At 38.2% G+C, this 70,971-nt stretch overlaps 4 protein-coding genes, 2 long non-coding RNA genes and 1 pseudogene across 8 annotated transcripts; 2 read left to right on the forward strand and 5 right to left on the reverse strand.

Moving 5' to 3' along the window:
• Positions 1-523: 523 nt before the first annotated feature.
• LOC144642664 (uncharacterized) lies at positions 524-5,175 on the reverse strand. The gene is made up of 3 exons (XR_013568761.1): positions 4,739-5,175; positions 4,279-4,404; positions 524-1,132 (listed from the first exon to the last, which is right to left on the reverse strand). It is a non-coding gene; the product is annotated as an uncharacterized LOC144642664 (long non-coding RNA).
• Positions 5,176-19,716: 14,541 nt separating this feature from the next.
• Positions 19,717-32,011, reverse strand: LOC144642665 (uncharacterized). Of its 2 annotated transcripts, none has more exons than XR_013568762.1 (19): positions 31,689-32,011; positions 30,532-31,284; positions 30,049-30,129; positions 29,464-29,565; positions 28,908-28,952; positions 28,649-28,708; positions 27,752-27,799; positions 27,105-27,211; positions 26,758-26,840; positions 26,479-26,564; positions 25,834-25,929; positions 24,223-24,310; positions 24,040-24,100; positions 23,736-23,765; positions 23,053-23,114; positions 22,603-22,674; positions 22,448-22,474; positions 22,231-22,290; positions 19,717-21,520 (listed from the first exon to the last, which is right to left on the reverse strand). XR_013568762.1 is itself a non-coding variant. In XM_078501687.1 (19 exons), the coding sequence occupies exons 1-19, from the start codon at positions 31,840-31,842 to the stop codon at positions 21,500-21,502; spliced, it is 2,040 nt and encodes a 679-aa protein (XP_078357813.1). In that variant the 5' UTR covers positions 31,843-32,011; the 3' UTR covers positions 19,717-21,499. The 2 variants fall into 2 exon arrangements, 1 of the variants encoding a protein (XP_078357813.1); XM_078501687.1 differs by having other exon boundaries at positions 23,053-23,118.
• Positions 32,012-33,071: 1,060 nt separating this feature from the next.
• Positions 33,072-35,590, forward strand: LOC144640757 (uncharacterized). Its single transcript, XM_078499838.1, has 3 exons — positions 33,072-33,235; positions 33,592-33,883; positions 35,495-35,590. Exons 1-3 carry the CDS (start codon positions 33,072-33,074, stop codon positions 35,588-35,590), a joined length of 552 nt encoding a protein of 183 aa, XP_078355964.1.
• A 698-nt stretch (positions 35,591-36,288) lies between these two features.
• LOC144642716 (3-galactosyl-N-acetylglucosaminide 4-alpha-L-fucosyltransferase FUT3-like) lies at positions 36,289-41,021 on the reverse strand (annotated as a pseudogene). The gene is made up of 3 exons (XR_013568766.1): positions 40,934-41,021; positions 37,702-37,891; positions 36,289-37,611 (listed from the first exon to the last, which is right to left on the reverse strand). The product of XR_013568766.1 is annotated as a 3-galactosyl-N-acetylglucosaminide 4-alpha-L-fucosyltransferase FUT3-like (transcript).
• Positions 41,022-45,621: 4,600 nt separating this feature from the next.
• On the reverse strand, positions 45,622-47,164 carry LOC144642690 (3-galactosyl-N-acetylglucosaminide 4-alpha-L-fucosyltransferase FUT3-like). Its single transcript, XM_078501719.1, has one exon. It carries the CDS (start codon positions 47,144-47,146, stop codon positions 45,854-45,856), a length of 1,293 nt encoding a protein of 430 aa, XP_078357845.1. The 5' UTR covers positions 47,147-47,164; the 3' UTR covers positions 45,622-45,853.
• Positions 47,165-50,182: 3,018 nt separating this feature from the next.
• On the forward strand, positions 50,183-50,946 carry LOC144642666 (uncharacterized). Its single transcript, XR_013568763.1, has 2 exons — positions 50,183-50,603; positions 50,635-50,946. It is a non-coding gene; the product is annotated as an uncharacterized LOC144642666 (long non-coding RNA).
• Positions 50,947-61,068: 10,122 nt separating this feature from the next.
• LOC144642667 (synaptobrevin homolog YKT6-like) lies at positions 61,069-70,118 on the reverse strand. Its single transcript, XM_078501688.1, has 8 exons — positions 69,932-70,118; positions 68,531-68,613; positions 67,698-67,798; positions 66,667-66,725; positions 66,214-66,259; positions 63,009-63,074; positions 62,262-62,363; positions 61,069-61,567 (listed from the first exon to the last, which is right to left on the reverse strand). The coding sequence occupies exons 1-8, from the start codon at positions 70,030-70,032 to the stop codon at positions 61,532-61,534; spliced, it is 594 nt and encodes a 197-aa protein (XP_078357814.1). The 5' UTR covers positions 70,033-70,118; the 3' UTR covers positions 61,069-61,531.
• Positions 70,119-70,971: the final 853 nt, after the last annotated feature.

Here is a 70,971-nt window from a genome sequence, read left to right on the forward strand (position 1 = left end):
TTTTAAGGCTTGGTTTTTTCATTTTGGTTTTCAAACTTGATTCCATTTTGGTTTTCAGTTTGGCTTCGAGGTTTGGTTTCATTTTTGATTCTATTTTTGATTTCATTTTTGATTTCATTTTTGATTCCATGTTTGATTCTATTTTTTGATTCTATTTTGATTCTATTTTTGAATCCAGTGCTGTGAGTAGTATAGGAGTTGGGGATGTAAGAGATAATAAAAATTTTTATGATCTCGTACCCCCAACTCCTATACTACTACTGCTCTTATAAAAATTTGTATGCTTTATTGTACACATTTTTGTGGAGTCATGTTGCCCATTCGTCATGAAGTTCACAAAGTAAGCAAATGAGTCACAATTTGGTTGCTTCATGGTACCTAATGGATACTGCAAATTTAATCTGGCTTTAGAATATTTCACTAATTTTAACATTATAGCTGTTCTTATAAATTGTACGCAGCATACAACACATAAGAATGAAATTGGTATTGCATATTGCTTGCAATCAGGATTTTAACCTCTATACTTAAGAATTACACCAGTTTCAGCATTACCAATCCAAATTCAAATTATTACATTGCTTTTTAACTCCACTACCTCCCCCAAGGTCAACCAAAGATCTTATGATATACAGTAATTAGACAACTACATGTAAGTCCTGTGTAGTCGAGGGCTCAAAATATTTGGACACTTACAGGTCATGTTAACCGGCCAAAGAGATTTTAGCTTGGTCACATGTGGTTTCTTACCAGCCAAAACATTGAAAATAGCAATTTTAAACTCCCATTCATTTCTGCTGTTACTGTTTTGGCTGCATAAATTATTCTTAAAAAGATCACTTCATAATGCCCTTGTTACATCTAAAAAGATGTGAAAGAGACAGGTCAATCAAGAAGTTGTTTTCTGAAGTACACTGTAAATACGTTAACATTTAAAATATAAACTTTGCTCATTTGCAGCTTTTCTTGATTTCAATTTACATGTAATTTACTAGTCTCTTGAAAATGGCATCATGAAGACACCCAAACATCAAGCTGGATAATCTTAATCCTTCCTGTTTTCTTTTGATGTCCTTGTCCACATTCTGTTTTTGTGTCTGTGGCTCTGCAAATTCTGAAATTCATGTTAACCCTGAAAAAAGTCAAATGCCACAGATTAAATTAAAATTGATTAATTGGTATGAAAATCAATAATTTATAAAACAAAACACTTAACGCAAGCTTGTATAAAGTGAAGCAAAACTACTGGATGCGAAAGGATACCTTATATATTTAACAGAGATGTATCAGCACAGACTATTTTTTTTTACTGATAACTGCGAAGTCAACTACAGAAAAAAAACCCGGTAACTCGAACTCGGATAACTCGAACAACCTTGCTAACTCAAACTCACTTCCATTTCCCTTGGATTTGACCCCACTTTTCAGTCATTTTTACTCGGTTAAATTCGAACTCTGATAACTCGAAAACCCCGCTAACTCGAACTAAATTTTGTTTCCCTTGAACAAAATTTGGGTCAAACTTTTTACCCTGATAACTCGAATTCCAGAACTTGCAACTCGCAACGGTTGCCCATTGATTATAGCAATGAACAGATCATGTATTTGACAGTCATTTTCCACTCTTAACAAAAGAATGTGTGGTCGCTTTAGAGTTTCTGGCAAGATAAGTTCAATTTGCACAGTACTGTATACTGAAGTGCTTAAAAATCAGTAAACTATCAATTATTAACTTGGCAAATAAAATATTCAATCAACCCCGCTAACTCGAAAAACCCCGCTAACTCGAACTCATTTTCGTTTCCCTTCAGAGTTCGAGTTAGCAGGGTTCTACTGTAAATATTTCAGGACCTGAACAATCGATGAAAATCGATGATCGGAAAATCAATCGATCAATCGACATAGGCGTACGAGGCGGGGGGGCGAGGGGGGCTGCAGCCCCCCCAGTGCCAAAATGTTTCGGGCAAAATGCTAAGAATTCGGGCAACAAGCCTAAAAAAAAATAGAAAATAAGCCGAAAAGTCTAGTCAACATTACATAAAAAACGAATTACATCAACAAGAAAAGTATTGGAAATATACCGAACTTTGAGGTTCAAAAGTCCAAATTTCTAATTCATCTGCGTTCGTTTCCTCTCGCAAATTGCTATAATAATGTTCGACTTTTCTCGCAAATTCTGCGTGACCCCTCAGTTTGATTCAGTTGCAATCAGCTTTTCCAAAGCTTGGGCGCGCACGGTGGATTTAGTAGAAGACCTTGAAACAAAGCTGTTATAAATGTGATGAAGCTAATGCATTCGACTCAAACATTTAGTTCTCAGGGCTAGCTTAAAACTTTCAACGAAATGTTTCAAATCCCATTCTTCCGTAAATGTTTTTGACGCTTTTGTTTTACTTTCCAATGGGGGAAAAAAATTTAAATTGGCTCCCCAAAATTAATTTAATTTTTGCTGAATTAGAGTGAATAAATAAAATATTTTCGAAAAAGAATTTAGTGCATTGACACCTTCCGACAACGCCACAAAATTGATTAAAGAACTTAAGCAAGCAGGCGAAATTTGTACACAAATATATCAATGCACGTTTTTCCATTTTATATGCCCCTTTATTCGGCTTTCAACCCATGCCATTTTTCGACACTTTTTTTCGGGCAAAAGAGTCTCCGCCCCCCAGGACCGAAGGTGCCCGTACGCCTATGTCAATCGATGACAATCAATTAATTACTGTTGATTGGCATCGATTGGCATCGGCCAATCGATGATCAATCGATAATCACACTTTGGTGGTCGCGAACTTCATCGATTGCCATCGATTGGCATTAAACACACAATCAATCCGAAGCATGAAGTAAATACTTACATATGTTGTTTTGTAAAAAAAAATAATAAAGCTCCTTTCCATTGAGATGAAGTTTACATCATAAGCTTTAATGTTTCTGTTTTTCATTCGAGTTTCCTACTGTTTGCTAGCGCTAGAATTCCAAAGACACTTCGTTATTCGTGACCGAGTCAAAAATGGCGGACGTGACAGGCGAAACTCATCACCAGACTCCCACTGTTGTCTCGTTTTCGTTCCGACGTCCGGACGACGTATTTTTGAGTTCTCTCTGCTACTGTTTGATTTGAAATATTTCGGACGAGCGAGAAAATGTTTATGGACTACAAGACAGAGTTTTAGAAAAATTACATTGTACTTAGACAGCAAGGAATTCTGTAAGTTGCGATTTCTATTTACTTTGCCAGGAGTTGGTTCGAAAGCAAACCAGACCGAAAAGCGTACGCTTCGTTGATGGAGGCGAATAAGACTTAAGCTCAAAACGTTTGTTTTAAATAATTATTGCCTTATTACTGTTAAGTTAGTAAGTTTCTCGTTGTATTGACATTTTTTGGAAAGGTTATCATTGTTGTTGCTAATAAAATATAACATACAAGAGAGACCGTGTGTTTTAAAGTAAACATATTTATCAAATACTAGTCAAATAAAAAACGATGGCAGTTAAATGATCGATTGAATTGGTAATCGATGATATTGATAATCGATGAAAATCGATGTTAGTTAATTGATCGATTGTCATCGATTATCGATGAAATTGATAATCGATGACAATCGATAATCACAAAAACTTTAGCGATCGATTGTTCATCGATTATCAATATCAATCGATTAATTGATATCGATTGTCATCGATTGTTATCGATTGCCATCGATTATCGATTCCATCGATTGTTCAGGTCCTGATATTTTAATAAACTCAAAGCATCACTGCAAACCCTTACACTCCCTCTTTAAAAGGTTTGACCTTTAAATACTCCCCCTCCCCTCTACCCCTATATATACATGTACATGCATAGGAAAAACATTGCCACATCTTAAAAGCTTTTCTCTTAACAGTAATACTAAGATTTTTAAAGATACACATTTAATTAATAATAAGTTTGCATGCACAGCTGCATACAGTGTCTAAAATGGCATGAATTTACTCACAAAGATTCCAGTTTTCCAGTAGTCATTAACCTTTGTTGTGTGCATTTTCCAAATTCCACAACAAGATTGTGATTTTTTTATGACAAATATAACATTTACTGTTGACATTCTGAATGAAACCAGCAAAACAGACCTCAAAATCTCAAAATTGTTGACATTGTTATGTAATCCACATGAACGCTCAATAGTGAACAGAACTACATGACAAGTGGATTATTTAATATATTTGGGAACGAAAGAGCTAAGTAATGAAGCTGAAGTTTATTTACTCTGACTAAATGAACAGTAATTTTACCTCCATCATGAATATCAATAAACTGCATACACTGAATCGATCTATTTCACTCGGAGTTAACGAAATTCCAGGTGCTTCGTGCAAACTGACATCACTTTCATTCTCATCTCAGCTGCTCTTCCAGCACTGTAAAACAAAATAATCATATCACAAGCATTTAAAAATCGTAAGCTTAATTTTCTTCGAGATGTGTTGAAGTGATATTCTTTGTGAATTCGTTCCTCGAAGGCCCAACAATTATTTGTTTACATAATCAAATCCTCCTATTTGATCAGTAAAACCTGGTAAAACTGAATTTTAACGAATAGTATTTTTCAACATTGTTCATGTCACAAGCAAATGCTTAGTGGCGAAAGCAAGTAAAATGTGCCGTCAATATAAGCTTACTTTGCGTATAAAGTAAGCTTAAGACAAAACGTAGAGATATTAAATGACGGAAACACTGCAGTTTTGTACTCACCAGTTGGCCGCAGTAGGTACACTCGTCTGCTCGTTTTATCTCCGTTCCCTTGTTCTCCGCTATTTCTTTGCCTGTTTCCTCGGCACCTCTCTTGCTATTTTAGTCGCTTTTCTTCGCTACTTTGCTACCAGGTTCGACAGGCGCTTTGCTATACTTTTTCGCCTGCTTTCTGTCCGGGTTTTCTGGATCTCTCGCGATCTCTTTCCCGTCGCAAATCGCTTAAACCCTGTTTCCTCGAAGTTAAGTTTACCCTGCTCTCGTTTGTAGTCATCGGCATAACAAGGAGCCAAAATAAATGTGTTTGTCTCAAGTTCTAACTTTCAGACTAGCTGTTTAGACCTCACACTGCAAAATTATTTCGCGCCAGTACTGCGCGAGTTGTCAAGACCTTTCAAGATCCCGGATGTGCGCAACACCGTACGTACGCCGCCGTACGCGCCCGCGAGTCATGCCGCTAGCCATGATGACCATGAAAACTCGGATGCAGAGGTTTCCTATTTTATTTCATGTGTTTTTTTTTTTTTTTCATGTGTTTTTTTTATGGGTATGGTGCTCCGCTCTGCGGCCCTTACGGGCCGCTAAGGAGCTCCGCTATTAGCTATGGACCCCAGCCAGGGGGGTGATTTTGTACTAAGGGGGGTGGGGTGGTTACAATCTTCAAAGAAATTACTGTAATTGGAGAAAAAAGGTGTACAGATGAGCCGAATTTGTTATATGTAGTAGTACTTACTTTTTATTCAGGTTGCTGAACAATATAAGGTATTTACCCCAGCAAGGGGGGTATTTTTGGTACTAAGGGGGGTGGGGTGGTCACAATTTTTATAGAAAGTACTGTAATACAAGAAAAAGGTGTACAGTTAAGCTGAATTTATAAGATGTGATAGAACTTGCTTACTGTTCAAGTTCCTGAACAATATTAGGTGTTGTCCCCAGCAAGGGGGGGAGATTTTTTGTACTTAGGGGGATGGGGTGGTTACAATTTTCAAAGAAAGTACTGTAATTCAAGAAAAAAGTTGTATATTTGAGCCGAATTTGTTAGATGTGATAGAACTTGCTTACTGTTCAAGTTGCTGAACAATATTACGTATTGTCCGCAGCAAGGGGGGGAGGTTTTTGTACTTAGGGGGGTGGGGTAGTTGCAATATTCAAACAAATTGCTGTAATTTACCGAAAAGGTGAAGAGTTGAGCTGAATTTGCCATACTAACAGTGCACGACGTCCTGAGATATGTCATCTGACTCCAACCAGACGTTCTTCACAAAAGGGGTGTATAACCAGCACGCAGGGGAGGGGGGTGGGGGAGTACATACCATGGTATTTTTTGACTTTGTAAAGTAAGCAAACTTAATCCTCTCCCTCGCATTCTCCACCGCATGTACGAAGCGCAGTCCAAGACATGCCAGTCTTGAACAATGTTCTTTGCAACCTAACTCAGGTTTGCACCCTCATTTCACCAGCTCCCTGGCATACTGTTGATGCTTCAGGTGATGTGGTCCACTGAGGCTTCCATGCATCTGACTCAGATTGTGCCCATCCCCATTCACTAAGAGAAGGTAGTCAGGATTAGATACATCGCACTGTCCTCAACAATGACCAGCTTGGTAGGCCACTATCTTGTTGTGTTTGTACTAATGCATTAGCAGTAGGGGAGATGTTCTCAAGGGTTCGTCCCTTGTGTGCAAAAATTTTTCTGGCATCATTGACTCCTTGGTCATACAACAGAACCACCAATCCTTTCACTACAGGCATAGCATTTAGAATATCCTGCACACTAGGCATTTTGCTAAGGACCATGAAAGCTATAGTGGCTTCTCCATAGAACATCCATGTGGCCCATACTGTGCTCTTCCCTTGTCCTTAGAATGCTGATGTCTAATCACAGCCTGTAAAGGTGTACAACACTTGAGATTTCTCATCTTCAAGAGGCCTGACGATGTCAAGTATTGCTTACCAACTCCAAATGCAATTCATATCTCCAGAGCAAGCACTACTACAACACCAGTGTCTACTGTACAAAGAATTATCTTGTCAATACCTTGCTGTGCACTCACATATAAAATCAGCTCTGTTTTGTTGGACTCTTCCTTCAGAGATTCTCCCCAGCTATCAGGAAGCCTTACATCTGCTTCTACTCTGCGACGGACACCTCTTCCACGCTTGTCACGAGTTTGGTATGCATCTATCCCAGATGATATCAATCTGCTGCACACTCGGTAGCTGGTTACTGATTTGCGGCAAGTTAACTTGATATGCATAGCCAGAGAATGTTTTACATGTTCCAAACGGCTTTAATATGTTGACAGGGGCAGTACCATCGATAAGCATCACATCTACTACTGGGGTTATAGATTGGTTTGGTGTCAGTTTTTCCATACACTTCATCAAGTCAGACTTTACGCTTACTTGCAGGTCGCAGGTCGCCAGAGTAGAAACAGATGTAAGGGTTCCTGCTAAGTGGGGAGAATTTCTGAAGGAAGAGTCCAACAAAACAGAGCATATCTAGCTGATAGATGATCACGTTGCCATGTGAAGCAAACAAAATGTATTCTATCTACAAGCGACACTCTCGTATTGTCATCTTCAGTTGATGTTACGCCTGAAATATCACCTTGCATGCACAAGGAGGCTGCTACAAGGCTAATTATAATTGCATCTGATTGTGCACAGCAAGGTAATTCTTCGTACAGAAGACACTAATGTCACAATGCTCGCTATTTCCAACTTAAATCTAAATCAATTAAGAGTATAGTGAGATGTGATTGCATTTGGAGTTGGTAAGCAATACTTGATATCGTCAGGCCTCTTGGAGATGAGAAATCACAAGTGTGGCACATCTTCCACGCCTTTACAGGCTGTGATCAGCATTCTAAGGACGTCAGGGAAGAGCACAGTATGGGCCACATGGATTTCCTATGGAGAAGCCACTATAGCTTTCATGGTCGTCAGCAAAATGCCTTGTATGCGTTTGCTGGAAAGATTTGTGGTGCTGTTGTATGACCACACAAGTCCGTGCCAAGGAGACAATGATGCCAGGAAAGTTAGTTTTTGCACAGAAGGTAGAAACCTTGAGAACAACCCTCTACCGCTGATGCATTAGTACAACACAGCAAGATAGTGGCCAACCAAGCTGGTCATTGTTGAAGACAGTGCATTGTATCTAATCCTGAACTACCTTCTCTTAGTGAATGGGGATGGGCACAATCCGAGTCAGATGCATGGTGGCCTGGGTGGACCACATCACCTGAAGCATCAACAGTATGCCAGGGAGCTGGTGAAATGAGGGTGCAATGCTGGGGTTACAGAGAACGTTGTAAATATTAGAAATCTGTCATGTCTTGGACTGTGCTTTGTAAATGCGGTGGGACATACGAGGGAGACGATTAAGTTTGCTTACTTTACAAAGTCAAAAAATACCATGGTACATACTACCCCACCCCCTCCCCTGCGTGCTGGTTATACACGCCGTTTGTGAAGAACGTCTGGTTGGAGTCAGATGACATATCTCAGGACATTGTGCACTGTTAGTATGGCAAATTCAGCTCAACTCTTCACCTTTTCGGTGAATTAGAGCAATTTGTTTCAATATTGCAAATACCCCACCCCCTAAGTACAACCCCCCCCCCCCCTTGCTGGGGACAATACGTAATATTGTTCAGCAACTTGAACAGTAAGCAAGTTCTAACACATCTAACAAATTTCGCTCAAATATACAACTTTTTTCTTGAATTACAGTACTTTCTTTGAAAAATGTAACCACCCCACCCCCGTAAGTACAAAAAAGCTTCCCCCCCCCTTGCTGGGGACAATACCTAATATTGTTCAGGAACTTGAACAGTAAGCAAGTTCTATCACATCTTAAAAATTCAGCTTAACTGTACACCTTTTTCTTGAATTACAGTACTTTCTTTGAAAATTGTGACCACCCCACCCCCCTTAGTACCAAAAATACCCCCCTTGCTGGGGTAAATACCTTATATTGTTCAGCAACCTGAATAGTAAGTAATTACTACTACATTTAACAAATTCGGCTCTACTGTACACCTTTTTTCTTGAATTACAGTAATTTCTTTGAAGATTGTAACCACCCCACCCCCCTTAGTACAAAATCACCCCCCTGGCTGGGGTCCATAGCTAATATTGTTCAGCAACTTAAATACTATCACCATGCCAAATTTGGTGCTTTTACCCCGAAGTGCACAATTCCAGTATTTTTTAGCACCATATGGCTGGACTAGAATGTTCCATTGCGAAATTCCCTTTTCAACGGAAGAGTGAGATAAAAAAGCCAACCGAGGTCCATTTTGATCGCAAAACCTCTTCGCCATTTTGCCACAAGATCCCACAAGATTACATTTGTGACTTACGTGACATAATACACGTGACATGAAACACGATATTGTGACGTAAGTGAGTCTGCGCAGTAAGAGCTCTGGGGTCGAGAATGTCACGGAGTTAAAATAACGCAAAACAATTTTCCAGCACCGCCAACGCAGTTTGAGGAAGCAAATTGATCGTTCAGGAGTTCTGTACACACTTTCGTCAAGAGAAAAGAACCACGATGAAGGAAAATTGCTAAGGATGAAGATGCAAAAGGAATTTCGCGCTTAACAGTTGCTTTGTTGTATTTTGGAGCCAAGAAATGTGTAGCTGTCAGTTAGGCTATTTTGATCGATATCACAACATTTTGTGGGACTACGATGCATTGGTAAATACGCTGCCTTCAACAACCCGAGCCAATCCTCAGGTATGTCTTAGATAAACATTTACATGTGTGTTTAAACGACAATTGAGAAAATTTGGAGTTATACCACATATTAAATAATTCCGTTGAAAACTGCCGTTTAATTCGACTTTCTAGTATCGTGAAAAGTATTCCCCACCTTTTTAATTATTTCAGTTCGAAGAGTTTTGCTTAAGCCCTGAAATTATATTTTAGCGAATGGAAAAGAGTGTCTCTGTTGATAGAAAGCATCCAAAGTTCTCAATGTGGCTTTGTTTGTGAACGCGACGAGAGTTAACGATAGCGAATTTCGGGTTGAAAATTGTGTCACTTTTGAGGCTCCGATCACGAAAACTGACTTTGGGTTTTTTTCTCGAAATTAGAAGACTTCTGGGGGGAACAAAATACATCAGGTTTCTTATCTACCTAAAAGCTATTAATGAGCAAAAAAATGAAGGAATTTGAGTTTTCAATTTTCTGCCAGTGCAAGCGCGGTTTTTATTTAAAGTCCTTCTTAATCACGTACGTCGAAAGAAGGACATCGTCAGTGGTTTAAAACGACTAACACTTAGCAGTTCCCCTACACACTGTAGTTGCTGGTTTGTGAAGCGAGGTGAAGGAGCCGATCCAGCTAAAAAATATTCCTCTTAAATGTTAAGCAGTTATATTTTCTGGGGGCAAATTTTGTAAGCGGCAATGTATAGCTGGAAGAATGGCTTATTGATCTATGACAACAAAATATTTCCAAGATACCTTTAGTTTCAAAAAAAATGTTCATCCTGGAAACGCAAACAGGATGTGAATTCTTTTCTTAAGAAAGCCAGAAAAAACTTTTATTATGGCGACAAAGACGTAAGTGAATTCGTTTAATATTCACGTGTTAAAGCTTTCTGTTAAAGGTTTGTGAAGCGAGGTGAATTTCGTAAGCGGCAATCTATATCTATCATAAGAAAGTATTTCCAGTTTCATGAAAAAATGTTCATCCTGGAAACGCAAACAGGATATGACAATTCTTTTCTTAAGAACGCCAGAAATAACTTTTATTATGACATGTATTATATGCGACATTTAATCATTAATTAATGACTAACACTTAGCAGTTCTTCTACACACTGGAGTTTCTGAAGCGAGGTGTCATGTGTAGGAGCTGATCCAGGCATAACAAGCTAAGCAAGGTAGGTAACCAGACTTTAAGAACCTTCTACTCTACAGGGATCTTTAATTCCACAGTACAACTCTTTAGCTGTTAACCGTCACTTTTTTTTAAAGAACGTTGCGTTTTTCCTTCGCACATTTGATTCGATTGAATCAAAAAAGTATCAGCATCGTGATTCTTCAGAAAATCCATCTTTCTGTTTGGCTGATCATTTTTTTTTTCAATTTGTGCTTTGGTGCAGTGTTTCATTCACATCTTTGAAACTGTTTTAGTTTTTACTCTTTGCCTCAATGACTTTTATGGGGTTGTTTAGTTCTTGTCCTACTTCTTCATTGCCTTTGTCTTTCGAGCACACCAAGTTGTTTTAATCAGTTCGATCAGTGTTAAAATGATTTAAAATCTCTCACAGCAAATAGAAGTCTAAATTTCACTTGTGTAACGATTTACCTTTAATACTGTTCTTCGGTAAAAGACAAAGTAGACTTGATTTTTCAATTGTTAAGAAACTTAATGTGTTCGTAGCTAAGCATGACAATTAATAAGAACAGAAATATTAATAATGTTTAACAACACCAATAGCGCATGGTCAAAGATCGGTACATGATAAGCACGCATAATAAAATCAAAAGTGAGCATCAGATAAAAACAAGATAACTGATAAAAATGACCATCAAACAAAAGTAAGGCTACTGTTTTGGTCCATAATTCTTTTATACTGCTATCAGTTTTTGTGGAGGGTTTCTTATTTTTCGTAAGAGGTTGCGGGAGCACAGGCCCGCAAATGATCCCGGCCCGCAAATGATCCCGGCCCGCAAATGATCCCGGGACCGCAAATGATCCCAAATTGGACCGCAAATGATCCCAGTACCGGAAATGATTTGTGTAAATGATACAAAGGAATACTTTGAATGGCGTGGACTTTATGAATCGTCTATGGATGTATTTTTATAAATTGACCAAGTGCCTCAGGCATAATAAAACGCAACGATTAAAAGCGGTGAAAATAACGCGCGAAATAACAAAATTAACATGTGACTATCTAAGATTTTCATTTAGAAAACGCACCTAAAAAATAAACATGAATCTTCGAAGACGCCTCTGCTGTCTAATTAGCCACTTCCTGTACAATGCTGCCTTGGTAGACACGAGCCTCCTTTTCCTTGGAAGCGCACAAAATTTCTACGTGCGAATTTTGGAGTTTATGACAGATTTTGAAACCGTTATTTGAAAACACATTTTCCTTCACAATTCGTTCTTGCAAATAAAAAATGAAATACAGTAAACGGTTACAGCGTCTCTGGGTAAATTTATTTGCATACCGCACGCATAGAGCTGTCAACTTTTGCACGTGCAAATTTCTTACTGTCAATTAATCTGTACTGAAAGCTACGCGAAAATGAAGTCAGTTTTTGAGAGAATTTTTAGTTGCCTGTGTCAGAATTTATTTCAGTGCCTTGATGAAGACATTCAAAGAAAAAAATAACCACAGATTTCGAAAGAGAGTAGCTCGATAACAAGAGTCGGAGATCGATATGATAGAAATCAGCAACAAAACTCAACTTTCTTCCAGACTTTACGTCTAGACATTTATAATGTCGCTATGAACGCTGCGTGACTGCGTGTAAATGGCTATCAGCTTAAAGGCTTAAAGCATTTCGCCGCAAATAAATCATCCCTTGATTGGAGAGAGTTCATATTTCTGTTGGTTGGATTGTTAAACTTTATGTCACGTTTTAGGTTACTAATCGGAGCATATTTATCAGCTATATTGATACAGTTGTGGTTTTGAATTTACTTTAGTAAATCGTTCAAATACGGTACATTCTCTAGCGTTAATTGTTTTTCTAATTGTTGTATTATTAATAAAAAAATGGATTAAATAAATTTAAACCCCCTGTCCAAATTCTTTAGTCCACGCATATCCAACTTTTACGGTTAGGCGACTGTTTCCGGTCCGAGGATCATTTGCGGTTCAATTTTGGGATCATTTGCTGACCCGGGATCATTTGCGGTCCAATTTGGGGATCATTTGCAGTCCCGGGATCATTTGCGGGTCGGGATCATCTGCGGGCCTGTACAAATCTCCAATATTTCTTATTTGTCTAAATTTTACTAATCCTTTGAGAAAAACTATCGCCTCCCAGACATCCCCCAAAATCGTCCAAAAAATAACAAAATACTGCAAAACAAATATATATGGGATAAGTAAAGCTTTTTTGGATTCCTTGAAACGCGGCTGAAATGGTTTTCAGTGTTTTCCAGCTCTTATACTTTGGGTCAGTACTACTATTCTTCACCAGTTGCTATTACAGTAATGGTATGAAACAAATACCTTATCATTGGTCAATAAGTTGTGATCATTTTCTTGACAACAGTAGTTCCCTGATTAGGAGTTGTATACTGTTCCATTAAAGTGTAAGGGCTGAAAAATACTGAAATGCGTCAGCCACCTAAAGCGTTGGAAAAATTGGTCTTCAGGTAAACCCCCGCCTTTATTAAGTATTGTGAAAAGGCTGCACTTTGCTAAGTGTTACAAATTTATATTTTCTAGACGCCTAGTTCAATCGTTTATTTGTATTGTGCGAAATATATTTTTATAAATTGAGACCATCATGTCATTAAGTAATAATGCAATCTTGAAAACATTCCAGATTTTCATTATTAAATAGAAACACGAAAAATTCAAATTTGGGAAAACAAGCCTTTCAAAATGACGTTGTCATGATGATTTTAAGTTACTGGCACAATAACTAATCCTACCAAATTATTGCGAGATAAATTTTAGATAAACGCGCAAAGTTTGGCAGCGTTTGGTTGAATCTTGAAAAAGTTATAAGCGTCCAAAGTCAGCGCGGGCCTCAAAAGCCCTCCCCCCCCCCCCCCCCCCGGCCTGAATCGGTTTAAGTGACTGTTTTTCTAGTGATTTTTACTGTACTGTACCCTGCCTTTCAAGTCAAAACAGATAGCTAATTATTAAGCGCCCGATTTTAAGCTTCTCAAGCTTCTCAAGCTTCTTGTTCATGTAGCCGTAGGCTCCATCCCCCTAGGGGGGTCTGGGGGCATGCCCCCTCAGAAAATTTTGAAAAGTTGAAGCCTCTTAGACGTGATTTCCGCGATTCTGAACAGCTTTATACAGCTGTCAATTAAGTTATTAAACCACTGTTTTTCCTTAATAATTTAGCAAAATATTCTTTCCTCAACTTACCTTGGGTTATATTTCGGAGATAAAGACTGGTTCTCAGTTGAACAGTGATTGAAATTTAAAGTTGACAGGGCACGAACTTACAGGAAAGAACAGATATGCGGGGTTTTTTTGCTCACCCACATACGTGGAAATTTTTAGCCCTTGACAAAGTGGCCTGGGGACAACTTTGGCGACTTTGCTTGCTTGTGAAATCGCTTTGATGCGAAAAACGGTAAGAAAACTCGCTAAAAAAGATGTAAATGGAGAAGAAAATCATTCCAGCAAGGCTAAAACAACTCTTGAAAACTGAAAGGAATCTAAATTTTTAAAATTATACACACATGTTTTGCTTCATTAAGCCAGAAGTTCGTAAAACAGGCTGTCGAAAATCTCCTATTTTGGAAAAATGGCCGTCCTTAACTTTGAACGGTCGCCTGACTATGAAAGGTGGATGGAAATTGTCCTGATTATTTTTCTATTTTAAAAGTTTGTTTTCATTTTTCTGGTGGATCAAGGGGGGTGGCTAGCCACCCAATCCACCCCCCCTGGATCCGCCCCTGCGTGTGGTTCCTCAGAAAAAAGTGACTTGGTTTAAAGTTGACAAGTATAAATTTGGTTGCATATAAAAATGAAATAACAACAGATACACCTTCATCGACTTAAATTCAAGGCTGTTTTTTCTCTTTATGAAGACCATGGTTTATTTCTTCACTCTATACATCAGTATTTCGATGTAAATATTGAAGTTTTTAGCTTATATATGGCACTTTGGTTACCGTATATCTAAAAATAAATTTTTGAACATATATATGGCACTGTTGGATAAACAGCGTACCGGCCACTCCCCCCCCCCCCCCCCTTCCTATTAAGCGGCCATCTATTAAGCGGCCATCTATCTAATAAGCGGCCACCCCTATCACCCCCTATTAAGCGGCCAGTCATCAAAGTCCCAATAGTATTGCCAGTATAACACTGTAAATAAAACCCTCATTTAGCGGCCACCACACCGCGACCACCTTTCGGCCGTCGGCCAATGAGAATTCGTCTCTCTATTAAGCGGTTACCAAGAATGTAATACTCGTAGTTTGGTCTTGTTTGCAACAACCTAATGACAGATAAGAGTCCGAAATTTGTTGTGACGATTGATAAAAACATTCAAACAAACGCTCATTATCGTCTTGAAGTGATTCCGTTGTCACTAAGCAAAACAATGACCTTTTGATTTCCTGGCAACGAAGTAACATGTAGGGGTTCGACTTAATTTCACTTTCATCCCATGAAAGCGTTTTAAGCCTACGCGACAAGACCGAATGGTGGTCTGGGTATTCACTGGAATTTTGCATATCAGCGCAGAAGTTTGTATTTTTGTGCGTGAAGTACAGTTGAATCCCGATAGCTCGAACCCTCAGTCATTGTCAATAACTCGAACCTCTCGCTTACTCGAACTTTTTTCAATTCCCCTCAAGGTCATTTTCTTACTAATTTTACCCTCGATAACTCGAACCTTTTTCCTTTTCCCTTCAAGATTCGAGTTATATATCGGGATTCAGCCGAATATGGTTTCGCTCTCACGAGATCTTTTAATTTTCCTTTGCTTTTCTTTCACTGTTATCTGGCTTTGATTTTGGAATATTTTTCTAAAGTTTAATGTGGCTAAAAGTACCTTGTTTCCACGTGCCTAAAGAACGAGAAAAGTACAAAATCACATTTGCCACGCCGCTATTTTTCATTAGTGTTTGGCGCGTGCAGCAGCCCTCTATTTCTACCCATACTACCTTTCTTGCCCCGTAAGCTTGAAGCTTTGATCTGACAACTGATTAATTGAAATAGCTGTATATCTTGACATTTGGGACATAACTTGGACATAGATATAGCAACTTGACATATAAACATCACTTTTCGACTTTTTGATCCTTTTTGGCAAGCACTAAGTACTAAGTAGTAAGTATTGCCCTGTCCGCCGTTCGTGGTGAAATCTTCTTTTCATTCCTTAAGGAACTTAGAACTATACATTGTCTGCATATTGGTAGGTTTAATTTTGTTTTGCGAATTTGTCTCGATTTTGAAATGTTTTGAGGATGATTTGTTGAGATAACCGCTACTTACAACGCAACGTGACCCGCATGCATAAGGCAGCCGCCTTTTTTGACGCGAAAACTGTCTTACTCTTTCTTTCTTGTTACATGTTAAACGACGCACAAATTATGTTGTTCTTTGATATATTTCCTGAGTTAAGTAAGATCACTGAATTGTAATTTTGCAACAACTTGCTTTGGAAAATCCAGCGACAATGTATACTTATTTCCAAGCTACTTATGGTTACGTTTTTGGAATATTGTCAAAACAGCGGCAATGCGTTGCGTCGTCGTAATCATATTAAACACGTACAACTGAATAACAAGAAGCAAAATTACCGATTTTAAAGAAAAAGCAGCATTTATTCATTACTGACTTACTATATCAGCGAACTAATATCTGTTAATTTCAGATCGGTGATTCTTGTGAAAGCGACGCGGTTGCCATGGCTTGGTTTAGAATATACCATTAAAAAATGTTCATCTAAGTGCACAAAATGTACGACAAGACTTTCAGCCACTTAACAGTCTGACACGAATGCACGCGAGCCAAAATCGGTAAAGTGAAGACGAAGTTTATTCCTTTCTCTGTTGACTTCTTCATAAATGAACAAAGATACCATTTCATTCATATTTCCACTTCATAGTCCGTACTCCGACTACAAAGAGGTTCTGCAGGGTCGACAAACCTATGGTAGGTGAAATATTTACGCATTCAAGCTTGGTCAGCTTATTTCAACTGCATTAAAAATTCTCATGCGCACGTTTCGCAGTAGGTTTGTAATTTAAATTCGCCGTCAGCTAATTTCGATTTAAAAAGAACAAAAGTGAAGTGTTCTCTTTTCAATTTGTGACTTAAAAATATTTTCTTACCTCTACTGATTAAAGCGTTTCTAGAGTTCGCTTTGTTTTGCTAATCAATTACTGCAATCAATTTCGCGCGGTTCACCGCAAAATGATGGCGTGCACTACAGTATGGGGCCCAGTTCTCGGCCACTTTTGGCGTTAACTTGTATTTCTTACCTCAGAAGAACCGTAGGAACTTGAAATTTCGCCCAGAGCTAACTACATTATTCAGCTTTTTGTTGTAAAGCTATCGACCGGTCAATAATTAATTTGCCCGTGCAATAATCAAAATAAAAGCTCCGTTTGTGGGCCCAGTTCTCGGCCACCCGGACCCAGTTTTCGGCCACCAAAAAGCTTGTGCGTAATTTTCTGTATAAAAAGGCTCAATTAATTTCCACAGTCATAAAATCACTCTGTAAACTTATTTATGTTATGTCGATCCCAAATCATTTTATGAGACTTTGTTTTACTTTGGAAAAGAAGGTTTTTAACGCGCCTAGTTGCTTGCCTATGTGCAGGGTCTGGCAAACCCGCAGAACTACGTTGTGTGACCAATGCATTTAGATGGTTTACTTTGCAGTGAAAAGGTCTTGAAAGAGTTAGTTGTTGTAGAAATAATAGAAAAGACAAAAGTCAGCTCAAAACTTGGATATTTAATTGAACTTTATTTTTAAAACATTTCTTTCTTTCATTATTGCTGCAGCAGATGAAATTATATTAAAAACAAAAGCACTAAACTGTGATAGCGAGCAGGGTGGCCGAGAACTGGCAAATACGCAAAAGTCGCACGAAAAAATTTCGAAGTAGATTAAGACCAAAATATACAACGGTTCAACAAAAAGTTAACTTAAGCAGAAAGCTGAATTATTCTAAGTTTTACATGCCAAAAATTAGCTCGTTTGGTAGGGGCACACGGACAAAATACGAATTTAACTACATCCATGAATTTTAAGGAGCCGTAAACAAACAAGTTTTCGAAAAAACAAATTCACCTACCTTCGCATAAACTCGACCGTGTGAGCTTTCTATAGCGAGTTGAAAGAGCAAACTCAATATACTTAGAGCACAAGAATTATTCTATCGTTTGAAGGAAATAACTTTTACTTTTAATTCAACTGTGGCGTGAAAAAACCCGTTGAACACAAAGTGGCCGAGAACTGGACCCGGCCGAGAACTGGGCCCCATACTGTATTCCATAGAAGAGCATAAAAAATGATTCTTTCTTCATCCATCGCTTTCATTAACACTGTCTCACTTCCACTAAAACAAGTTGAACGTTTTCGATGCAATCATTTATACCATTAAGTTACAAAGTTGTTCGGCGAAATGCAATAAACTATTTGCGCAACCGGGGTACCGAGCACGTAAAGAAGCCAAAGACTTCGAGCCAGGATCCGAGCTAGGATCAAAACCAGGATTCGAGCTAGGATCCGAGCCAGGAAAGCCTAACTAGCGCTCCGGTTAGACTGAATAGCGTTCGGTTAGCGTAACTAGCATTCCGGTTGGCCTACTTTAGCTTGGGTTGCTTGCGGTTAGCTTTTATAATAGGGTTAGGGGTTAGGGTTAGGGTTAGGGTTAGGATCCTAGCTGGGATCCTGGCTCGGATCCTGGCTTTATTATTAGTTTATCTCGTCTTGTGCTGTCAGAAAACACTTTGGTTATTTGACCACACTTGAGAAAGGTAGAAAATACGAGCCGAATTTATCTTGTATTCTCAAATTCCCGTCGTTCTCAGCATAGCACATGTCTTTGGTTTCTTCATTTGTTAAATAGAGCATTTTCACTTGACGTTACGGCGGCCATATTGGTGTTCTACGAAATTTTTCTTCTTTGGAGTTCGAGTCCTTTTCTTATTTTTAAATTTTTATTATTTATTATTACTTGCATTTTTTTATCAGTGAGGGTATTGAAACTTCACACGCGTAAAATTAGTTTCGTTGAGCGGCGTTTTTTGTGTTAGTTCAATAAAACGCAAGAGAGCGAGGAGACAGAATTTACTTCGAAATTTAAGTTGTCTATGATTCCGTGACATTGTGACAAACGAAAACGTTTTACGGAGAGCTCCGAAATGATTGGGTTGCTAAAAGTTATATTTCTTGTGCAAGTCAACTAACGCAAATTAGGTAGGAAGGTAAAGTCTGTGTTCGAGCCTAGTGGCCCATCAGGCCGGAGCTTATCACGGTTTCAGTAGCATGAAGCGACTAGGAGTCTATTTCCCCCTGGACGGGATGCTAGTCCATCGCAGGGATACCCCCCTCCCCCTCCGACTCCAGCATTGAAGTCGGGATCATTATCAGTATCTGGACTTTAAGGAGTCTTAAAGTCCGGACTTTAAAGAGTCTTAAAGTCCGGACTTTAAGGAGTCTTAAAGTCCGGACTTTAAGGAGTCTTAAAGTTAGGACTTTAAGGAGTCTTAAAGTCCGGACGGATCATTATCAGCAGCTGGGCCAAGTCCTCTTTGTAAAACTTTCATAAAATTATCTAAAAGCGCCTTATGTAAATTTGTCAATTCTCTATATTTATATTGCTACTTAAATTGCGCACTTTAAGACTCGTAAATTGCGCACTTTAGACTCTAAATTGTGCACTTTAAGACTCTTAAATTGCGCACTTTAATTTAAGACTCGTAACTTGCGCACTTTAAGACTCGTAACTTGCGCACTTTAAGCCTCGTAAATTGCGCACTTTTAGACTCGTAAATTGCGCACTTTTAGACTCGTAAATTGCGCACTTTTAGACTCGTAACTTGCGCACTTTAAGCTTCGTAAATTGCGCACTTTAAGACACGTAAATTGCGCACTTTAAGACACGTAAATTGCGCACTTTAAGACACGTAAATTGCGCACTTTTAGACTCGTAAATTGCGCACTTTAAGACACGTAACTTGCGCACTTTAAGACACGTAACTTGCGCACTTTAAGACACGTAAATTGCGCACTTTAAGACACGTAACTTGCGCACTTTTATACACGTAAATTGCGCACTTTTAGACTCGTAAATTGCGCACGTTAAGACACGTAACTTGCGCACTTTTAGACTCGTAACTTGCGCACTTTAAGACTCATAAGTAACCCCTTGAAATGTGCAATTTAAGTTTGCTGAATTTCTTTCATAATGACTAGCAATGCATTGTCAACGTAGACACGTTAACTCGTAACTTGTTCTCATCCCTTTGATTTTTAAGGCATGGGCCCGTTTGCCATATAGAAATAACAAAACAAAGAAAACAAACATGATAACAACATTGTTTTATTATTGATCATCGTTTACAGCTCTAAAAAAATAAATAATTTCTGAAACCATTTTCTTAAAGGTAATTGTTTAAAATGTTCTTTTTATTATCATGATTAACATTTGATCAGTTCACCAACTTTGCCAATTAAACAATTCAAAGCTCGAATAAATTTGTATTTAGCATTATTTCCTCCATTGATTAGAGAACCATACTACTTAACTTCTCTTTTTTTAAATCATTCTTAATTTAACAATCTTTTCAATGTTAACGGGAGAAATATCTTCAAAAACACATCCTCTCGTCAAATTACGTCATAGCGTGCACTATTTAAACAATAGTGTGTTTCTGTTGAGGAACTATTAGCTGATAGTTACCAAGCGGAAATTTGGTGTTCTTAAAACTAGCATATTAGCCCTGGAAGCCTCGCTTGGGTGGGCAAACACTATTAGGTCGCATCATCACACGATCAATTTAAACCAATTTAAACCAATCGGGGAAAATTTAGTGGCGAATGATTAATAATAATGAATTACAGATGCATGCGGGAGATTGCTAAGCACGAGTTAAGCGTTAGACTGTAGGTTCTTGACTGAGTGCTTTGCAAACCTCCCAATTGCATCTGTGACTCAATAGTGCACGCTGTGACGTTTACCATTTGTTTGATAGCACAATTTTTAGGTGATTTACAGTAAAATTGTGCGCGCTTATTTAAACAATTGCGTGTATTTATTGCGTAAATGCTGACGAAAAAACTAATTGAAAAATCAAACAAACAAACTTTGTAACTATTTTAAACTTGCTTTATACCTCAAAGTCTTTCAGCGTTATGGAGAAATGATTTTTCTTATGTTTAAAGTGTCAAATTCGCAGGAAAATTCAGAAAAAATCTAAAAAATTAGCGTGCACCCAGGGGCAAATAGTAGGCCCTAAATCAACCAATCAGAACGTGCGCTTTACTTAAGTTCTGCTATAATGCTGGATCAAATACACAGCCATCTATTTCATTATACTTTCAAACTTTTTTAACTCAGAATTTTACTTTTGATAGTTTCTTTCTTTAAATTTCAACAGATTAATTAGTCAAATGTAGATTTTCATTTTGACTCATTATACTTCATGTATACCAATATGATCGTTTGCTCATTATATTACTAATAGTGTTATATCGTATTTATTCAATTAAGTACCCAACCTCGAATAAGCGCCCACCCTCAAGGCAGTAAAAGTAAATAAGCATCCAGCCTCGAATAAGCCCCCACCCCCTAAAAATCTGAATTGCATGAAAGGTGTGAAATGAGAGGAGTGAAATTGACTAATTTCTACCAAGAGACTTCCCTGAAGACTGGGTTTTCTTTTTTTTTACAGAAACCTTCAACAAAAAATTTAAAATTAAACTTAAGTACATTGTCACGTTTTGTTATCATTTACTGTTTTCCTGAAAAATATGCATACTAGCTAAAAACGATAAAAATTTTATAAGCGCCCACCACCCAGGGTGCTTAATCGAATAAATATGGTATGTGTATGATAAAAATCCTTCAATCCTCAATTTGATCTGAGTATCACCTGTAAATAAACAAAAAGTATAAAAATGCAATTTTTATCATTTTTATTATTAAATTGATGTCCTTCAACAGGGTATATCATTTACTCTTCACTTTTTAAAAATATTGTGTTATTTTATTGATTGTGTCAATGCACACTTTAAATTCGGAGGCTCAGTTTTCATATTGGTTAGTGTGCCTGACGCAGCATCAAATGTTCCGGGTTTGGGCTGCCCTGGTAGGTGGCGACACATTGGGTTCCATTTTTTTCTTTAATCCCACAGTATCTCTATAAATATTTCCTGTACCTCCCTTGGTTCATACATTCAAATTGATACCGTCGATTTTAATACTGCGGGGGGTAACCCTGCACGTCATGAATCTGTAGCCCATCCAGAGGTAGTAAAAAATACTTCTTGTAGCTTCATGCTGCAGCGATCAAAGTAAGCTGTGGCCTGCTAGGCCACATGGCTCCAATGCAGAGTTAACATTGCCCTTATCTTCACATTTACTTAAAATGCTAGATACTAAAATATATTCTTAATAGTATTCAGAATCCTGACATCTCATGAAGTTGGATTTATATTAAGAATTAAATTAAGACAGGCTTGAATGAAGTAGTTAAATGAAACTTGAACTTCATTTGTCGCCCCAGGTTTAAATTAAATCAAAATAAATGCTTCATGTACATGTAGTCCTGTAGACTATAGCCGAAAAAAGGGAACAACTCACCGTTCCACTATTATTTTCCTCTTCATCGTTTTTGACTTCAGAGGTTTTTCCAGTGTGACTCTAAATGATAAACAAAAATGAATGGAGAAATCAAAGACTAAAACAAAAGTGACTGTTGTTAGAAACTGCATGGTTGAGTACAATTACATGCGAACAACATAATTATTTCTAGTTAACATTTAATATCAAGGTTAAAACATAGTATCTATAAACTTACCAGGGCTAAAATTCTTCTTTGACGAACCTGAAGGAGTGATGCAGAAGTTAGACACTCATAATTCTGACGTTACTTAAATTTTGACCTGTATAGTCTTTCAATCATTGTATTTGATAAAATAAAGGCAATGATTATTAAAAAGTAAAACAAATTACCTCCTCGCTGTCTTCCTCAGTTGAATCCAGTACTTCATCATTTTGGACTTCAGAGGTTTTTCCAGTGTGACTCTAAATGATAAACAAAAATGAATGGAGAAATCAAAGACTAAAGCAAAAGTGACTGTTGTGAGAAACTGCATGGTTGAGTACAATTTAGACACTCATAATTCTGACGTTATTTAAATTTTGACCTGTATCTATAGTCTTTCGATCAGTTTATTTGATAAAATAAAGGCAATGATTATTAAAAAGTAAAGAAGTATAGCTGACTGAGGTCCTTTAAATTATGTGGATTGTAGGGCTTTACTAAACTATGTAGGGAAATATAGGAGTGGAAAAAATTAATATAGGAATGCTTGAAGCCCTGTGTTGAGTTTAAATACCCCGATTGTACCCAGAGATCATTTTTAAAAAAGGCAATGATTATTAAAAAGTATAGAAAATTACCTCCTTTTTGTCTTCCTCAGTTGAATCCAGTACTCTGTCTTTGTCTTTGTCTTCATCAATTTCTTCCTAGAATTATTTTTTAACAGTTAACAGCGACATTCATCAACTTAAAATAATTTATACGAAATGATAATGTGGAAGATATACCAGTTATTTGGTTGTGGGGTGTGACAGCCTAATTGTTATTGCGCTCAATGCCCAGTCAAATGGTCCAGGTTTGAGGTCGGGATAAGCTCTGGCTGTATGGCCCACTGCATTCTGACACACGCTTTACTTTTTACCAGTAATTGGTTGTTCACACATTCAGAATTCCCTATGAGGCCTATAGATGAATCAGGTGATCTCTGATACTTACCCAAACTAGTTTAAGGTGTAAGTGTCTTATCTAATGGACACTCTACTTACATTCTATGGACACTTTGTGGTAAGTAGAGTTGTCTGCACTTTATAAGGCCTTCTAACTAAAACCCTGTTTAATTAAAATTCCACACAAACTCAGAACTTTCACATTCTCGTATTCAGTCTGCTTTAGTTTATACAGACCTTTTTTCATCCTCAGGCTCTGAGGGTTTCTGTTTATTGGAGATCAGTGCGACTGCAGTAACATTTATTTAAATGGAACTGTCTAATATTCCTTTTTTTTTTATTCTCATCATCATCTTATCATACACTAATGTCATTACCTGCCTCTTTTTTTTCCTGTCTGTAAACTCCTGTTGAAAAAAAGATATTTTGTTTCTTGTTGCGCCTTTTTTATAACTGTTATAAGTTAAACCATTTTTCGAGAGATTTTCGGTGAGCTTACAAATGTAAGAGCTTGCATGCAGAAGTGTAAAATTAAATTTGGATAAAAAATAAGATCACGATGAATATGAAGTCTAATAGGGAATGTACTGAACACAGGCAAATCTAATGTAGGGTTTCATCTCCACTTTTCATTTGAGTTAAAATATATATGATAACAGCTTCCTTCTTGTTTGCACTTACAGACAAAACAAGTTCTTCCTCTTGCTTTCTCTTCAATTGCCTGGATTCCTCCATCAGGCGTCTGCAAAATGTTGATGTAGGTGTTAAAAAATATACACTGAATACGACAACAATATTTTTAAATGGGTATTGATCTTAAAGGGTATAAAATGAGCAAGTTAACACTATTTCCTAGTTACCGACCTTTGTGATGCTATGGCCTTTACAGTTTCACAGGCCTCTAGTATGGCTTTACTGAGACGGTAGAACCCGTCCTGTTCAATTTCCCTATCTAGAAGGAATATAAAAAAGAAAAGAAAAAAGGTTTGGGTACAGAAAAGTTGATTGTAATTCCCTTGCGAGCACTGGCAAAGTAAACATTTCCAGTAATTATATTCCAGTAGTTACTAGTAATACGTGACTCGCAGGGCCTCGCGAAGCTCTGGGTTGGGGAGGGGGGAGGGGGGTGGGAGATGTTATAAATAAGGAGTGGATTATTTGAAGTTGAACATTAATTGAATTGTACATATTTAATTTTCCACAGTAGGCAGGAAGATATATTTGTTAGAAATTTTATTTCAACTGGCATGGCCGCGATACCCCTCAAAATCATCGACAAATTATTGGATATTCGCATTTTGGACATTTATTTGATGGCATAAAAAAAGAAGAACGAACGGCGGGAGGATTCTAAGCCTCCGCCCGCGCGCCCCTGATGGCGATGAAAGGTTTATAGCCTGAATAAGCGTTGAGTGAGTATTATGTGGAAATCAATGTTATTTTAATCCGAAAAGAAAAACGATAAAAATGAAAGGCTCAGGATTCGAACCCACAAAAAAAGGAAAAAAAAAAGAAAAAAAAAACCCTAGCCGGATTCGAACCCCCGACCTCAGGTCTGATCTGATTTCAAGTTCGACGCCTAACCATTAGGCCACCAGCCCGCGGCGGCCGTGTGACATCATTTCCGCCACACACCAAGCTCACAAATATAGAAATATACATGACCGTAAACTCCACACGAGATTTCATCCCGCCTGGTCCCTTTAAGGGACAAAATTATACACCCCGCTACGCTCGGCCTTCGGCCTCGCTTCGCGAGGAATTATTTCCCGTAACATAGGTATTGATCTGTTTTAGTTTTACAGTAAAAACTTGAATGCTACACCTGAAATTCCAAAAGAAATCAACAGGTCATCATACTCATTTATGCGAAAAGGCAACTTGTGTGCACTAATTAGCCGCATAGAAAAAAGCTGCCAATTTGTTTATGGGTGTGTGCTTATTACACATAAAATTGTGTGCAGTAAGGTTGTGCAATGCAATACATGGCAATTACCTTATCCTTTGTTAAAAATCTATTGCATAAAGTAAACAGATGAGCTTAGGTATCAGGTTCCATTTTGTTTTCAAACAAGCATAGAGGAAAGATCACTGGCATCAAAGTTTTGTGTATCCCCGGTATAAGTGGCGCTAGCCTCAAAAGCATCGGATCAAAATGAAAATGTGTGCCAATCGGGATGTATATACATTAATTCGTACAAAGTCAGATGATTACTAATTATAATCAGCTAAATGGCAAATGCACTTAGAGAAGGGGAAAGTGTGGATACAGTCAACTCTTGTTATAGGGGACACCGTCGGGCAGCATTAAGTGTCCCTTAAAGTGGCAGTCGTTTTAAGTCAAACCTCTTTTGCCGTGTATCTGGATATCATCTGTAATAGCAAGTGTCAGTATGGCGAGAGTTGACTGCATATAACAATAATAATAACCTACTCCACTTGAAGTCATACCTAAAGGGTGAAGTGCAAATATACCTGATAAAATGTCACTGTCCACCATCTTGGATGATGACATTGTGGGTTGCAAGATTCTGACCTCCATGTCATCAACATTAGTATTGCTACCACATACTGGGTAATGGAAATAATACTGGTCAATAAATCAGACATTGTTTATTCTTTTAAATAAACAAGAATAAAAAAAGCTGCTTAAAGGTTACTAAATTAACACGAACTTATGGTTTTCCCTCTCTACCATCAAGAATTTGATGCCTTTGTCTTCCTATTGTTTTTAATGTTTATCCCTTAACTGGGTGGGAAATTTGAAAGCAAACTCTGTAATTAAACACAGGCATGTACATCATGGCAGAGATTGTTACAAGAGATAAGTACAAGTACTATTAATAAATCCCTTTTCCTGTATATATAGACTTATCTGCAGTTACAGGAATTCTTAAAAACAAGACCCGTCCGCAGGTCTCACTTGTACATATTGCTGAAATTTGAACTAGCTAGGTAGAGGGTAATTCAATAAAATGGAATTGTTTTCCAATGTTTCTCGGGTGATGGATGGTTGATGTTAAAGCATTTATACTATTAGATGAATGTTATACATAAATAATGGAATTAACTCCAAAATTAGATTTGGATACTGATAGTAATTAACAATCACATACTTACATTGCCTGTCAAAGTATGAGCCCATTAAGGCTACATATATGTGGCACTTATTGAGGAGGGCTGTAATATCTGATGTCATGATTTTTCTGCAGGTGGAAAATTACATATAATCTTTAAATTCAGTAAAAATTGTTGATATTCAGATTTACTTTTTATTTAGTTTAAAATTTTATCAGATAATTTTAAAGGTATATAATATACATTTAGCTTACTATGTTCTAAAAAATTCAAGCAATACTGGATAAGAATGTAAGAAACAAAACTCTGTAATGTACTTACCTAAATATATCCAGGGCTCTGTTGGTCAGCTTGTACCGTATGATACAAACTGGGGCTAGGTGCCAGTAACTTTGCAGTCGCACCTGTCAAATATGTAAATTATTTTTATGGTTACAAAAGTAACGTCCCTTTTAATATACTGTTAGTTCCTGCACTGTAGGTTCTGAAGGTGTAATTTAAGCTTGAAGCTTTATCGCCGATACCATACATAAAGGTTTTTCAAGTCATTTTATTTTTACCCGCAATTCATTCTGCACACAATACAATGGCATTTGTATACATTCTAATTCTTTATTTAAATCGAGTAAAACCATTCATTTATTATAAATACTATTTCAGACATTCACCTGTGTTGAATCTAAACACATAACAGACAATCTGAGTGGTACTGTATTTGCATTTAAAAATTGTTGCCACAGGCGTACATCAAAGGCTGGCCCACTGCCTCTGTAGTCTGCAAAACAATTCAAACAATAACCATACTTACATGTGTTTCTAACTTATTTATTGATACAGAGGAAGGCTTTTGTGTCCCCTTCATCTCCCCTGAAAATTGCAAATTATAATAATTTCACACTTTCTCTTATAAGTTTTGGCTGTAGAGGGATCTCCCTCCCACTCAGACTTATCAATGGCCTCTTATGGGGTGAGTAGAGAATGATTTTTTTCTTGAACCAGGCAATGGCATTGAATTGTAGTGCTCATATCTAATAATCCACAAGATTGCACAGGTTCTGCATACAGTTATCCATTAATTGGCCCTTCATTATCTCTGTTGTTGTCATTTTGTGTTTCAAATGCAGTCATATAAATATACTTAATACAGCGAAATCAGGGCCTTGCCTCAATTCAAAAGGACCTGTTAAAATTAAAATATATTATCTTTATCCTACTACTATCAATTGGATTTCACCATTAATAAATACTAAGCAATTTGTTTATAGTTTTGCAATAAACACTATACAATGTATGCAGTATAAATTATTTGCCTTACCTGTTTCTGCTGCCACTAGATTGTCTTTTTCACACTTAACTGTCCCCACTGAAATTAGATAGTTACCAGGATTTTTTTTGTCAGTATTGCAGCCAAATTTATAATATTTTAAAGAAGTGTAAAACAGCATTCTTTTAGTTGAGCAGGGCTTCAAGTGGCCCCCTGCCAAATATAGGGAAATTTTCAAAGAAATATAGGAAGGGCAATATAGGGATTTTAAAAAAATATTTTCAACAAGTATAGAGCAAAAACATACTTTTTATTGATCTTTACAGCCTTATAGAACACACTTAATATACTTTACTGGTTTGTTAATTTCTTGACACATGAAATCACTGCCCTTATTGAGGCCTTCCAAGGAGTGTGTGTGTGGGGGGGGGGGGGGGGGGGAGGGGGAGGGGGTTTCTGAGGACCGATGTCCCATAACCAGCTGCTGTAAATGTTGCTTGTTTTTTGGTTATAAATCATTATGTTTGCTTTCGTTTTCCATCATTCTAGTTTGTGTCACTGTTTGGTCATTAATTAGAGTAAAAGCTGAGAACAATGCAAATAAGATCTTGCTTCATCATACAACTTTTGTCATTTTGAAGGCAATGAAAATGGCAGATTTAACCAATTTTAAGTGTGGCTGACTGAGGTCCTTTAAATTATAGGGATTACAACTGTATAGGGCTTTTCTATACTATATAGGGAAATATAGGAGTGAAAAAAATAAAGGAACGCCCCTGAGTTGAGTTTAAATACCCTGTTAGTTCGTTAATTAGCAGTAAGCAAGCCTTCTTACACATCTTACCAGTGTTAAAATATTGTGACGTATTTCTTCACCGTGAAAATTTGAAATAGACAACTGGTAAATCTGATTAACTAGCTTTGAGCCAATAAACACCAAGTACTTACCTTGTAAGGCAGTTTGGCAAATGCCCACTTGTGCCATGGCACCTGAACTTGTGACTGAGTCTGGCAAAATAAAACAAGATAAAAAGTTTTAAGAATCAATAAACTCAAAAAGAACAATCACTGCTTATTACATATCATTACCTTCAACAGAGTAATAAACATTGTATTGCCTGAGAAATATAAAAATTATAATTTTATGAAATTGTTATACCGTAGGTGATGTACAATTGAAAAATAGATAACTAGCCTTCGATCTTACCATATAGCGTCGAAACAAATGCTTCAGCATCTTGTTTCTGCGAATCTAATATTCAAAAAAAATACATAGCATTAAATAAGACAGCCACAGCATTGTAATAATAAGGTCTAAAACTGACAGCTGAATCTTAATGTTTTGGAGGAAGTGCTTATTTTGCACATTAGGCAACTTCGATTTTTTTTAGCAAAATTATTACAAGTACACATGTTTACTTAGCCTTTATTGTCATTATTAATTTTTACAAACACCCAGCTTTCTCTCCTTAATAATTCTCCAGAGTTGTTATTGATATGAAATAATCCTTACAAAGGTGTGAATTCAGTCCTTCCTATGGCCTTGTTTGTGCAGAGAGAAGCAAGAAGGTGGAATTGTGACAGATAAAAATAACAGGTCTAACAGAATAAATGATTGACTCATTACTTGAAGACAAGAAGGAAGGAAGGAAGGAAGGAAGGAAGGAAGGAAGGAAGGAAGGAAGGAAGGAAGGGAGGAAGGAGGAAATATCAAATAAATAGATTCTTGCATAGAAATTATTACAGGTATCCATAATGATTACCATCTGTAATTGGTGCCTTATAGCTAGGTGTGGATGTAAACACTGGCCTGTTCCATTCATCATCATCATCATCATCATCATCATCATCATCATCAATGACACCTAATAAATAACAATCAAATGGTGCGGGATAAATAACAGGTTTGTGTAAACAATGTTTTTGGAAAAGGATGATCATGGATGATTATGGATCTTCTTCGGGATAAATAACAGTATGTTGTAAAGGCAATACAGTCGAAGTTTTCTTAATGGACACTCTCGTAAGCTGACAGCTCCACTAACATCCGCAGGGTTTGATACAACGTTGCAACGTCCATACAAACTCTGTATTTTATGTTCTTGTAAGCTGACATTACAATAAGCAACCATAGACACTTTTGAGAGATAATGAATTACCGTAGACTTTTTCTTTGTTTTTAAGCTCACTTCATCTTCATTTTCTTTATGGAAGTCTCAAAAACAAGCAATTTCTCTAGTAATGAATTGTACATGACCTTAATTGACAAAATGTCAGCTACATTAAGAATTGAATATACAATCTTTTTTTAGAAAACTTGTTAATATCATGTTATTAGTTAGTATTACCGCCACGTCCAGGAGACTGATGTGGTATGGGGTTGTCAATGTCTTCTTCATCCTCGTCAACTTCTATAATTGCGATGTGACCTTGTTTTTTTTTTTTGGAAGAAAAAACAAGAAATCAATATCAACACATGTAAAGTAAGATTTAAAGAACAAATCTAGACTATGGAATTTTAATTACCTTGAGATCACATATAACTTTTAGGATGAAGGCTTACGTAGATTTAAGAAAGGAGTGGGATTTTGTTTTGTTTTGTTTGTCTCACAATGGAGTCTTCATCAGGCAAGGCTCGACAAAACCCCCATCTGGTCGTCTGGGACAAGTAGATTTTCCTGTCGGACAAGTGACTTTTCATGCTGTCTTGCCGATGGGCAAGGGCCCTGGCAAACCACCATCATGAATTTTTAATAAGTTTGAGAACCTGGTTAAGTGGGTATAGTGTATAGTATCAGGGGAGAAAAAGTTATATAATTTAATCGACTCACCCCTTTCGATAATCTGTTGATCTTGTGCCTCCTGTTGATCTGGGTATGGTTGCTGCTGTTGTGGCGGCGGTTGCTGCTGTTGTCGGGGCAGCTGCTGCTGTTGTGGCGGCGGTGGCTGCTGCTGTTGTGGTGGCGGCGGCTGCTGCTGTTGTGGTGGCGGCGGCTGCTGTTGTGGGGGCGGCTGCTGTTGTGGGGGTGGCTGCTGCTGTTGTGGGGGCAGCGGCTGCTGTTGTGACGGCGGCTGCTGCTGTTGTGGGGGCAGCTGCTGCTGCTGTTGAGGTGGTGGCGGCTGCTGTTGTGGGGGCGGCGGCTGCTGCTGTTGTGGTGGCGGCGGCTGCTGTTGTGGGGGTGGCTGCTGCTGTTGTGGGGGCAGCGGCTGCTGTTGTGACGGCAGCTGCTGCTGTTGTGGGGGCAGCTGCTGCTGCTGTTGTGGTGGCGGCGGCTGCTGTTGTGGGGGCAGCTGCTGCTGTTGTGGGGGCGGCGGCTGCTGTTGTTGTGGCGGCAGCGGCTGCAGTTGTACATGTGGGGGCGGCAGCTGCTGTTGTGGGGGCAGCGGCTGCTGTTGTGGGGGCGGCGGCTGCTGTTGTAGGGCCGGCGGCTGCTGTTGTGGGGGCGGCTGCTGTTGTTGTAGGGCCGGCGGCTGCTGTTGTGGGGGCAGCGGCTGCTGTTGTAGGGCCGGCGGCTGCTGTTGTTGGGGCGGCGGCTGCTGCTGTTGTGGGGGCGGTGGCTGCTGCTGTTGTGGCGGCTGAACACCTATGTATTGTTTGAAATTTTTTCCATCAAATTTTACTGATCTAAGAAAATTTTACTGATCTAACTTTATTGATCAAACATATATAATCAAAACTTTAACAAAATTCGCTGATTTGAACACTAATCGAAACAATTAAATAAAATTCTGGAACATGATTTGTTGTCACCGACCCGATTTGAGCACATTTTATTATGGCATATTTAGCAAACATGTCGTAATGTGTTTGTTATAATTACATTAAATGGCACAGTCACTATGCAGGTAATACTCAAAGCCCGTGTAAATAACTGAATTTAATTTGCCAATTTGTACAAAGGGTAAATCCAAAATTAAGCTTATTTTAAAATTTAAACCAGTGTCAAGCTCATTTATAGAAAAAAATATATAAATACAAACAACTCACCTCTTTTTATCTGCATGTATACTTTCGTACGTGTTTTAAATAAACACTTTAGTGTGTCTCCACACATTGTGTTAGCCTTTCCCACTTCGGTTAATTTGGTGGTGTTGTTTACAGTTTTGTAAAAGACCACCCTGCAACAGAAAAAGAAGTTCATACAAAATAAAACTAACTTTTCGCATTCCAATCGACTTCATTCCATTCTACAATGCTCCACAGATCCATCCCCAAGCTCCCCAACTGCCTAACATATAAATTATTTCGGTATGAATGACCATGAATCCATCGATATCTTCTTTTAACATGCAGTCACTTTGCGGCCATGTTTTGTCGCTAGCCTTTTACCAAGTCCCAATGCAACAGATCTGCCGGGGTTTGCCTGGTAACTACAATATTTCCCGCGTGCCGCAAAAATTGCCGCGAAAGACGTCATGTCAAATTGCGTACTGATAAATATAGACAAATGTATGGGAACTTAAAAAGCCCCGCTTCATCCTTAGGGTTAGCCTAGTATCTTAACTTTTAGTTGTCCAGAATTAAATCTTGAAAAAAATATATTTTTCGTCGAAAATAATTTCAATAACCGCGTTTGAGATCAAGGCGGGGATCAATATTTCTTGACCGACACATTAAACTGGGAGTCAAAGCTCTGAATTATAACCAAAGTGTTATTTTTCCAGACTGAAAAAAAAAAAACACAAAGAGCTAAAATGGGCTAACTTCAGTTGGCGTACTGGGGCACGATCTCAGTCATAGGCGGACTAGCTCGTGACAAGAGCGGAATTCCCTGGACAGCAATTAATTTCAATCAATTAATTCCTCCGGCCGGCGGAAAATTATCTGACATTTGTGCACATGAAGAAAACAAACATTAATATACAATGTATTCTAGTTTAGGTTACGAGTCCTACCTTGAAGCATCATCTCTATTCATAGAGAATTTGTGTGCAACGAGTTCCATCACATGGCTTGCGGTGGCGTTGTTGTTAAACTTGATCTCTTGCACGCGTCCGCTCTCCTCAAGATCTCGAAATTGAGTAGCATTTGGTGTCCTAACAGCGGCTTCATCTTCCCTTAGGAAAATAAATTGCCTAGCAAGGCTTCTAGATCGTGATCCAGTTCCTGACATCGTGTACGAACGAAGAACAGCAAAAATCGATGTTTGAATCTGAGTGAAAACGTGGTATCAAATGTGCGATTTTCCGATGTCAGGAAGATATTATCTCATTAAGGTGACACACTGTCCTTGTTCCGAATATGGAACCTTAAAGTGATGCCGACTTCCATATTCGGAACAAGAACAGCAGGTCGCAAGAAAATGAATATCTCTTTGTTCCTGCTCTCCTGATCCTGGAATATAATGCTTTGGGCACTCCAGTCATCATCATGGACCTTTTAGATATCACTCGCATTGCCAATGGCCCAATCATTGAACTTATTCGCTGGCTACAGGGCGAAAATTTACTAGCAAATCCTTCTAGATGTATTCCTTGTAACCAAGCAATGGTTTTAATCGAAAGGAACCAGAACCACGTAGATGGTTTCCAATGGTAAGTACTAATTAGCAGTACCTGCATAAGAAATTACTATTTTCGGGTTCGTTGAAGTTGTGTTTTAATTTCATCAAATGTAACAGTTCTCCAGGGTTTTAATTACCTTATTGTTACTTATTTTCGCGGGACTTAATTTTCGCGATTTTCGCGATTTTTTGAAAATCGCGAAATTAAAGACCCGCGAAAATTAATTCTAAACGATTTCTATTGTATTTTTTATGCTAATTACGTATTTTTGGCCAAATCGCGAAAATTAAGTCTCGCGAAATATTCCTGTTCCATTTTCGCGAAATTAAGTACCCGCGAAAATAAGTAACAATAAGGTACCTTATTCTTTTTTCTTTTTATTCTAGGAAGTGTAATGGCTGTCGCCGTAAAAAGTCTCTTCGCGACGGAAGCTTCTTCGCTGAGTTTCCGAGACTTCCCTTGGGAAAAATTTTACTTCTGATTTATTTGTGGAGCTTACGAGAGTTGAGAACAAAAGCCGCTGAAATGCTCAGCTTGACAAAGAATACCGTTGGTAATGTGTACGGTCTTTTGAGGTATTACTGCACAAGAGATCTGCAGGACAGGCCGGTGATTCCGTTCGCTGGAAACGTGTACGTTGTAAAATGCGACGAAAGCCAATTTAAACATAAACCTAAGGTGAGTTGTGCCGTCCATGCTCTCTAAAGGCTGGTTCTCATATGATCGCCCCGATCGTCTCTGTCGCCTCTGTCGCTTCAAAAAGTTTGCTTGCTCCAATCTAGACTGTTCACAGCCCTCTATTTTTTCGTGTTTTCTCGATCGATGAGCGCCGGCGCGGTGAGAACAGCGTGAGAACTGGACGCCAGCGCAAAACGGAAGAATCAAAGGGGTGGGGGAGGCGGTGAGCGAATTTTCTTTCGCTCGCTTCGCTCGCTTCCCGCCTCCTCCTTCTACGCGCTCGCTCGCTCGCTCAGTCGTTTGCTTTTTTTGCGTTGAAAAATCGAGAGGCTGTGGACAGTCTAGCTCCAATCACCTCAGACTTTGCAAACGACAGAAGCGACATAGACGATCGGGGCGATCATATGACAACCAGCCTTAACAGAACCCTGAATGTAACAGCTTCGTCTGTCCGTCTTAGAGACGTGTCTATTTTATAGAGAGTCTAATTAAAGTTATAAAACTAGAAGCCGGTCTAGATGTAGTTTTGCGTACAACCGTGCAAATGGCCCTTGAATCGTTTCGAAATCGAGACAGAACTTTCAACAGTTTAATAGCTTGTAGATCTGACCATTTCATTTACACATCGCTTTACTCTAACACTTGACTATTCATGCAGGCCCACTTATGCGTAAATAACCCTAACTCCTTTCTGCGAGTGAGTGATTGCAACAAATTTTTGTATGCCCGGCAGTTGTTTTTGCGCGTTTTAAAGAGTGTCAAAAAACGGTGAAATTTAGCCTTGAATCAAATGTTGAACAATTGATTTATTTCTGTACACCGACTCCCTTACTATGATTGGTTGAATTTGTTCATGACGTAAAACCGCGAGGTGAAGAGAATCTACGCTTTGATGTCAAATAAAGCGCTAAATATTACTTTGATGTGCGTTATTTTCTTTGTGCTGTTTTCTGAAAGAAATAGAAAACATGTTTTCCGTGTTTCTATCGAGTTATAGAAACACTCGTGAAAGTTTGGGAGAACTCGAAAAATCTATTTAACAATTAGACTACGAGCCCAAGTTTTCTATGAGCAATTAGCATAACCACACTGACCTACTATTGGTAATCGCGCAATCTGATTGGCTAAACAGGTGCCTACTATCGATCCGTAGAAGGCTCTCGGAGCGCGCGCTTAGTCTTCGCTGAATTTTATCAATCAAAACCTTCAATAAATCAACTCTAGCTATATTTTGTGTTTAATAGATCGGTCAGTGGGTTATGCTAACACAATTAGACGGCTCGCTCTCGGTTTCTACCGGCTTTTGATGCCCTCTTTGTCTCATATCAATTGCGAAATATAACGAAACACTGCAAAATTTTACTCGTTTTCTCCCGGTTCCCGCCACCCTAGGAATCCCGCTTCCCGCCCCTTTTCTCCCGGTCTCCCGCCCCCTGTCCCCCGGCTCGGCCCTCCACCGAAAAGGTTGAGGTGGATTGTACTCTGAAAATTTTACAATTCACGATCAATCGCTTGTTATCAGTCGATAACCATAACATCTTCATTGACCATTCCTTGAGCACATATGCGGTTAACTAGACTAACTCTGTTTCCCAGCCTTTTATATCACAGCGAAATTTTACCGTCGAATTAGAGAAGAAATCAGGCCAGCGTTTGACAGCTCGAAAGATCACTTTTTTTCTGCTTAAGGCTGTCGTTCCAAAGTAGTGCTCGGTGCGCGTGGAGTTGTGGGACTGCTGTAGACGAAATCGAAGATGCACTCTGCCACCTGACCATCAAGTCCCGCGTTAAGGTCATTGCCCTGTATTGTATTGCGCATCCCTACTGCGCAGAATTTTATGCGTATAATTAGCGCGCGCACAAAAACAAAATGGCGGCTATTTTCTAAGCGGCTTAGTCCGCGAGAAAAATAAATCGTCGCTTTTTCATAATTTGGGTGTAGCGATCACATTCATTCTGTAAAATGAAAACAGATCAAATTCTATGTTTAAAAATAAAATAACACTGGAAACGTGTACTTTGCCAGTACTCGCACGGGAATTATGTGGTATATACAAGGTCTTTCTGCTTCTAAACGAATATAGTGACCCAACTTTTTATTTCAGAATTAACGTCCCTATAAGGTAATCAACCAGTTGGGAAAGTTTGGTTGAAAATCTATGTTCAGTTCTATTTCGGGGAAATGACCTTTACTGTTTTCCGTTATTAATTGACGAAATACAGCCGCGCAGCGCCTGGATATGAGGTAACAGTGGAGAAGACGAGTCGAAGATTCGCGGGAAAATTTAAAAACAAAAGTATGGAAAACCGGAAAATCACGCTTTCCAACACAGCTACATTGTTTAATTTTATCAGTAAAATATCTCATTTATTTAATAAACGTTTTCTTACAACTGATGCTTACAAATTGGTTTAGGTACCTTCCTTATATATAAATTTACTAATTTAACCCCACCCGTCTTGTTGATGTTAATGTAAATGTTTCATGTTAACTTACTAATTCGTCTTAAATTCCAACACGCGCTAGACAGAACAAGAAACGACACTAAATTTGACAAATCTGTTCCGAAGCGAAAAATCGCACTAATTTTTGCTCTAATTGCAGGATGTTCTAAACTTGTGTGCCCTTTTCTCAGCCCCTGCTGATAATGCTTTTAATGCGCTCTTCGCCAACTTTACAAGCTCCTTTTACCCCCCAAAACTCTGACATTTTATGATAAATTTTGCTCGGTTTCGTTGGATCGTGAAGGGCCTTACACAACTGGCATAACCAAAACTGGTACTTGACAACCTTGTATTTGGTTTTCCATTGAAAATACTGGTTATAGGCGGTGTCGTTCTTATCCAAATACTTCAGATAATCTGCAAGATCTTTAACGGAATCAAAGTCGGCTGCGTTGATGAAAGACCCAGGAATTACCTGCTCGGGGCTGTAACGTGCGCCTCCAAGAACTATGGGCACTAATCCTCGCTCAAGTGAATTCCTCCAATACTTCTCTGTTATGTAATCTACACACAAACTATTCTCAAATGCGAGGTAGAACTTGTGGCGCTGAAACTCTTCAAGACAACCATCTTTCATGTTGTGAGGACAGTTCCAAGTATTATTCGATTCAAACCTAGTTGCACATTTTCCAAACAGACTTACTTTTACGTGTTTCATGAGTGCGCGGACAAATTCCATTCTATGTGTATTACAGTGGTTGCTGACACCAAAAGTGACCATTTTATCTTTTCCCAGTGCGTAGTTCACATTCTCGTCGGGTTGTGCCTCAAAGTCTTTGTTGGTTTTCGTCGTTTGATGGGTCGTAACCTCGTCATCTGTAATGTGATCACCACCTGGTTCATGCTGGACGTTCAATGGGGCATAAGATCCATAAGGGACGAAAAAGTCCGAATCTAGCCGATATGATGCGGTCCAGTTATACACACCATCAGCGTTAGGTCCTTGAGGAAATAATCCGGGACTTTCCTTCACGTAGAAGACCCATCTCTGTGTGGGAGGCCTGTTTCTCTTTGCTTCTTCAATGTCAAATTTTCCTCCTTGATGTACGAGTACCGCATCACTAACGTTGCGTAAGGCTTTATCAAAAGTGATTTGACATCTTGACTCTTCGCAAGGAGTGCCGTCCCAATCTGTGAATTTGTAACCTTGTGCTTGTTTGGCATATCTTGGACCCCATGGCAGGCGATCGTAAGGCCATGGAGTGTACATCAAGATTATTTTTGTAGCATTTAATTGAAACGCTTCAGGTCTTGTCACGCCGACACTGCGGAATTGTTTTTCCTGAATATAATGGAATAAATAAATAAATAATTTTTTGGTTTTTTTTGGGGTTTATTTAATATTTAAGAATGTTCCATAAAATGCCAACACGATGAAGATTGTGCCAAAACAAACCCGTTTGTTTCTTCGCTGTCTCTTCGGCAGAAGAAAGAAGCAGAAAAAGAGTCGAAGTTTCCTTTTCGCTACATCCATTTTAAATTCTCCGCTGCTGCCCTCTGCCCCTGTTAGGGAAAATGAAGAAAAATGCTGTTAGCACAAAACTACTGCGAAAGGAACAACAATTATGATAACGCTGACATGCCAGGAGTTCTGCAGGAATAGAAGTACTTTCTGCATAGCAGATTGTTTTGGCCTTGTTGAGTCTTGTCTTTTATTTCAGCATTCTTGACCGATTCTGAGCGATCATTTGTTGTGTCGATAGTCGCGTCGCAGAGCCGTAAACAAGTAAACCGAGGTAAATTACGTCAGTTGAGGAGGCTTGGTGGCCCAATGGTTAGCGCGTTGGACTCCGGATATAGCGGTCTGAGTTCGAGCCTGGCCGGGGTCATTGTGTGTGTTCTTAGGCACGACACTTTACTCTCACTGCACGTGCCTCTTTCCACCCAGGTGTGTAAATAGGTACCGGCAAATTCCATGCTAGAGTGGGAGGGGGGGGGGGGGGGGGTATTCCTGCGATGGACTAGCATCCCATCCAGGGGGAAATAGACTCCTAGTCGCTTCATGCTACTGAAAGCAAGATAAGCTCCGGCCTGATGGGCCACTAGGCTCGAACGCAGACTTTACCTTCCTACCTTATCTGTTATATTCCTCAGTTGTGCAGTCGGACTTGCACAAGGATTTAACTTTTAACAACTCAATCATTTCGGAGAACCCCGTAAAAAAATTTCGTTTGTCACGATGTCACGGAATCATAGACAACTTAAAGTTTGGAGGAAATTCTGTCTCCTTGCTTTCCTCGCGTTTTATTGAACTCGCACAGTGAACGCCGCTCAACAAAACTAAATTTACGCGTGTGAGGTTTCAATACTCTCACTGATATAAAAATGCAAGTAAAAATAAATAATAAATATTTTAAGAAATGTTTAAATAAGAAAAGGACTCGAATTCCAAAGAAGAAAAATTTTATTATTGTATAACACCAATATGGCGGCCGTAACGTCACGTGAAAATGCTCTATTTAACAAATGAAGAAGCCAAAGACGAGTGTTATGCTGAGAACGACGGGAATTTGAAAACACAAGATAAATTCGGCTCGTAATTTCTACATTTCTCAAGTGTGGTCAAATAGTCAAAGTGTTTTCTGACAGCACAAGACGAGAAAAACTAATAATAAGAGCCAGGGTTCGAGCCAGGATCCGGGTTAGGTTCCTAGCTCGGATCCTAACCTCTAACCCTATTATAAAAGTTAAAGGGACATGGTCAGCGTTCACGTTTTGAAAAAAGTCCACCTTAACCCGAAATCAAAATACGCGTAGAGAACCTTCAGAAATCTGCTTCAATCTTCTCAGTGGTTTTTTTTTCTTCTAAATTTTCCCATTTTGTGAAACACTGAGAAGATTGAAGCAGATTTCTGATGGCTCGTTTTGAAAAAAAGTCCACAGTGGTATTTTTTCAAAACGTGAAAACTAGTGTCCAGGTCAGCGCGGTAACTGACGCTGACCATGTCCCTTTAACCGAAGCTACCCAAGCTAAAGTAGGCTAACCAGAGTTCTAGTTAGGCTATAAACCAAACGCTATTTAGGCTAAGGGGAGCGCTATTCAGGCTAACCGGAGCGCTAGTTAGGCTGACCTGGCTCGGATCCTAGCTCAAATTCTGGCTCTGATCCTAGCTCGGATCCTGTCTCGAAGTTTAGGTATCCACGCACAAGACATGTCTTTGGTTTCTTAACGTGCTCGGTACCCCGGTTGCGCGAACAGTTTATTGCATTTCGCCGAACAACTTTGTAGCTTTGTTGTATAAATGAATTTCATATATCATGACAACATTAAAACATCGAAAACGTTCAACTTGTCTTAGTGGAAGTGAAAATGTGTTAATGAAAGCGAAGGATGAAGAAAGAATCATTGAAATTTAATGTTCTTTTATGGAATAATGTACGCCATCATTTTGCGGTGAACCGCGCGAAATTGTTTGGAAATTATTTAGCAAAACAAAGCGAACTCTAGAAACGCTTTAATAGACTAGTTAAGAAAATATTTTAAGTTACAAATTGAAGGGAGAACACTTCACTTTTGTTCTTTTTAAATCGAAATTTGCTAACGGCGAATTTGAAAACCTACTGCGAAACGTACGCATGGGAATTTTTAATGAAGCTGAAATAAGCTGACTAAACTTGAATGCGTAAATATTTCACCAACCGGTAGGTTTGTCGACCCTGCAGAACCTCTTTGTAGTCGGAGTAAGGACTATGAATTGAAAATATAAATGAAATGGTATCTTTGTTCATTGATGAAGAAGTCAACCGAGAAAGGAGTAAACTTCGCCTTTACCTTACCGATTTTGGCTCGCGTGCATTCGTGACTGCGACGTATAGCTTAAGTGGCGGATAGTCTTGTCAAACATTTTGTGCACTTAGATGAACATTTTTTAATGGTATATTTTGAAACAAGCCATGGCAACCGCGTCGCTTTCACAAGAATCACTGATCCGAAATTAACAGATATTATTTCGCTGAGTAGTAAGTCAGTATTGAATAAATGTTGCTTTTTCTTTAACATCGGTAATTTTGCTTCTTGCTATTCAGTTGTGCTTAATATGATTACGACGACACAACGCATTGCCACGGCCTTGAAAATATTCCAAAAATGTAAACCATGACTAGCTTGGAAATAAGTATACATTCTCGGTGGATTTTCCAAAGCAAGTTGTTGCAAAATTAAAACTCAGTGAACTTACTTAACACGTGAAATATGTCAAAGAACAACATAATTTGTGCGTCGTGTTCTTTAACAAGAAGAAAGAGTTAAAGTGGATTTCCACTGACGCGTAATTTTTTACGTGCGTAAAAAAATTAGAGACAATGTATGAACGGCTTGCGTACACGTTTACGCAGGCCGTTCATACATTGTCTCTAATTTTTTTCACGCACGTAAAAATTTACGCGTCAGTGGAAATCCACCATTAGACACTTTTCGCGTCAGAAACGCGGCCGCCTTATGGATGCGGGTCACGTTGCGTATTAAAGTAGTCGTTGTTATCTCTACAAATCATCCTCAAAACATTTCAAAATCGAGACAAATTCGAAAAACAAAATTAAACTTACCAATATGCAGACAATGTATACTTCTAAGTTCCTTAAGGAATGAAAAGAAGAAGATTTCACCACGAACGGTGGACAGGGTAATACTAACTACTTAGTATTTAGTGGTTGCCAAAAAGGATCAAAAAGTCGAAAAGTGATGTTTATATGTCAAGTTGCTATATCTATGTCCAAGTTAGGTCCAAAATGTCAATCTATACACCTATGTCAATTAATCAGTTGTCGGATCAAAGCTTCAAGCTTACGCGGCAAGAAACGTAGTTTGGGTAGAAATAGAGGGCTGCTGCACGCGCAAAATACTTATGAAAAATAGCGGAGTGGCAAATGTGATTCCGTTCTTTTCTCTTCTTTTAGACACGTGGAAACAAGGTACTTTTAGCCACATTGAATTTAAGAAAAAAAAATCTAAAATCAAAGCCACGTAACAGTGAAAGAAAAGCAAAGAACTGAATTAAAAGATCTCCAGAGAGCGAAAACATACACTTCACGCACAAAAATACAAACTTCTGCGCTGATATGCAAAATTCCAGTGAATGCCCAGACCACCATTCGGTCTTGTCGCGTAGGCTTATAACGCTTTCATGGGATGAAAGTGAAACGGGGAAACGGTATAAGGCGTGGTAAAAACATTACTTCATTGCCAGGAAATCAAAAGGTCATCGCTTTGCTTAGTGACAACGGAATCACTTCAAGACGATAATGAGCGTTTGTTTGAAAGTTTTTATCAGTCGACACGTTCAATTTCGGACTATTATCCGTCATTAGGTTGTTGCAAACAAGACCAAACTACGAGCATTACATTCTTGGTGGCCGCTTAATAAAGAGACGAATTCTCATTGGCGGACGGCCGAAAGGTTTTCGCGGCGTGGTGGCCGCTAAATGAGGTTTTTATTTACAGTGTTATACTGGCAATACTATTGGGACTTTGATAACTGGCCGGTGATAATAGGGTATATAATAGGGTTATAATAGGGTTAATAGGGGGTGATAGGGGGTGGCCGCTTAATAGGGGGTGGCCGCTTATTGGAAAGATGGCCGCTTAAAGATGGCCGCTTAATAGGGGGTGGGGGGGGGGGGTAGGCTGTTTATCCAATGGTGCCATATATATGTTCACAATTTTTAACATATAACCAAAGTGCCATATATAACTCGAAAACTTCAATATTTATATCCAAATACTGCGTCCAGTATTCGTTTTGTATATTACTTCACATGAATGAAAACGTAAGCAGGTAAGACAATTTTCGAAACGATTTTTCTGGCTGGGGGACTGGGGCTGGGCTTTTCGGTGTGAAAAGCATACTTTTGCTTAATAGGGGTTCGACTGTATGCCAAAAATACCACAGATGTTTTCAAGATATTTTTATTACAGTCCTCTTAGCTTTTTTTACATTTTCATCAAGTAAGAAAGCTTGAGAAACCTAAGTTTTGAACAATTCTCTTCCGACAAGATAGCAAACAATTCCATCTAACTGTAACTTTAAGAAAAAATATTACACAACTGTATTACAATGACTTATACACTTACCGTATTTACTCGAATAAGCGCCGCCCCCGAATAACCGCCGCCCTCGAATAAGCGCTGCATTTTGGACAAATATGTTAATAAGCGCCGCCCCCGAATAAGCGCCGCAATCCCAATGCGGCGCTTATTTGATTAATCTCTTTTAACTAAAAACAACACTACAAAGCAACTTAAAACAGGCTTGAGCATTTCTTTTCACATCAAAATCTATATTTTGCAGCTCAAAGTGATTGTTTTACCGCTCGCCCATTAGTTTACTGTATACAACATTCTTTCAATACGTAGTTCTGTAAAGGTTGTGAACGCCGCAAACTTTGTCAGGACAGATAGCGCCACTTCTGTCTCAACAAGAGACAAATACTGAAAATCAAATGACGCTGTTTTCTATTACTGTAAAAGATAAGATTCTTTGTGGCATCCAAATTCTAAATAAGCGCCACCCTCAAATAAGCGCCGCACTTGAGGCGCGAAAAATTTAATAAGCGCCGCGGCGCTTATTCGAGTAAATACGATATTGTTATTAAAACTTCCATCCTGACTTAAATTTCAATGTAGTGCTTTTTAGAGTGGGCATTGAACGACATATATTTTTATTCAGTAATCGTTCTACTGAAAGATTAAGCAATACTCAAGCTTTTCGACACCAACTGCCTGCCTGTAATTATCGCCTTCAATTTAGCTAATCATGATAGACCAAGGATACGGTTTCTTGTAAAACAGTATCAAACACTTCGAATGAAATATATATACTAGAAATAACTGAAGATATTTTTATTACTGGTGTACATTTATAATGTTCTTAATTTTTCGTCAGAAGAATAAAATAGCCAATTGTTATTGTAGGAAATTTAAAGTGTAAAAATATGACAAATTCAGTTTGAGCACAGCAATGAAATGATCACAAGAAACTGTTGGAAACCGTAAAGGGGTCTATCGGCTCGTCAGCAGTGTTTTAGTATATTTATTTTCGTTAATTAAGAGCTGTAATCTTCAAATTGGCAGAGCAAAGTCATTTACTGGTAAAATCACGGCCACATAACACCAAGGATGATTTTCGAGCATTCTATATGACACTTTCATGGCCCACTTTCATACAAATTGAGATAAACTTGAAAAAAGTCGGGCCAACGTTTTTTAAGTTTATCCGTACGCAATCTGTTTTAATCTTATCGATTTTTTCCCATACATGCCCCTTTTTGGCCTTTCCGTGTTTCTTTGTTGTTGTTTGGTTTTTGTTTGACCAGTTGGTCAGTGCGGAAATTGCCTACAATTGCGTGACATAGCCCCTTTAAAAATACGACGACACATGCAGTACTTGGCGAAACGTACGTAACTCCCATGCATACTAACAAAAACTGAAGCCAAAGCCATGTATTAAATTTCTCACCAAGTTTCTTTATTTAACAATTAAGTTCAATAAAAGGTTAGATTCGGAGTTGACATTGTTTGCCTCTTAACGCCTCCAGCAGTTGCTTCCTTCCTTGGTCAGGAAAATTGTTACAACAAATGGTTAATTCAGTAAGTTTAAAATTTTCGTCTTTCAGTGTAGCGCACAGGTGTAATAAACCTTGAGCTGTTATTTTTTCATGATAAAGACCACAGCTTAGTGAGTTTACAATTTTGATTCGTTAGTGCATCACATAGCAGAGATATTCCTTTATCTGTTATATTACTTGTCGCAAGGTCCAACATAGTGAGTTTACAATTTAAATGTTTTAGTGCATCACCCAGTCGCGAAACGCCTTCATCTTTTATACTGTCAATATAACCAATGCCTAACTCAGTGAGCTCACAATTTACATCTTTTAGAACATCACACAAGTGCAGTAGACCTATTTAAGGGATAAAGAATGGGCATGTTATTATGAAATTCAAATAGTACCGCTTGATAAGGGAAACTTTTTAAGGTAGCCTTTAAAATTTTCATTCTACTCTTACTATTAAATCTCATGCAAGATTGCTCCAGTGCAGTATTTGACGGTTGCAATCGTTTGAAGATTCAGATAGAGAAACATTAATAAACAAACCGACCACATTTTCCCATGACCCTAATACACCTTAGTGGAAACTCAGTCGTGTTCTATTTGAAATCTGCGAATCTGATTGGTTCTGCCATCGTGTTCTATTCGATAGAACATGATCGCGCAACGGATTGCTATTTAAAGGGTTAATTTTTCCGATGTTTGGCTTAAAAGTACAAAACATTGTAGGTCTTGGACTGCAATACTCTGCAATCCCTCGTTTTCTATGAGCGATAGTCAAGTCGGCTGGCCTCGTTGTTGACTATTTGCTCATAGAAAACTCGGGCTCGTAGTCTAATTGTTGAATCGAAATTAATTTTCAAAAGTTGACTGGAGCAACCGGCCGGAGGTTAAAGCCGGAGGCGAATGGCGTCACTGCAAAGTTTGTACATGTTATGGCGTTATTTCTTTGGTCTATGGGAGGGCAAATCATGGAAATGCTTTTTACAATAGCCGTTTTATACTATAGACGTGTTACCCGTCTGGACGGGCTTCGGCAAAAAATTCGTTGTTGGATATGCGTTTCAAGACGGGCACAAGACGTGTTACGCGTCTAGACGAGCTTCCTTTCGTTATCCGTCTTTCAAGACGCATTTCGAAAAGTAGCTCGTCTAGACGGGTAACTCGTCTTTGTGCCCGTCTTTATACTGGAGACGCATAACCAGACGAACAACAAAATTTTTACCGAAGCTCGTCCAGACGGGTAACACGTTTCTAATACAAAAACGGCCAATAACACCGAAATTTCACCGACGAATTAGAGGAGAAATCAGCCCAACGTTTGACAGCTCGAAAGATCACTTTTTCTGCTTTTTTTAAAGGCTGACGAGGCCGTCACCAGTTGTCGATCCAAGGTAGTGCTCGGTGCGCGTGGAGTTGTGGGACTGTTGTAGACGAAATGGGGGATGCGCTCCGCCTCCTGACCATCAAGCCCAGCGTTAACTGTTTTCCGTTCTTAATTGAAGAAATACAGCCGCGTAGCGCCTGGATATGAGGTAGACGTGGAGAAGACGAGTCGAAGTTTCGCGGGAAATTTAAAAACACAAGATGGAAAATCGGAAAAACACGCTTTCCAAAACAGCTACAGTAAAATCTTTAATTTATTTTATAAACGTTTTCATACACATTATTACTTATAAATTGGTTTAGGTAGCTTACTTATAATTTACTAATCTAACAACCCCCAACTTATTGATGTTGATGTAACTGTTCCATGTTAGCTTACTCAATCGTTTAAAATTCCTCTTAACTGTGGAACACGCGCTAGACAGAACAATTCAGAAACGACACATTATTTGGCAAAACCTGTCCTGAGGCATAAAATTGCACTAATTCTCGCTCAAATTACAGGATGTTCTAAACGAGTGTGCCCGTTTCTCAGCCCCTGCTAATAATGCTTTTAATGCGCTCTTCGCCAACTTTACAAGCCCCTTTTACACCCCAAAACTCTGACATTTTGTGATAAATTTTGTTCGGTTTCGTCGGATCGTGAAGGGCCTTGCACAACTGGCATAACCAAAACTGGTACTTGACAACCTTGTATTTGGTTTTCCATTGAAAATATTGGTTATAGGCCGTGTCGTTCTTATCCAAATACTTCAGATAATCTGCAAGATCTTTAACGGAATCAAAGTCGGCTGCGTTGATAAAAGAACCAGGAATTATCTGCTCGGGGCTGTAACGTGCGCCTCCAAGAACGATTGGCACTAATCCTCGCTCAAGTGAATTCCTCCAATACTTCTCTGTTATGTAATCTATGCACAAACTATTCTCAAATGCGAGGTAGAACTTGTGGCGCTGAAGCTCCTCAAGACAACCATCTCCAATGTTGTGAGGACAGTTCCAAGTATTATTCGGTTCCAAAATAGTTGCACATCTTCCAAACAGACTTACTTTTACGTGTTTCATGAGTGCACGGACAAATTCAATTCTATGTGTATGACAGTGGTTGCTGACACCAAAAGTGACCATTTTATTTTTTCCCTGTGCGTAGTTCACATTTTCTTCGGGTTGTGCCTCAAAGTCTTGGGTGGTTTTCGTCCTCTGATTGGACGTTACCTCGTAATCTGTAATGTGATCACCACCTGGTTTGTACTGGGCTTTTATTGGGGCATAAGATCCGTAAGGGACGAAAAAGTCCGAATCTAGCCGATATGGTGCGGTCCAGTTAAACACACCGTCAGCTTGAGGTCCTACGGGTAACACTCCGGGACTTTCCTTTACGTAGAAGACCCATCTCTGTGTGGGAGGCCGGTTTCTCTTTGCTTCTTCAATATCAAATTTTCCTCCTTGATGTACGAGTACCGCATCGCTAACGTTGCGTAGGGCTTTATCAAAAGTGATTTGACATCTTGACTCTTCGCAAGGAGTGCCGTCCCAATCTGTAAATTTGTAACCCTGCGCTTCTTCAGCATTTAGTGGACCCCATGGCTGGCGATCATAACGCCATGGAGTGTAAACCAAGATCAACTTTGTTGCATTTAACTGAAACGCTTCAGTGCTTGTCACGCTGACACCGCGGGATTGTTTTTCCTGAATGTAATAGAATGTTCCATAAAATGCCAACAGGATGAAGATTGTGCCAAAACAAACTCGTATGTTTCTTCTCTGTCTCTTCGGCAGAAGGAAGAAGCAGAAAAAGAGTCGAAGTTTCCTTTTCGCTACATCCATTTTAAATTCTCCGCTGCTGCCCTCTGGCCCTGTTAGAGTAAATGAAGAAAAATGCTGTTAGCACAAAATAGGCCTAGACACAAAAAGCCGGATATTTTTTAGGATTTTTAGAGCATCACGAGATTTTTAGAAATTTTGGGGATTTTCAGATGATTTAAAGAAAAAAATGTTCTATTTTCTTTACCGCTTTATTTAAAATTCCTATGAAATGATATTTTTGTCCCATTGTTTACTAATAAGTTACTGCTCGACTGCAATCCAATTGTACAGCGTTGTTTTCTATTCTTAATGCACCCCAAGTAAGTTTCAAACATATGGCTGAGCCAGCGGAGGAGCCAAGTGAAGCTATTTCTATTGAAGATGCGCCCAGTGTCACTCGAGAAAGACAGAAAATTTTGGGATATTTAGGGATTTTTAGCAAATTTTGGGGATATTTAGAAAATTTTTGAGGGATTTTTAGGGAAAAAACTGGGAATTTCGGGATAGATTTTTAGAGCATTTTTCGGGATATTTGTGTCTAGGCCTAGCACAAAACCGCTGCGAAAGGAACAACAATTATGATAACGCTGACATGTCAGGAGTTCTGCAGGAATAGAAAAACTTTCTGCATAGGCTTAGCCTATTGATTTCGGCCTTGACTTTGGGTTTTGTCTTTTACTTCAGCAGACTTGAGCGATTCTGAGCTTATTTTCGTTTTAACATAATCATTTTTTGTTTCGATAGTCGCGTCGCAGAGCCGTAAAGATATAAACGGAGGTAAATTACGTCAGTTGAGGAGGCTTGGTGACCTAATGGTTAGGGACGGACCATTTGAAAAGTGATAGGGGGTAGGGTGGGGGGGATTTTCGGCTTGCATGATTTTTTTTTTTACGCCCATTGCTTGTGCAGGAAACTCTTTTGCAGGTGTAAATCTCTGCTCGAATTTTTTTTAGACATGTTCTTTTTTTAGACAAATATTTTTTTATAAGATTAAATTTAGAAATACAGTTAACAATAAATACAAGCGAAAATAATGAACGACGTTTCGGTGACATGAGGGTCTCAATGGGGTTAACCGTTAGCCGTAAAACGGCCAAAAATTTAGCCGTTAGGCGTAAAAATTGGAAAAATTTAACCGTTAGCCGTAAAATATGTTAACCGTAAAAATCGCTCAGTAATTTTAAATAATACAGACTAGATCACTTCATCGTCCCAAAATGGCCTTGAGACCTAAAATACATTTTTCAATAATGGAAATTTATTTTTGACTTTTCAAAACAATGGAAATTAATTTTAACTTCTGTTAACCGTAATGGAAATAAATTAACCGTTAACCGTAAAAGAGCCAAACATTTTACCGTTAACCGTAAAAGCCACCACCCCATTGAGACCCTCTGACATCCTGGCACCATTTTCAAGTTAAAATTCATATGCGAAAGAAAGTTATTTATACTATGTATTGAATGTATTGTTACTTTATACCATGCTTTTGACAGATGTTGCTTTGTTGACGATTTGCTAAATAGTTTAAGTATTTCCAAAAAAAATGTTGTTATTGACTGATTTAATCCTTCAGGGACTGACTGGTCAATGAGTACTGGGGGGTGGGCCGGTGCAATTGGAAAAGTGGCGACTGGATAGAGTCCACTAAAACCGATGTTATGATCACAAGTGAGAGCATGCGCGCCACCGAAGAGGTCGGACGTATTCTGTAAGCGGCGTCATCCTTCCCGTCCTCAACCTAATTCAACAACGGTTATTAATCCGAAATGCGACTCCTTCTTTAAACAAAACGTTATTCATGTCCAGCAAAGGCAGAAAACACAAAAGAGGCGACAGGGGCTCGATGGAAGAGGAGAGTAGTATCGCCAAGAAACAAAACATGGCGGCACGTGAGGCAAATTTGGACGAAAGCAGTAAGAACGATGCCGACATTGAGTCAGAAGAAGAAGAAGAGGAAGAAACAACGCTTGAAGAAATTAAATCTCTTCTGGTAGGGGTCCAGCAAACGTTGCACGATATGCGAACGGAAAACCGGAAAATGGCGGCTGAAATTGTCGAATTGAAGTCTTCTTCCAACAAGCACTCAACCGAAATTAGCACGCTGAAGAAAGCTTTAAATAACGCACTAGATGATAACGACAAGTTAAGAAAGTCGGTGAATTCTCTTAAGCAGAAAGTAAATGAACAGGAACGAAACATCGACGAGCTCTATGGTCAGCAAGACGACCTTGAACAATACACGCGAAAACACGCGCTTGAAATACATGGTATTCCAGAAGATCTGTATACTGCAACGGATGACGTGGTAATCAAGCTTGGCGAACAATTAAATGTTCCCATCACGAACGAAGACATTGATATTTCTCATAAAATCTTCAGCGGAAAAAACCAACCGAAGGGCATTATAGTCAAATTTATCAGTCACAAGAAAAAAGCTCAGCTCTATAGAAAGCGGACTGAACTCAAGTTCTTGCTGAGCTCGACTGCTGATGTTGTACAATCCACGCGAATTTTCATCAATGAAAATTTAACCCAGTACAGGAGAGGAATCATGAAAAAAGCGAACAAGATGAAGAAAGATGGGATGATTCAGAGTGTATGGTCCATGGACGGTAAGCTGTATGTTAAAACTTCTTCAAGTGGAACGCCCGTTAGAATCTTCTGTGAAGATGACCTGAACACCCTGTAATTTCTATAAGCTATTGTTACTTATGTCGCTACGGAATTATTATTAGCACACTCTATCTTAGTCAAATAAGTGAGGATAGGAAATGCTAAATAAGTCTTGCGGACTGCATGCAAGTAGTTAATATCCTTGTAAACCTGTTGCGTGATTCCGTGTTGTGTTTGTTATGTTATGTTTTTGTTTTCAATTTTTTTCAATTTACATATAAGAAATCTATGACAAACTCTTCCTTCACACACTCCAGCTACCATAGTGTTTTTATACAGCTAAACCATGATCGTGCAAGGTAAATGCGATGTATTAACTCTTAATGTAAGAGGTTTGAGAAACCGTGTAAAAAGGAGAAGCATCTTTTGCTTTCTAAAAGATCAAAACTGCGATGTATATTTTCTGCAAGAGACATATTCTGAAGAGAAAGATGAAAGTATTTGGAGAGGTGAATGGGGAGGTGACATTTTCTTTTCACATGGATCACTACACAGTAGAGGAGTTTGTATTCTAATGAATCCCTCACTAAATTACACCTTTGAAAATATTCACAAAGACCAAACTGGCAGAATCATTTCGATTGATTTGTATTTCAACGAAAACAAACTTTCTTTGTGTAATGTTTATGTCCCAAATGACCAGCGCCAACAACAAGCTTTTCTACATAATTTAAGCACATTCTTGATGTCCAACACCGATATTGAAAATCTTCTAATTGGTGGTGATTGGAATATTTCATTGCAAGCTATTGACAAAAAAGGTGGAAGTCCGTGGAAACCTACAACCTCTATGGAACAATTGGTGACGATGATAGAGGAATTTGACTTGGTAGATGTTTTCAGAGCGAAAAATCCAAACAAAAAAAGCTACACGTACGAATCAAAAGCGCTTAAACTATATTCGCGCCTCGACTTCTTTCTCTTACCGCAACATCTGATCCATTTGGTTGAACAGATAGAAACTTTAGTCTCTAATGCTCCGGATCATAGAGCAGTAAAACTTAAATTTAAATGTCCTAACAATAGAAGAGGCCCAGGGCTATGGAAGTTCAACAACTCTCTTTTGGACGATGAAGAATATGTTAACTTAATAAGAGGAAGCTATTTTTCTATTAGTGAAAAATACGCTGGACAAGAAGACAAAAGACTGAAATGGGAACTAGTTAAATTGGAACTGAGAGGTCTTACAATCCCTTATGCCAAAAACAAGGCGAAAAATCTTCGTAAAAAAGAAAAGGATCTTCAAACGAGACTGAGTGATTTAGATCAACTCATTTCTAATAGTGTCGACAGTGCCCAGGTTAATTATCTGGAAGTGGAATATTTCAAGTTAAAACATGAACTTTGTCTAATCTACGAAAATAAGGGAAAGGGCTCAATCGTTCGCTCAAAAACAAAATGGACCGAGCAGGGTGAAAAACCGACAAAATACTTCTTCAACTTAGAGAGACGGAATTATAACCATAAAACGATCAGGGAGTTAAAGTATCCGGATGGTACTTTAGTGACCAAAGAGGACGAAATACTAAAGGAAATTGAAATATTTTACAATGATCTCTATACTTCTTCTACTAGTGTAGAAAATGCGTTATTCCAATCTTTCATCGCAAATTTAGAATTACCCAAACTTGAGGACTCGGTGAGTAGTGAATTAGAAGGTGAGATCACTCTAAGGGAGTGTAAAGATATTCTGTGCACATTTAGTAGCGGGAAATCACCAGGCGAAGATGGATTTACCTGGGAGTTTTATAATTGTTTTTTTGATCTACTTGGTCAAGATCTTGTCGACTGTTTTAATGCTTCGTATAGAGCAGGTGAAATGTCACTCTCCCAACGGAGAGGCGTAATAACACTTATACCGAAAGAAGATTCGGACCTTTCTACACTTGCTAATTGGCGGCCGACAACGTTATTAAACCTAGACTATAAAATTGCATCAAAAATTATTGCCAGGAGACTAGAAAAAGTTCTAGCTCTTCTAGTCAATCCTGACCAAACAGGCTTCATTAAAGGAAGATATATTGGACAAAACATTAGGTTAATTAATGACATCCTTGAGCAAACAAAGCTTCAGAACATTCCTGGTATATTATTACAGCTTGATTTTAGAAAGGCTTTTGACACAATTGAATGGGAATTTATACAAAGAACAATTGCACTGTTTAATTTTGGGGAATCCATTCAACGTTGGATCTCCATCTTTTACTCTAACACAGAAAGTGCAGTCTTGAACAATGGCTTCTGTACAAATTATTTTTCTCTCTCAAGAGGAGTAAGACAAGGTTGCCCTTTATCCCCATATCTGTTTGTTTTGGCAGTAGAACTGTTGGCGTGCAAGATCAGACAAGATAAAGAAATACAAGGTATAAAAGTTTTTGGTAAGGAGCTAAAATTAAGCCAGTTTGCTGATGACACCACCCTCCTTAACAGTAATTGTAATTCGGTAATACAAGCAATCGCTGTGCTAGATAATTTTGGCGATATCTCCGGCTTGAAACTGAACCCGTCGAAAACCAAAGCTTTGTGGCTGGGATCGTGGAGACATAGAAAAGACAAACCCTTTGGATTTCAATGGCCTGAAAAACCAATCCGTGTGTTGGGTACTTTTATTTCTTACAACGAGAAAGAAAATGAAAAATCCAATTTTACGTTAAAACTGCAAAAATTGAAGACCATCTTTGACATTTGGAACTGCCGGAATCTTACACTATTTGGGAGATGTCTTATAACGAAAAGCCTTGGCATCTCGCAACTGGTACATACAATTTCTAGCCTCGATGTCCCTCGGGAATACCTTGGGGCGGTAAATTCAACCATTTTTAAATTCATTTGGAAAAATAAAAAGGACAAACTTAAGCGTAAATTGATGATCTTAGATTATGACCAAGGTGGTCTGAGGGCTCCTAGTATAGATGTCTTAGCAAAATCATTAAAGCTAGCTTGGATTTCCAGACTTCTAGACGATGATCCAACCCGCAGGGAATCTTGGAAGACAATTCCTAGTTACTTTTTCGAAAAATGCGGCGGCTTAAATTTTATATTACGATGCAACTACGACAGACACTTCCTCAAGCAGATCGATCTGCCCCAGTTCTACAAATTAATTCTCTTGTATTTTCTGGAAATCAAGGAAGCCTTTCCAAACCAGTCCGGTCAGGAATTAATTCTATTCAATAACAAAGATATTCTAATCAACAGTCGCACTATTTTTATAGGGACTGGTTTAATCGAGGCATTTATCTCGTGAGAGACCTTCTAAAATCAGATGGAAAATTCCTTTCTTACACAGAATTTGTTCAGAAATATGATCTTAGATGCAACTTTCTCATTTATTTTCAAGTAGTTTCTGCAATTCCCAGGCATCTTGTAGAACGTGCGATGTCATACCCCGTAGACAGAGCAGGTTTGTTGTCTAGCACTATGTTTCACCTCTCCCCAGAGACCTCCATCAACTTAACCAAAATGAAAAACAAAGATTACTATCGGCTCCTCGTAAATAAAGAACAAATTGAACCGAAGGCTACCTCCAAATGGGAAAGAGACTTGTAAATTGGTCAAGCATCTCTACAACTTTTTTTTAGTCGCGTAAGAAACGTATGTAGAGATAATAAGCTTAGGGAATTTTATTTCAAACTCTTACACAGAATAGTCGTCACCAAAAAGGAATTATTTCTCTTTGGTGTGGCAGAGGACGCAAAGTGTCCATACTGTGATTTGAATGACTCCATAATTCACACTTTCTACAACTGTAATTGGAGTCAATTATTCTTCGCAGAGGTTATAAAATGGTTTAATAAAGAAAATGCCACCTCTCTTACCCTCTCTCCAACTGAATTAATTTTTGGTAAGGACAAGGATAACATAAACAAAGAAATAGATATCATTAGAAAGTTAAACTTCACCTTTTTATATGCAAAATATTATGTATACAATCAGAAATTATTGAATGGAAAGCTGTCATTAAATGAATTCTTAGCCAATGTAAAATTTAAATACATCTTCGAAAAATTTAATTGTAGTTAAAGCGAATTATTTGAAATAAGAGTGTACTGTAGGATGAGTAATAGCGTGTATTAATATTGATGATGTATTGATGTATTGTAATTTCTAATTTAAGATCTAGTGTGCTAATAACTATATTATACTTGTAAGTTTTTTTTTCTTTTTTTTTCAATTATTGTATTTGTTTATTTTTACGTTATTCTGTGTGTATTTTTTTTTCTATTGAAATGAATTAAAAAAAAAAAAAAAAAAAAAAAAAACATGATCACAAGTCATCTAGGGTGGTCCGGGGGTCCATGCTCGCCTGGGAAATTTTTATATTCGGGCCTTCTGAAATCGCTAGAAATACATCTAAAACTGCTCGCGTCAAGAAATTGATCAATTTATACTGATGAATACCACTGGGGATTTTCTTGTAACTATAACAGTTTAAAGTCACTAATATAAGATGTCCCACCCCCTTGTGCAGATCAAAACTAAAAACTACATGACCCACCCCCTTTCTACTCCGGCCACCGCTTACCCCCCCCCCCCCTCTACTTATTGACCAGTCCCTTTAAGACTATCTTTGATCAATATATGTTTTATAAAAATATTAATAATGGCTAAACTCAAATGCCATGAACTGATATTTTTTACCATGTTATGCTGATTGTTTTCTTCACCCTATGCACTTGTCAACTGAAATTTTGCCATGTAACCCCTCTTATTTATGAATTGCACTGGTTACCGATTAGATACAGAATCGAGTTTAAAATACTTCAAATTACTTTTAAGATTCTTAATTTTTTAGCGCTTTCTTATTCATCATCCTTTATTTCTCTTAGGCTCCCCTCCAAATATAATCTAAGGAATTCTAGCGATAAACTTTTACTTAGTTATCCACGTTTTAAATCAAAAGCCACACTAGGTGACCGTTCTTTTACCTGTGCTGCACCGAAACTTTGAACGCGCTACCATTTGACATAAGAAGTGCCACCACTATTAGTATTTTTAAAGCTAAGCTAAAAACACATCTTTTTCGTCATGCATTTTATCATAGTTGTTTTTAAATTATATTCTACTTTTAATAATTGTAATTTTAGCTTTTTAAAATCATTGTAAGTTTACCTTTAATTGTACTTTTAGCTTTTTAAATTCATTGTAAGTTTACTTTAAACTGTAATTTTAGCTTTTAGCTTTTTTATTCCGTGTTTAACTTTGTAATGCACATTTGTAATGCGCTGGACTCGGATATAGCGGTCCGGGTTCGCGCCTGGCCGGGGTCATTGTGTGTGTTCTTGGGCAAGACACTATACTCTCACTGCACGTGCCTCTCTCCACCCAGGTGTGTAAATGGGTACCGGCAAATTCAGGATCATTATCAGTATCTGAGCCAAGTCCTCTTTGTAATTTTGTCTTAAAGTCCTAACTTTAAGGCTCATTAAAGTCCTAACTTTAAGAATCATTAAAGTCCTAACTTTAAGACTCCTTAAAGTCCTAACTTTAAGGCTCATTAAAGTCCTAACTTTAAGACTCCTTAAAGTCCTAACTTTAAGACTCCTTAAAGTCCTAACTTTAAGGCTCATTAAAGTCCTAACTTTAAGACTCCTTAAAGTCCTAACTTTAAGACTCCTTAAAGTCCTAACTTTAAGGCTCATTAAAGTCCTAACTTTAAGACTCCTTAAAGTCCTATTTTTAAGACTCCTTAAAGTCCTAACTTTAAGGCTCATTAAAGTCCTAACTTTAAGACTCCTTAAAGTCCTAACTTTAAGGCTCCTTAAAGTCCTAACTTTAAGACTCCTTAAAGTCCTAACTTTAAGACTCCTTCAAGTCCGGACTTTAAGACTCCTTCAAGTCCGAACTTTAAGACTCCTTAAAGTCCGGACTTTAAGACTCCTTCAAGTCCGGACTTTAAGACTCCTTCAAGTCCGAACTTTAAGACTCCTTCAAGTCCGGACTTTAAGACTCCTTCAAGTCCGGACTTTAAGACTCCTTAAAGTCCGGACTTTAAGACTCTTTAAAGTCCGGACTTTAAGACTCCTTCAAGTCCGAACTTTAAGACTCCTTAAAGTCCTAACTTTAAGACTCCTTCAAGTCCGGACTTTAAGACTCCTTCAAGTCCGGACTTTAAGACTCCTTAAAGTCCGAACTTTAAGACTCCTTAAAGTCCTAACTTTAAGACTCCTTAAAGTCCTAACTTTAAGACTCCTTCAAGTCCGAACTTTAAGACTCCTTAAAGTCCTAACTTTAAGACTCCTTAAAGTCCTAACTTTAAGACTCCTTAAAGTCCTAACTTTAAGGCTCCTTAAAGTCCTAACTTTAAGACTCCTTAAAGTCCTAACTTTAAGACTCCTTCAAGTCAGGACTTTAAGACTCCTTAAAGTCCGGACTTTAAGACTCCTTCAAGTCCGGACTTTAAGACTCCTTCAAGTCCGAACTTTAAGACTCCTTAAAGTCCTAACTTTAAGACTTCTTCAAGTCCGGACTTTAAGACTCCTTAAAGTCCGGACTTTAAGACTCCTTCAAGTCCGAACTTTAAGACTCCTTAAAGTCCTAACTTTAAGACTCCTTCAAGTCCGGACTTTAAGACTCTTTAAAGTCCGGACTTTAAGACTCCTTCAAGTCCGGACTTTAAGACTCCTTCAAGTCCGGACTTTAAGACTCCTTCAAGTCCGGACTTTAAGACTCTTTAAAGTCCGGACTTTAAGACTCCTTAAAGTCCTAACTTTAAGACTCCTTAAAGTCCGGACGGATCATTATCAGCAGCTGGGTCAAGTCCTCTTTGTAAAAACTTTCATAAAATTATCTAAAAGCGCCTTATGTAAATTTGTCAATTCTCTATATTTATATTGCTGCTTAAATTGCGCACTTTAAGACTCGTAAATTGCGCACTTTAGACTCTAAATTGTGCACTTTAAGACTCTTAAATTGCGCACTTTAATTTAAGACTCGTAACTTGCGCACTTTAAGACTCGTAACTTGCGCACTTTTAAGCCTCGTAACTTGCGCACTTTAGAGCCTCGTAAATTGCGCACTTTTAGACTCGTAAATTGCGCACTTTTAGACTCGTAAATTGCGCACTTTTAGACTCGTAAATTGCGCACTTTAAGCTTCGTAAATTGCGCACTTTAAGACACGTAAATTGCGCACTTTAAGACACGTAAATTGCGCACTTTAAGACACGTAAATTGCGCACTTTTAGACTCGTAAATTGCGCACTTTAAGACACGTAACTTGCGCACTTTTAAACTCGTAAATTGCGCACTTTAAGACACGTAAATTGCGCACTTTTAGACTCGTAACTTGCGCACTTTTAGACTCGTAAATTGCGCACTTTAAGCTTCGTAAATTGCGCACTTTAAGACTCGTAACTTGCGCACTTTAAGCCTCGTAACTTGCGCACTTCAAGCCTCGTAAATTGCGAACTTTTAGACTCGTAACTTGCGAACTTTTAGACTCGTAACTTGCGCACTTTAAGACTCGTAACTTGCGCACTTAAGACTCGTTATGTAAATGCAAATGTAATTTATTTACCCATGTGACACGGAAGAGCTCAGGAGCTCGTAAAGACGTGTACGTGCATCCAAGATCGAATTGGAATTTGGAGTGTTGGTTTTTGCGGAGGGTGGAAAACCGGAGAACCCGAAGAAAAACCCTCGGAGCAGGAACGAGAACCAACAACAAACTCAACCCACATATGGCACCGGGCCGGAATCGAACCCGGGCCACATTGGTGGGAGGCGAGCGCCCTCACCACTGCGCCACCCTTGCTCCCCTTAAGACTCATATGTAACCCCTTGAAATGTGCAATTTAAGTTTGCTGAATTTCTTTCATAATGACTAGCAATGCATTGTCAACGTAGACACGTTCACTCGTAACTTGTTCTCATCCCTTTGATTTTTAAAGCATGGGCCCGTTTGCCACATAGAAATAACAAAACAAAGAAAACGAACATGATAACAAAAACATTGTTTTATTATTGATCATTGTCTACATAGCTCTTATTAAAACAAATAATTTCTGAAACCATTTTCTTATAGGTAATTGTTGAAAATGATCTTATTATTATTATTATGATTAACATCAAATAAATTTACCAACTTTGTCATTGAAACAGTTCAAGCTCAAATAAATTTGTATTTGTAATGCCATTATTTCCTCCATTGATTAGAGAATCGCACCACTTCACTTTCTAATTGGTACAGTATCCATATAACTATTAACTATTTAACTATTCCATGGGTTTACTGAAATCACTCTATGTCAAAATTTTGACAAACGTTGCAATGTTAACATGGAAAATAACTTCAACAATACATCCTTTTACCAAATTACTAACACTGGATCAAATATAATACACATCCATCTATTATCATACTAAGAACTTTACTTTGATAGTTTCTCTCTTTAAATACTATCTGTCTACCGCTGTTCCTTGTAAAGGAATGAATTTCTTGCTTAAACGAAGAACAAAATAAAAGCGCATCAAACAAAAATTTAACGAAACCAAACTGTGATGCTCTTATTCTATATCCTTTGTCGAACACTTCGTCAAGTACTATATGTTCTTTATACTCTGTATATATTGTGTGTGTGTGGTGAAAGGAGATTGTAAACTGATTCACCCTGATAATGACCTAGTGAGGTGGTCATAATTTCAAAATGCACTAATACTCATTGAAAGCAACATTTTCTCCCTGTTTATAATAATCAATGTTATTTCAGGGTACCAAAACTAAACACTTAACTATCCATTATTATCCAACTATTGCGCCATTTTACCATATAAGGGCAAAAGAATGCGCAAAATATGCCATGTTAATAACAGTGGAACAGGCCAAAAATACGAGCGTACAAACTTGAGAAATTCTGGCCCAAACAAAGTGGAAAAATTAGTGGAATAATGAATCCCTTATTTGATGGTTTAACTTATATCAGCTGACATTTCGCTCACTGCTTGTTTACTCGTCCCTATGGGGCTTGGAAGAAGACTATGCAGCTCGCAACATATCCGCTTTTATACCATGCCATAGAAAATACAGCCAATCAGAATACAGGAAAGCCGTTGTATATTCGACGGTATTCAACCCAACCTTCCCATCGTGCGCTGCGATTGTATTCTCGACGAAATTTAGTAAGCGTATTTTCTATGGCATGGTATAAAATAGTTACACAACACTTTCTCGTGGTATACTTAACAATTATCCTGCGAAATCGCGCGGAATATCGCCTGATACTTAGCCGACGAGGCCGTAGGCCGAGTTGGCTAAAATCAGACGATATTCCGCAAGATTGAGCAGGATAATTGTTTTATTATTCAACAAATTATCAACGAAACACATTTTGCAGAAAGAAAAACTGTAATTATGCAGCGCTTTACAAGATTTCGGACGAATCTTCGCAACCTACATATATCGCAGGATATCTGTCATGTACGGATGACAGATATCGTTAACATTTTGACCATATATGGGCAGCGCGCGCATGTGTTGAATAATAATATGGAATATCCCACTTGTCACTTGTATTTTCTCGGTATACACACGAGCCTTTAGGCGAGTGTGTATACCAAGAAAATACAAGTGACAAGTGGGATATTCCATAGTATACCACTCGAAAGCGTTGCATAACTAGTATGTATTATATTTTAAATCATTGAATAAGATGTATTTATTGATTCAAATCAGGAAAAAATTTTCCTTTTAAGGAACCAATATTTTTTTAAAAAAAAAAACATATAATTTTTGATATCATTAACATTAAAGATCAAATGAACAAACTTTTGCTTTCCAACCCTCAAAGCCATAATAACGTACCTTATTGTTTCTTATTTTCTTGAAAATGGAACGGCCTTATTTCGCGGGACTTAAATTTTGTGATTTGGCCAAAAAAAAAGCGATTACAGGAACTATATTTTGAGGAAATTGTCAATACTGGTCGACATTAACAAACTAAGTCTCAAAATTGGTCCAACTGATTTTAATTTTCCACTGCAACAGTTTCCAATGACACTGAACAAAACCATATAACAAAACAAAACTTTAAAAACAGTTTGACGTGTTCCTTTGCAACAAAGTAGAGCTAGTTTGACGACTGTATCGAGGTAATTAAGTAGTAAACTGACGGCAACGTTGAATATTCATAACGAACATTAACTATATTGAAGGGTATTAAATTTCGTGTCGTTATTTTTCGCGAGAACCTTTTTTCCGCTGGTCATAAATTTCGCGATTTTTTGAAAATCGCTTAAATTAAGTCCCGCGAAAACAAGTAACAATAAGGTAGATATTAATTACCAAAAAAAAATCAGACAATTTCTGATACCATTAAAATTAAAGGTCAAATGAACAGAAACTTTTGCTTTCCGGCCCTCAAAGCGTGAAATATTGATAAACAAGAAAAATCAGACAAATTCTAAAAAAATCTGACAATTTTTAAAGGTTAAATGAACAGAAATTTTAAAATGCCATTTCAATGAACCAAATGCTACAACAAAATATTGGCTTTCCAAGCCTCAAAATGTGAATTGCAGCAAAAAAATGCGAAGACCGCTAAATTCCACAGACCGCACCGACGGCTACGTCAAAGACAATGTCTGGTGGAAAATAAGGTATGGGTCTCACTTGGAAAAATTTGCCAGAATTTGTTTACTTTGCGGAAAATCTGTCATCAGGGCACTTTGCGTAGTGCAACCCCAGATGGCCGGAGGCAAACCAGCTGGCTATTTACAAGCGTGGTCGAGAATCTGAACTTGGGACTACCAAGAACAAATTCAGCTAGCGGGTAGGGCGGGACTTGAACCCGGGAACTCCGCATTGCAAGTCCAACGCTCTAACCGCTCGTCCACGCTGCCTCCACGAGGTACGGGAAGCGGGAGGTTCAGACTGCCCTGTTCCCCCCCCCCCCCCCCGCACTTCCCGAAAAGCGACAACCTTTTGAAAGGAAATCGCTGTTTTATGTTATACAAGGGTGAAGATTCCTGTGACCGTACATTCAGAAAGTACTACACGATCCCGGGGAGTTGGGTGTAGATGATATGTCTTTTTCAGTATCCTTCCTCGATTCCTTCGGCCCTTCCTCTTCTAAGAAGTAAATGCTTCCTTGCCGAGGTTTTTTTATTTCAATTTACTAGGCCGTCATGCATGATAGCGGCGTTCCTGCCCTTCCCGCCGATAATATTATTGTTATTTCTGTATTTAAGGAAAGGAAAATTCGCATCTTTACGAAGCTTCATTGTAAAGTTAACATATACAGGGAGTATTTAGTTATGACAACAGACACATTGTCTACTTTCAGAGTTTTTAATTCAGAGCTTACTTTTTCTTCTTATGCAGATGCAGAAATTGCGCTCATAAGAACATTTATACTTTTCCTAAATGCGTTATAAAGTACAACACTTTCCGAGTTGTTGTGAGGGCATTGTAACATGTACATGTAACAAAGGATCAATAAAGGTGTTGAAATGCTTACAGCACAACGGCGGAAGGTTCAATTAAAACTTTCCTCTTGAAAATAGTTATTTCAATTGGCCATTTTCGACATGTTTAATTTTTAACTCTCGTTGAGCTAAGTGATTTCTTTCTCTTATTCCTCGGAGAAATTCGTAAAGTTAGAACCTTGTTATTGGAAAATGGCTTTTTGTAGATCACCACTGGAATTTAGGAAATCTTATCTAGAACACAAACACAAACACTATTTATGTACAAAAATAACTCAGGTCCTCTGTTATAACTCCGCGTAATATTTCATTGTATACAGCAACATGAATTTGTTTTCTTTGCCTGTTGAAATAGAAACAGATACACACGAATAAATGTTGGTTCGTTTAAAATATCTGTTAGTAAGTTGCTGAGAGAACTTTTTCCACAACAGGCCCGTAACCAGAATTTTTACATTGGGGGGGGGGGGGGGGGGTACGCTTGAGCGCTTCCTGCGCGAAATTTCGAGTGCCGTAGACGAAACAATGTAGGGGGTCTGGGGGTATCCTCCCCCAGGAAATTTTGAAAAAAAAATAAATAGGTTATCTGACACAGCATTTCGTGCGTTTTGAAGACAGTTTGTTAGGAAACAAGGCAGGTAAAAGTATTAAAAGGAAGCAACGACAAAAATTCTGGTACAATTTACAATTGAAATTAACCTAGAATCGCACAATTTGGTCCAAAATATACCACACGCATCTACAAACGGTGGACCTTCAACCCAAAGAACCATATTAAATGTAAATAGTCAAAGTGCAGAAATACCATTTCCCTTATTTATTTACTTATATTCACAATGAGCGGACTTCCAAGGCTCGTGGGGGGGGGGGGGGGGGGTGCGGACGTACCCGTCACACCCTTCCTCCCTACGGGCCTGCTGACAATGTTCAGCAACTTGAGATAAAACTTATAAACCTTTCTATACCTGTGAACTATACAGTTAGCAATCGACATTAAGTGAGGACCACCTAAATAACTAATTAGTTATTTCACTTACAGTTTTGTAGAAGGCTTTTGACTGGAGGGTTAATCCTTCCGATTTCTCTACAAGATCGTCAAGTTTCTCCCCTCTTTGTAGCACCGCCTCTATTGTGTTATGCTGGGAAGAAAAAAGTACATGAACACATAAGAACATTTGGGACAATTTGCTTCCAGCTTGGAGCTCAATAGATTACATGTTATCGACAGCTAAAGCATAGGGCTCCAGTAAAGAGCTTTTAAGATGGTTTCCGCCGAACATTCGAGCAATACAGACAAAAATAAAGTTACCAAAGAGATCTCATAGCATGGTAACAGTTTGAGTACAGCTAACAAAAACCTACTAAATTTTTAGCTCTCTGACTCCGCCAGAGAAAAATGGATTTGAAATTATCTACATTTCAGTTATAAAACAAAATGGCGTGCGTTCTAATCATTTTTACAAGGTTTGACTTTAATTTTCTCGAGAACGCTTTAGAGTTTTATCACGGGGTCATTAAGACAAATGAATTCCAGTAAGATGAAAAATATACCCCTTTTAAAACAAAACACCCATTGTTTACATACTGGAGGCAAGCTGGTAATGACGTCTTCAGACCCAAAGAACTCAATTCAACAGCAAGTCACAAAACATTTAACTGTTATGGTTAAATCTGTCAGACATGACTCTTGCAGTCATCTCTCATTGTAGTAGATAAACAATAATGTTATAAGAGAAAGCCCATCAATGTACAGATGATGTAGAATTTACTTCCACTGCAATTACCAAGACTATTTTTGTTTCATCCAGTTCCGCTTGTACTTTTGTCATTGCGTCAGCTTCTCTTGGATTCTGTGACATTAACAAAACAATACATTACCATGTAAATTATATTCTTACACTGTATTAAAGAACAGTTGCACAAAGTGGTACATTTTATATAAAAAAAATAATCCGTCATGGGTGCTTTAAGAATGAACTTTTTACAATGACTGGAAGAATTGTTGTGTGCTCACTGGTTGAGAGCTATGTTTGATCAGAGTATAGAACATGAAAATGACGTAACCTGTAATGCAACGTAAGGCAAAATGTTCTAAATTCTAGAAAAAACCCTCAAATTGTTCCCACTTTCCTCAATGGCTTTAAGTGTAAATGAACTGCGATCTTATGCGCTGTCCAATGCGTATGCCACTTCCTGCTGATATTCTATCTAATTCGTTGGTAAATTTCATTGTTATTGAATAAAACAAATCCACCACTGACATTTTTTGATGGTCTCCACTCTCGATTTGTTATGTACTTTTCTCACGTATTGGGAATACAATAAGAGTGTCATATGTATGGGCTTCAGGAAAAGTGAAATGGGGGATGGGGGAGGTGTCATATCCATAGAAAAGAAAGAGGGAAGGATTACTAACAAATGTCTGGTATATAATTTCCCATACCTGTTTCCCTCGCTTACTTAATCCTCTTTGTGCTCTAAGTAGCACATAAGGCATAAGTTTCCCAAACAACACCAATTTTCCAATTCCAGGGTGAGACGAAAAGTTGGACATGCTCTCAAAAGTTAAAATTGTTCTAATTTTGAAGACCATAAAATTGCAAAAAAAACAAACAAAAATAAACTAAAACACTGTAACAATAAACTAAAACACTTACTACAAGCCTTAAAACAAATACAATATATAAGATTTTATGGCAACTAACTTTAAAGCTAATGTGAAGGATCCTTCATTGATAGCCATGCATTTCAAGGGACATACTCCATATGCATACATGATGCACCCAATGCTCAAAGGTTTGCAAAGGATTCTGGGGCAAATTCAAACACAGTGTCGCCATTTGAAAGTTTTCGGAAATGATGGACTATTTTATGTCAAAGCAAAAGGGTAGATTGGAGCAATATGACTTCTTTTCTTATTTTGATTGTTTAAAAAGCAAAGATTATCCAATATGATTTCAGGAAGCTAAGGACTTAAAGTGCTACTACGATAAAATTTTCGATTTCCATATTTTTACATTTTCGTGTACAATAAGACTTTCTTACTCACCTTGCAAATTTTCAATCCATTACGAACATCAGAAGTCGTTTTGTTTTAACATTTATTTCCGATATTTTATGGCCGCCATTAAACAACCTTGTTCCAAGGCTTGGTTGCAAATACGGAGAAAATGACGTCAAAGGCTAAAATACCTCACGGGTTGAAATTATAATAACAATTTGTATTGAAAATCACGCGAAAAGCAACAAAAACTTTGGGCTTGTTTTTCGTGCAATTTTCTATGCTGATTGTTATTCTAATTTCAACCCGTGAGGTATTTTAGCCTTTGACGTCATTTTCTCCCTATTTGCAACCAAGCCTTGGAACAAGGTTGATTAATGGCGGCCGTAAATTCTCTGGAATAAATGTTTTAATACAACGACTTCTGATGTTCGTATTTGATTGAATTTTGGCAAGTTGAGTAAGAAAGTCTAATTATTCACGACAATGTAAAAATATGAAGATCAAAAATTTGATCATAGTTAGTAGCACTTACCCGAGAAAATGGCTTTTATTCACCTTTACACCGAGAAATGTAGTCGCCACATTGGCGACTTAATTAAAGATTTTAGTCACCAAGATTGAAATTTTGGTAGCATTGGCAACAAGTAAGTTGCAATTTTGAGCCCTGTTTTTCCTCATGAATTGTCTGATGCACACTTATTTCTGAAGGTTGCCATAAGGTAAAAACACAATGTTGCTTGCCCGTCGGGCAACCCAGGATCAGAAGACGCTAGCCCGATGAATCATTTCACTAGCCCCGGGCTATCGGACAGCACTTTGTGTCACGCCCTGAATTCTGTACTACATGGTTGCTTATAATATATACACAAGAAATTAACATACAGCAGGGAGCCATATTCGTTTTTTCTCCAAGTCGTCAGCCGGGCAAGTATTTAAGACGACATACTTGCCCTGGCAAAATTTTACTTGCCCGCTCAAAAGTGAAGAATGGTGACTGTACAACAAGTTAATGAAAAGTTGACTTTTTTATGGTTATTACATGTAACACTGTATACAATTGTCATGAAATCTACGAGACAACGTGTCAGTTATAATAAAGTTTGATGCTCAAGTATTTGCTAATGAGACTTTCTACTAATGTCTACTTTGGCTGCTGACCTATAAAATTTCACTAAACATCGTGCCCCCAAGCGGCTTGTGATGTGGAGCTGGTGGAAGCGGACAATGCAGGCACAAATGAAAGCCAGGGCCTCTTTGACTGCCATGACGAAAGAAAAGAACACTTTCACTCTTCTTGTTCTATTGGTTTGCTTTTCTGAAGCGTTAACATTACTTTTTTCTTTGCTGGTGGTGCCACACCAAGATAAACAGCGCATTTTGATCACAACATCAGCTGATGCGATCGCCTCGTGTTTTCACGGATGCAGCTTCAGAACAAAATATCAGCGGTTGACAGCTTGAAAATTGAGCCTGCAATGATTTCATTCATGGAAAATACCGCATCATCCAAGATGGCGGCCAAAATTATGATTTTATCGCGACAGAAAATTGCAAATTATTCTCTGTTTTCTAAAAGTTACGAATGAACGACAAGTGGTCAGAACGCAGGTAACTCATAAGAAAATTTAATAAATGTTTTTTTTTTTCCATTAAGTCAAACTTAAGTCGTCCAGCGGACGAGTTTTCGTAATGTTTTGGTCGTCCGTACGATTTTTTAGTCGTCTCGGACGACCGGACGACTGTGAATATGGATCCCTGTACAGTGCTGTCAAAAGCCAATGGAAATTGTGGATGTTAAACAATATTGGTACTTTGAATCACTATAAGGAAGTGTTTGAAGATGTGATTTATGACCAGTACAAGTACATGTATGTCTCAATGCAAGGATTTTGTGTGACTTAAAGACAGTGGGAAGGATTGGTTGGAGGGTGGGGACAGGTTTTTGACTCCTTATAAATAACTTTGAACAAAAGTAACATGTGTACCTGATACTTTTGCAAATATTCTTCACATTCTGGCCATGTTACTGTGCTACAGAAATGAAAGGAATGCAAGAAAGTCAATAACATTCTTGTAAATGATAATACATAATTTTACTAAAAGCTAGCCATGGTATATTGCAATTCCTGAGTTTTAATTGATTTACAGGCAATGGTACATGTATAAATTATGAGTTCATATACCATGGATATGGTAGGTGTACACATCACAAATATGGTAGGTGTACATGTCAGTGAAAACAGCCAGGGAGCTCAAATATTGCAATTCTTTGGGTGTTTTTAACAAAACAATATTATTCCACTCGAGCTTGTTAGATATGAGATAGTTATAGCCAACTCCGCGCTACATGCATGTGCATTGTTGACTATCTACCAGCTCATATCAAATGAAATAATTGTAAAATATGTACAGTCATTTACACTTGAATGTCTGCTTACTATGGTTCTGCTGTTTTCCAAACTGAAGGCGAAATTTTCTGCGAAAAGTCTTCTAGAACCTTTGAAATAGAATAAAAAGTAATATTGTGGTTATATTGGCAGAAAAACAAAATACAGGTACCGGTAAGTCTCCAGAAAATGGAGACTTTTTTATAAATTAAATAGGTGACATCACATGTATTTACCTAATGGTAATTGTATATTTTGTACAGCTGTACAATTACAATTACTGTCAATGGTAATTGTTCAAATGTTCACAAATAATGAGCTCCAAACCAAGAGTGTGTAATTTTTTTGGACACTGGTAAATTGTTGCCATGGCAACCTCACAAAATGTTCCTACCCTCCGGCTGGAACTTGCAAGATCTAAAAGCTACATAATTGAAGCTAATTACTAGCACACATTGATTAGCCAGCACTCTTTTCTTCACTTAGCAATTTCTTAAAGAAAGAACTAGCTTATTGGGTCCTTATTGTGTCGCATACAACTAACATTGTCTGAGGCTGCTGCAATAATATTGTCATCAGATTTTGAAACCATTTGAACATGCTGCATACAAGTACAGCATTTTATGTGTCATGTGTGACAATCTCAAGGATGTTTTAAGATTGCTGTTTTAAAAGTTGTAAAATTCATGCAGTCCTTTGGCTTTATTCCTTCAGACCTGAATACAGCAACAAGAATTAACACCTTGATCAGAATAAGCTTGCAATGCAGGCATAAATTATTTTAGCAAGGGAATTCGAATGCATTTTGATCGGGCACGCACCATCTTGGATTCGTACTCAAGAGAGAATTGGAGATAGGAGAAAACGCGTCCTAGGGAGTAGGAGTGAGGCTGAACAGACAGTGAGGCCCTCATCCAACATGGTGGCCAATCTACTCGATCACGAGCTTATACTCTCGCACCCACGGAAAAGGCCTGCACTGCAGGCTAGATCAGAATACCTATAATAATTGTAATTACCGGTAATACTTGCAGCTTCATTTGCTGACTGGTGAAAAGAGCAATGCTGGTTTTAATACTTACTTTATTTAAAAGTGTAAAAACAACTCTTTGTGGATATTCAGGGTCTGAGATAAGAACTCCTCCAAGAGAATCTGATCTAACAAACACATGGCAAACATATTCTGTACAAAAAAAACACAAAGACACACAAAACATTTCAGTAAATCACAATAAATAAATACCATAAAATTCCAGTTATAAGCCCTGGGCTTATACATCTTCGTAAGGGGTTCTGGGTGGGCTTATAAATGGAGGGGCATATATCAGGGAGGGCTTAAAAGTGGAATAAAAAAAAAGAACATTTTAAAACGAGCCACGGGAGTGTTGATCGAATTATGTTTCTAAGTTAAAAATGCATAATAAAGCAACATTTGGCCCTGTTCAGTACAGTCATCCAGCAAGGGGGGGGGGGGGGGTTAATTCCAGATGGGCTTATAATCGGATGTATTTTGTTGTTTGCAGATAGATGGGCCTACAACCGGAGGGGGGGGGGGGGGTTATAAGTGGGAGGGCTTACAGCTGTACATGTACATTTGTATTACTGGAATTTTACGGTATGTAAATTATATTAAATGAATAAATAAACAAACAAGCAAACATATCAGTAAATGAATCAATGAATGAACTCACACATGTACATGTACATGTACATATACAAGTATTCTTTAGGTGAGCATTGATTTTAAACACATGTACAATGTACCAGCCAATCACACTTCAACCTTTCAATCATCGTATTTAGCTCCCAAAAAAAAGCATGTTGCAATTGCAAGGTTTTCTCCTTAAATTGCCTTAAATTTTAATTAACTCACAACCATGATCATCACTTTCAAATGAACAATTCATTTACAAACCTTGTTCTTTTACTGAAGCTCTTTCATTTGCTCTTGTTCTCTCCACAAGTATCTGACTGGTAAACTGCATAAATTCTTTCACACTGAAAAAAATGCAAAATATGCATTTTATTATAATTTCATAGTAATAATTTCACTGATGATGACCTAGGGTTGAAAACGTTTTGATTTTAAGAACTTTAATAGCTTTTTATCCTTTTTAGCCTTTTTAAAATTTGTAATCTTAAGTGTTGTAAACATTGATGCATGCATCTCTGCGGAAGAGCTTTTTGAGTCCTGCTTGCAGGAAGTTAAACGAACTTGTAACCTTGCATTGAAAAGCGAACCCTGTACACTGTATGCCATGGTGGATGTTTTATGTTTTCTTGTCGTTGCTTGCACAGATGTGGCAAGGGCAATCCCACTGAAGGTGGCAAAACGTCCAAATTGTGTTTGCAGGCTCCAGTCACCACAAAACTCTAAACAGGACATTGGACTGAAAGTTTGGTTTTCATTACGTCTGCTGTCACATGTCAAAGTTTTTGCTGGTCCCGCAGACTTTTCTCGATTGCTTGCATGGTAGGAAATTGTTAGTTTCGTACCTATGAGAATAATGACTGTTCTCACTCATTTATTTTGAGAGTTAATCCAGCAAATAAATGTTACATTACTTTAATTAATGATAGTTGCGGGCAGCAAACCCATTTTGGTGGGTTTCTGGGAAGGAACCTTCTCTTTTTTTTTCCTTGCTTGGCAGTCTTGCGCCTTTCGCATTCTCCAAATGAGCACCCAAAAACTACACAGGCGCCTGCTATAATTTGTATAATCATGACTATATAAAATTCTTGAATCTGATTGGTTCTTACCATGCCCTATTTTTCATCAAATTGGAGCGCCCACACCTAAAGCGTACCTCTGCATTTTACCCATGTGTGAAAGTTGGAAATACATAAAAAGGTCTTTTCCAAAACAAAAATTGAAAATAAAAGGAGTTCATAACCGCAAAGTTTATAAAAGTGCCATGTATGCAAAATACAATGTACATTAAATTGAAAGGTGTATGTATGTAGGCTTCAGGAATACACCTTCCTGATTTAGTTACACACGTAGTAGTTCCAATTAAGCTTTATAAGCTTACGTTTGACTTCTATACTATTGAATGTATTCTAGAATATTAGAATAAGCTTTATGTTTCTAGATGTAACAGAAATTGCAAGCCTAAGCTTATAATTCTGTTCCGATTCTATATAGACATAAACTTGAAATTGATTATTCATACCATTAAATTATAACTTATTTCAAACCAAACGGTAGACGAAATGTAGGGGCAGATCTAATGTATCATACACTTAAATTCACACATCAGCTAATTTTTTAAGCAATCGGAAGGCACAGCCGTCGGTGTACGATTTATAACCATACCTTGATCTTTGAAAATAGCCAAACGATTGGAGATCAAAGGCTGCAACTAACGTCTTTGACTTCACATCTTTACGTAAAACACTTAACGCATATAATTTCATCCTTAGATTATCCCGAAAACGGAATACACTGATTTCATTCACAACAAATTCTCTTTGGTTTGAAACTTTTCTTGTTCAACACGACCGAAGCTTTGTAGCCTCCCCTGAGCTGAAATTGAAAATGACGTCACCAGGAAAACACCATAACCGGAAGTAGATCAACAGGAAGTCATCGCTTTGCTGTAAAATTCAAGTTAAATGCAGAGACGGTTAGCTAAAACGGCCAACCACGAAGACCCCAACGGAGCCTTTTTGCTTGCTGATTTTATAATATTTTGCAAAAGTAGATTATTTTTTAATTAACGTTTTCAGGTGTGCATATGTGCATGTGTGACTTTTCTTTTCTTTTATTTCAAGGAGCGCAATCTAAAGAGGATTTTGTAATCACGACGTGTTTTTGCACACGTGGAAGAACTGAGCTTGGGTCATGATTATATTTAGTTGTGACTTACAGATTTCGGAGTGAAAGTTCATTGCCCAAGAAGTACCTCGAGAGAACGCAGTACATTATTCGCTGATAGAACACGATCAGGGTGCATGTTAGCCCGGCCCCACACGCAGTTCGTTCTTAGGGGCGATCGTGTTGGAGTGAAACACGATCGCCCCTAAGAACGACTGCACGGGAGGCTAGGCGCACGTTACTCTCTAAAAGGATTAATTCTTCTGGAGTTTTGGCTTACAAGCACATGAAATTGTAGGTTTTGGATTGTAATTCTTTAGAGTTTCTACCTAAACAAGTTATACTACCCGCCCTCGTTTTCTACGAGCAATGAGGCCCCCTTAGAGGTTTTAGGGATACGGGATACAATTATAGGGATACGGGATATTAAGAAATAAGACTGTGGGATATCGAACTAATGGAAATTAATGGGATACGGGATATTTAGGCCAAAAATTAATGGGATACGGGAAACTCGGGGCCCCCTAATGGGGCCTCAG

This window comes from Oculina patagonica, chromosome 2 (assembly GCF_052425735.1).
Source record: "Oculina patagonica isolate OP01 chromosome 2, crgOcupat, whole genome shotgun sequence".
NCBI classification, from domain to species: Eukaryota; Metazoa; Cnidaria; class Anthozoa; order Scleractinia; family Oculinidae; genus Oculina; species Oculina patagonica.

What these genes read in the sequence shown, in the direction of transcription:
- LOC144642665 (XM_078501687.1), bottom strand. Translation starts at nt 31,842, where the DNA reads ATGAACTTCTTTTTCTGTTGCAGGGTGGTCTTTTACAAAACTGTAAAC. An exon ending in TCAGTCTCCTGGACGTGGCG is followed by an intron (nt 29,566 to 30,048) that starts GTAATACTAACT and finishes GTTATTTATTAG; the next exon opens with GTGTCATTGATGATGATGAT. An exon ending in ACAGGAAAAAAAAGAGGCAG is followed by an intron (nt 23,119 to 23,735) that starts GTAATGACATTA and finishes AAATAATTCTAG; the next exon opens with GAAGAAATTGATGAAGACAA.
- LOC144640757 (XM_078499838.1), top strand. Translation starts at nt 33,072, where the DNA reads ATGGACCTTTTAGATATCACTCGCATTGCCAATGGCCCAATCATTGAA. An exon ending in CACGTAGATGGTTTCCAATG is followed by an intron (nt 33,236 to 33,591) that starts GTAAGTACTAAT and finishes TTTTTATTCTAG; the next exon opens with GAAGTGTAATGGCTGTCGCC. An exon ending in AATTTAAACATAAACCTAAG is followed by an intron (nt 33,884 to 35,494) that starts GTGAGTTGTGCC and finishes TTTATATCACAG; the next exon opens with CGAAATTTTACCGTCGAATT.
- LOC144642690 (XM_078501719.1), bottom strand. Translation starts at nt 47,146, where the DNA reads ATGGATGTAGCGAAAAGGAAACTTCGACTCTTTTTCTGCTTCTTCCTT.
- LOC144642667 (XM_078501688.1), bottom strand. Translation starts at nt 70,032, where the DNA reads ATGAAATTATATGCGTTAAGTGTTTTACGTAAAGATGTGAAGTCAAAG. An exon ending in GGCTATTTTCAAAGATCAAG is followed by an intron (nt 68,614 to 69,931) that starts GTATGGTTATAA and finishes CATTTTTTTCAG; the next exon opens with TGTGAAAGAATTTATGCAGT. An exon ending in TGGAAAACAGCAGAACCATA is followed by an intron (nt 66,260 to 66,666) that starts GTAAGCAGACAT and finishes TCATTTCTGTAG; the next exon opens with CACAGTAACATGGCCAGAAT.